Here is a 72089-nt window from a genome sequence, read left to right as displayed (position 1 = left end):
CACCAGTCGTGAAGATTATGTCTCAATCTGGGTTCATCTACGAGAAGAATAATTTCATAGCTCTGGTAGAGAAGAATGAAGCCCACTCAGATTATCACAAAATGATGGACTTCATCAAAAACTGTAAACTTAGCTATGCAATGCTGGAAGCCCCAACGATTTTCTGTGAAGTAGTTGAGGAGATTTGGACAACTGCTGAGTTCAACTCCATGGATATGACTATCTCCTTCACTCTCAAAGGTAAAAATCACTGTATAAACTGTGATGACTTACAAGCATGTTTTAAATTACCTGAGAACAATGCCATGACACCACACACTGATAGTGATGTATCCAGCATGTTAGATTCCATAGGTTACTCTCTTAACTCTGCTAATTTAGGGGGTATTAGACGAAAAGGCCTTAGGAAAGAATGGAGTTTTCTTGGGGATGCCTTCATAAAGGTTTTCTCTGGGAAAATTAGTAATTTTGATGCCATTACTTCATCTCTTGTTAACATGTTCTATATGCTTGTTTCTGATAGGTACTTTAACTTTAGCAACTATGTGATGCTAGAATTAGGTACTAGATTAGGTAACAAAGCTAATAGACCTAATAACATCTATTATGCTAGATTCTTTATGTTATTGGCTAACCATGTTGCTGAAGGTTTAGTCATAATCAATGAGAATAATAAACTCAAGTGCTGGGCACAAGAGAAAAGAGTTCTTGCAGACTTGAAGAGAATGGATCTTAACAGCAGTGTGCAATTGGTATATTTACCAATCATGAATGCACCCCAGGTAGGTGAGGTAATTGCTTCTACAACTCCTACTTCTTCCAACCCCTCTATTTCTTTATCTTCTAGTGTGGCCATGAAATCTGTGTCAATGCCCCAACAGATTTCTACCAAGGTCACCAAATCCAAACTTTCAAAATCCAAGACAAAGAAAACCACCTCTGTTGTTTCTCAAAAGACAACAGTTGTAACAACAACCATTAACCCTGAGGGAAGTGATCAGGGTGTGAGTGGTGAGGGGAGGGGTGAACATCAAAGAAACCCCCAGGATAAGGAAGGAGAGTTGAGTGCTTCCCAAGCTAGCCAAGCCCCAGTTTCTCAAAAAGCTGTGGTGGTTGAAAAGGTCTCTAGCACATCCCTAGTAGCATCCTCCCAAAAGGATGTTACTATTGAAAAGAGTTCCCATCCAGGAACACAGAACAAAAGAGGGAGGGACACTAAAGCCAAACACTCACCTACAAAAGCCTTTATTAGAAGAAAGAAGGCTAGAACCCAATCTTCTACACAGGGTGCACACACTGCACAGAAACATCCATCTGTCTCTGTGCCTTCTCAAACTCAGTTTGATGTGACTCCAATAAATGTGGAGTCACAGCCCCATTCTCTCACAATAACTACACATCAATCACCAAATGCTTCTTCACCATCTCTGGATGTGGATATGCTATTCCCATCAATTCCTGATTCTCCCTCTTTACAACTCAGGGAGGAGCCCCACTCAAATACAGGTGATCATCATCTTTTAGATGATTTGTTGGATCACCCGCAAATTCTTTCAGATATAATTGAAGGATCTGTATCAACACATATCAAATCAATCTATACAGATTCAACAGTTATATCACTTTCAATTTCATCTTCTTTTCCTTCTTCAATGGATATCACTCATCCGTTGACAAGTGGTTGCTCTTCAACGGATAAGCTTAACAGCAGTTATCCGTTGATAACAACAGTTTCAACTTCAACGGATATTCCACATCCGTTGATAGTCTCTACACAAACAACTGAAATGATTCCAAGTGTAGAAGACATGAATACTGTGCAATCACTTTTAGGATTGAGGGCAGGGAGTGAAAATTTGAGTGAGAGGCTGGGTTGCTCCCAGGCAAAAGGAGAGATTGAGAGCACAAAAATGCATGCTATTTCTTCCAGCATGGCAAAAGTCAGTGAGTGGAGTACCACCTTAGAAGGTGAAGGTGAGGGAGTGAGATGTGTGAGCCAGGGGGAGCCCCTGATGCAAGAACATAGAGAAAAAGAGAGAAAAGCAGGTACAGTTGATACAAGGGTGGAACCAGCCATTGCTCATGAGTCAATGATTGTGGATGATGCTGAAAAGGAAAGACAATTTCAGCAACATTACAAAGCTGTAATTGATAACATTTCCTTGGATGCTGACACTTTTACTCATCCTGTGACAGCCTATCAACTGTTGGCTGCTCAGGGCAATGAGGAGGCAGAGAGGACACTACATCTAGTGCACTCAACAGAATCTCTTCAAAGGGATAAAGCTGCTATTAACAGGATGCCTTCTACAGCTGGTGAGCCATCTGAGGAATTTGGAGTAAATTCTGATGATGATGACTCTATTTCTTCTGATGGAAGCATGAACATAGGGGGAGATGAAGACCCTAGTTCCATTTCTAATCTACCTGAATGGGCCCTGACTAAGGAGCATAGAACAGGTGAATTCAATGTCCACCTGGTCAAACAAATCATCACTATTCAACAGGCCATTCAGAACACTTCAAATGCAAATATCAAGGCTATCCTCCAAGCTCACCTGGACTCACTGCATCTCATGAAGTTGCAGAAAGTAAAGCAAGATATGAGTCTAAATGATCTCAGGAAAGATATTGCTGACTTGAAATCCTTCACTTCAGAAAAATTGGATTCAGTCATGCCCTATGGTACTTTGCAGGACTTGGTTTCGAGATTGAAAAAGGAATCAGTTACTGAACAAAGGCTGGCCAAGTTGGAAGACAGAGTTCAAGGAATTGAAGATTCTGTGGCCACCCTTCTTCTCAACCAACAATCTCAAACCAATCTCCTAATGCAGCTGGCAAAAGCACAAGGCTTGACCCCTCTCCTTGATGATAACAAAAAGGGGGAGAATAACAGGGAAGGGGAAGGAGAGCCCTCTACAAAGATTCAGATATCTAAAGTGCTAGTTCCTGCCATCACTACCTCTCCAATCATTCAAATCAAGGGAAAATCTGATGGAATTGATTTGATTCAGCTAGCAGCAGCTGAAATACAAATGAAAGAACAATGGAGGAGAATTGATGAAAGGTTGCAATTGGTGTTTGGTTCTACACAAAACAAATCAACATCTGTGAAATTTAGCACAAAGATTGAACCAATCAACATGGAGCTCATGCCAGTAGGGAGTCTTAAGGATGGAGAAGCTTCTTCCAAAGAGCTACAAGCTATAATCCTCAAGCCCAATGAAAGATCCAATAAGGACTCAACAAAGAATCCTTTAAAAGAAGTGGACTTTCCTCCTTCAAAAGATGATGAGAACAAGATCTTAGGCAGGAGTATTGCCTATCTCAAAAAGTCCATGGATGAGGCTGTAAGGAGAAATAGAGCTATTATCATTAGAGAGGGAAAGAGCATATGTGTGATGCAAGGACATCCCAAATTCTCAATAGCTAAGAAAGAAGAAGCCAAGCAATTAAAGGCTGACAAAAGAGCACAAGCAAAGCTTGAAAAACAGCTAAAGTCAAGCCAAGTTGAAGAAATGAAAGGAATTGAAGTCAGGGGTGAAGAAAAGATTGCTAACTTAGATGAGGTTCTTGGGAGCATATTTGGTGAAAATATGGAGGAAAGAGAGGAATGGCAGAAGGGAAACAGAAGAAAGGCCAAGGCACACAGAAGGAGTGAAGATAACCCTGAAGATACCAAATCTACATCTAAACCACTACCTTCCATACCTGAACCTTTTGTTACTGATCCCTCTATAAATATCCATGGTGAACCAATCATTCCAAAAGAGGAACCTATTGATTGGGACAACATCACATTGCCTACCTTTCTAACCACTCTTCCACCACCAAAGAAACAGAAAAGAAAACCAAAATCTACACCTCCCACAACCTCTAAGAAATTCACTCAAAAACAAAAACCTAAACCTAAGTCACCCATTTCTAAAGATGATTATGTTCACATCTGTGACATAAAAGAAATTTCAGACATTGAACTCTATCTGGATGAGCTGGAGGATGTAAGGGGAATAGCTGCCTACAGACAGTTACCAGAAAGATTAGTGTTCAGATATAAAGGAGCTGGGGAAAGAACATGGCCTCTCCACAGGATTCTAAATGAAGGCTACTCTACCTTGATCAGAGTCTTTTCAGCCATCAAAAAGGATTCTGGCTTTACCAGAACAGCCAAGACTGAAATTCTCAACAAGATTGCCAACATAAGGAAGACTTGGAGGGAACCAAATGCTTTGCCCAGAACCTTACTCATACAAGAAAGGGGAACTAAAATTCACAAATCACCTCATTGGTTGATGGAATTTAGAGATGACAGAGGAGTCAGAAGATTTTTCAGACTTGAAGACCAACTCAAGATTGCCAGCAATGAAACTCTCAAGGAAATGCAATCTAAGTTGGATATCAGTGATGAAGATGAAGCTGAATTCTTCAGAAAACTCCAACTCCAAATTGAGGGAAATGACAAAGGGCTAGGAAAGAAAACCAGGGAACAAAGAAGAAAATGATGTTTTGCTCAGGCTAGAGGAGCACCCTTGGAAATACTGTAAATCTTCAATTACCTCCTAGTACATACACTTTTGCAGCACTTTTTATATTTCTACTTAGTTTCAATTCAAATATTTGTTAAGTGTTTTGTTATCATCAAGTTAACTCTGAATTTATGCCTACAGTTCTTATAGACATAAATAGGGGGAGATTGTTAGGAATATATGTGCATTAGTTTGATGATATGTTTAACAAAACACTTAAGTAGAAATTTAGTGTCTGTAGCCTCAACGGATAAGACCACTTTGGCTATCCGTTGATGGTGTAGCTTTACTTAGAAATAAGTCTAGTATTGTAGCATATTTCAGTCTCTGTATTTAAAATTGTAATTCTTAGAAGTTGAGAGAAACTATGAGTCATGTTGACTACTAGATGATATGCAGATAGGAAGGCCAATTGTAAATATTTCATGCCTTGTAATTTTGTATAAATGAAGTGGTATCAACGGATGACTTAAAAGACCTTCAACGGATGAGAAGCTAAGCTTCAACGGATGTCTCTAAAGCTTCAACGGATAACATCCTTCAACGGATGAGAGCATCAACGGATGAAAGCTTCAACGGATAACATCCTTCAACGGATGAGAGCATCAACGGATGAAAGCTTCAACGGATAACATCCTTCAACGGATGAGAGCATCAACGGATGAAAGCTTCAACGGATAACATCCTTCAACGGATGAAGTCATCAACGGATGAAAGCTTCAACGGATGTTCTGCTAATCAGCCGTTGATAAGTGGTAGTTGTACCTACAAGCAGAGGCACGTGGGTTGACAGAGAAAACTGAGATGTGGTAGCCGAATTTCAGGATCAACAGAAAAAGCAGCCGTTCTTCTTTTGTACAAAGTTGCAATAGTCAACAAAGTACTTGAGTGAACAGGAAAAGAAGCAAGTGAAGAACTTATTTTACTATTGTAATTTTATATTGTTTTTCACTTGTACACTTGGTAATATATATGAACCAAGAAGAAGCTAGTAATTAGAGAGATTTTTCCAGAGCTGTTAAGAAATATCTTGAGAGAAAATTCATCTAGTTTGTACTAGGATGCAGCTGTGATCAACATTGTTGAACACAGATTTTCTAATATACCATCTCTGGTGGAACAACAAATCCACCAGAAAAGTTTTTAAGGTCTGTTGTGTTCTTTACATTTGTGCTTGAATATATATCTGTCTGTATTAGCTTAAAGCAATTCACACACTTGTTCTTCTTGAACACACAACTTTATAAACTGCTCAAAACTTGAAAAAGTTTTGAGATTTACATTCAACCCCCCTTCTGTAAATCTCATTGTTAGTCTTCTAGGAATAACATTATACCATGTACACCTAAACAAAACAACACGAAAGGCTCCCCAGTAGTCAATTTCTAGTATTTCTTGAATTGATCCATAGTAACTAACTTCCCCAACTGATGGATTTGTGTCTTTTGAACTTGCGAAACTAGTAGTTAGGGCTGTCAAGAAGACACCACTATTTTGTGTGGTGCACTTGCGATCTCTTTGCTCTGTATAAAACCTATATCCATTGACTACGTACCCGCTATACCGCTTAGCCTGTCATCTTGGACCCTTTCCTAAGGAAGCTACTTCCCTTGAAACATTCATTTTTTTGCTAATTTCAGACTTGGACCACTCACATACTGCATCAGTATGTGTTTTTTTCAGTTTTATACCGTTTGGACTTCGCAATATTCTCCAAGTTGGAGTCTAATAACTTATGATATTTCCTAGATTTATAAACATAAATGGTATATTAGTTTTTGTAATTCATATTTTATTTTATTTACTTAAGAAGTGTTTTGTCAAGTATTTTATTTATGGGACTTACTCAATTAGGTCTTTCACTTCCTTGTCATCATAGTTAAATAGAATGTACTTATGAGCCACAATCCAAGTATCTTCACCTAAGTTAATGTCCTTCTTGTATTTGTTTTTCCCTAAACTGATAACATACCCACCTTTTTCTGCATTTACACTTGGAGACTCATTGACTGATTTATTTTGGTCATCATTGAGAAACCTTGCACAGAATGTCAAACATTTATGAGCAAGGTAACCTTCCGCAATGGATCCTTTGGGTTTACTCATATTGCGGACATACTTCTTTAATACACCGAGGTATCATTCAATGAAGTACATCCATCTTTGCTGGACTGGTCCACCATATTGAATTTCCTTGCACAAATGTACTGGTAGGTGGACCATAATGTCAAAGAAGGGATTTGTAAATACGTTCTCAAGTTGACAAAGTATTTCAATAATATCCTCTTGCAACCTTTTTATTTCATCCAACTCAATGACTTTAGAACATATGCATCTAAAAAATTCACCTAGTCTGATCAGGGGTACTGCAACCTCGGGCTTTAACGATCATTTGACAGCAAATTGTAACAGGTATTGAATCATTACATGTGCATCATGACTCTTATATCCCTTCACTTTCCTATCTTGCACGCATTTGCTAATGTTGGAAGCAAAACCGTAGGGGAATTTCGCATTTTCAAGAACGGAATAAAATATTTCCTTTTCTTTGTTCGTCATGTCAAACTTTGTCGCCCTAAATTCAAGATGTTTTCCATCAGCAGAGGGCATAGGATGAAGCGCCTTCCTAATACCTTGATCTTACAAATCTAACCTAGCAGCTAGATGGTCTTTCGTCTTACCACCAATGTTTAGCAAGGTGCCTAAAACACTATCGCATATGTTCTTTTCAATATGCATAACATCAAGGTTATGCCAAGTTAAGTTGTCCTTCCAATATGGCAAGTCAAAAAAGATTGATTTTTTATTCCAAGGGTTGATATCGCAACTAACTTTTCTTTTTTTACCCACCCCACCAAAAGAATTCTCGTAACCATCGAGAATTTCGGCAACTTGTCTCCCAGTTAACATAGGAGCACTTGTTCCAGTCTCTACTTCACCATTAAATCTTCTTTTGTCAAATCTCCACTTATGATTTGGGTCTAAGAATTTCCGATGGTTCATATAGCACAATTTCTTGCTATGCTTAAAATACATCGACGATGTTTCATAATGGCAAACTGGACACGCAAGCTTCCCTTTTGTGCTCCACCCCGACATCATTGCATATCCCGGAAAGTCAGAAATTGTCCAAAGAACACTTGCTCGTAATTTAAATTTCTGATTAGTTGCAGCGTTATAAGTTTCCACCCCTTTTTTCCACAGCTCTTTCAACTCCTCAATCAGAGGTTGTATGTAGACATCAATATTGTTCCCCGGATCATTTGGACCAGGAATACTTGTTGAGAGAATCAAGTTCTCTGGTTTTATGTTCAGCCATGGTGGACGATTGTAGTTCACAACTACAATTGACTATGTGTTGTGTGTGGCACTCATCTTGCAAAACGGATTGAACCCATCTGTAGCTATACCCAATTTGACATTGCGAGGTTCTGATGAAAACTCGGGATATTTGGCGTCCATGGTCTTCCAGGCTTCACCATCAGTCGGATGTCGTAACTTTCCATCTTTCTTTCGTTCAACTGCATGCCACACCTTTTTTTAGCAAAATCTTTGCACATATATAGTCGTTGTAGCCTTGGAATGAGCGGAAAAAATCTTATTACTTTGGCAGGAATTTTACTACTGTTAACGTCCAATTCTTGTTCCTGGCCTTGCTACACACCTTTCCACCTAGAAACACCACAAGTTTTGCAACAAACTCTATCTTTATTATCACCCCAATACAAGATGCAATCATTCGGACATGCATCTATCTTCTTGTAGTCAAGACCGAGATCTTTGATGATATGTTTAGCTAAATTAAAAGTGGAAGGCACGTTAATATCGGGGAAAACCTCTTTTAACAATTGCAGTTCTCTCCAAATGCAACCTCGGTCACTCCATTTAAGCACTTCCAATGGTAAAGCCTAACTAAAAAACTTAATCGTGAGAAATTCTTACAACCGGGATACAGGGGTTGCTTTCCTTCATCAACAAGTCGATAAAATTTTCGTGCATCATCATTTGGTCCTACGTCACTGTATATAACATCTAACATGTCATCTAGATTATCTCCAAACCTAGTATTATGTTCAAATTCTACATTATCGGTTTTGTCTGCCAACAAACTAACATCGTAAATTGATTGAATAAACAGCGGAGAAGGTCCACTCCAGATGAGGTGACGCTCAACGTCACTACCACCCCACCATAACCGATTTTCACACTTACGACAAGGGCACTTAATTTTTTCTCCTCTACCGAAATTAGCCATCGCTTTCTTCATATACAATTTCACTCCATCCATATAACCTTTGGTATACTTGGGAAGATTCAACCAAGTATTACCTTTCTCTGTCATGACTATCAACTGTATGTAAAACATGAATACAGTCAGCCACAATAATTACCTATGTATAGTCTACTATACAACCCTGCGTCTAAGATAACATAGGTCTGTGTGCATCAACCTAGACGCTCGACTATCACAACAGACCTAAACAGAGAATCATGCCTAATTTACATATCGAGGCAACATTAAAATTATGGTAGTCCTCTGGACCAACAGAATCAGACTACATATGGGGCACCTAGCTAATAACTAATAAACAATGCATATATGTTATCTCAGTTGCAGGGCAGCCATACTTATACTCATACATTGCATATCATAAACACTCGAAACAGTCATACTAATTGAAGTCCTACCCTCGCCAACATTCACCTAAAATATAACAAATATTATCACAAATTTTTCATGTTCTTACTAAACAGAGTTTCCTAGGGCAATTTAGGAAATATGAATATGAATACATAAGCTAAAGTACTCCAAATAGTGGCAATTTATAAAACTAACACGGGCACAAAAGAAAGTTATGGATTTACGAAAAAACAATCTCAGAAACACATTATTTCTAGCATTAATCACAACCAAAAACAGAAATAAATCACAAAAAAAACAAAAAACAAAAAATAACAACCAAAAAATTACAAAAAACACACCATTCGATTATGTGAGGAACCCCATCCAAAAAAACACAAATCACAAAGAAACAAATCACATGTAATAAAAAACAAATCACATGCAGAGAGAAAACATAAAAAAACACATAAACACATTCATAAACAGAGAGAAAAGAGAGAAGCATACCTGTAGAAGACTTGTTTGAAATCCCTAATCTAATACCCGACTCAAGACCCAAACCCAAAGACCCGATTGAAAGCCCAATTCCAAAGCAACCTAAACCCTAATTTTGAAACTCCGATTGAAACTCCGATTGATTCAAATCCCTAATTTTGGTGAGTGTTTGAGTTTTGAGTGAGAGGTGACTGAGAGGGTGGGTGAGTGAGTTTGTGTTGAGGGTGAGTGAGTGAGTGAATCTGTGAATTTTGGTGAGTGAGAGGGTGACTGATATGAGAGTGTGAGTTAATTTGCGTGAGTTTGTGTTGAGTGAGAAATGAGAGTGTTTAATTTTTGGACAGTATAGTAGTTGGGGGTAATAATTCCCCCCCTGTATTTTTTAATTAATTCAAGCCTCCCACTCATCAGTTGTATTTCATTTTCATTCAACCGCCCAATAAATTCAGTTATTAGTTACACTATTTTTAAGACAAATGGTTACATTAGTTATAGTGTAACCGTAGATGCCTCATTTTCTCTATGGTTACACTAAATCAGACCAATGGTTACGATGAAAAAGGTGTAACCATAAATAGCTAAAAATAATTTTAAGGCACCTATAGTCACACTTTAGCTGGTTACATTGAAAAAACCGTGACAAGAGGCCACTTATGGTGTAGTGATCTCGAATATCAGGAAATTCAGGGAACGACACCCTAGAATTTTAAAGAAATGGTACGTGCGCATGAAGCATAAATCCTAAGGCTTAAGAGGGATATGGAGAATAGTCTGGCTAGACACCCACCAAGGGCCAACCGAGCCATAGGCACTAGAGGAACTGCTCAAGTCATCAACTTGGATGAGACCCTCAGGAGGAAGTCGATTGACACCCCTCGGGGAAACCCGTTTGAGTTGCTCCCCCTTGGAGACCCAGACGATCTAACCCCTCCTTTCACAGCGGAGATAATGAACACTCATATCATAAAGAAGTTCAAGATCCCCGTTATAAAGGCCTATGATGGGACTGAGGATCTAGAAAATCATGTCAGGATTTTCTTCAATGCACTGTTGTTGCAACCGGTGAATGATGCAATCAAATATCGAACCTTCCCTCAAACCTTATCTGGCATGGCCCAAAGATGGTATAACCTCTTACCCCCAAATTCGATTGGATCCTTTAGGGATTTAAGTCAAGCTTTCATTAAATGGTGTATTAGCGGGAAGGTGGATGAGAAAAGCTCGATTTCCCTCATGATTATTGTGCAAGAAGCAAAGGAATCTCTTAGGGACTACTTGAATCGTTTCACAAAGGAGGCCTTGAAAGTCACAAATATTGATGATAAGGTAGCTATGATAGAATTGCAACAAGGAACCAATGATGATTTCTTCAAAATGACATTGGCCAAGCGGGCACAAGAGAATATGTTACAACTCCAAAGTAGAGCAGAGAAGTATATCCAAGTTGAAGAAAGTATGAAGAAGGTAGTGGTGAGCAACGAGCCCGCTGGTGGCAAGAAGCGGAAGATATACCAAGAATACAATACAAAGGACAAGTATCCTAGGGTTAGTAAAGATACTGATTCATCACCCAAGAAAGGAGTACCTGGACAAAAGTTCACTAAGTATGTCGAATGAATGCTCTTAGGAGTCAAATCCTGATGGAAATTGAGAAAGACAGAGATTTTCGTTGGCTAAAGCCTCTGAAGGCTGATCCTGCCAAGCTAGATAAAAATAAGTATTATCGATCTCACAAGGATGCTGGCCATGATACCGACGAATGCCGACAACTAAAAGACGAGATTTAGTTCCTTATTCGAAAAGGAAGGTTGGGTAAATACACCGGAGATGGTGAGAGAGGATAAATAATTAATAATGGGAGAAGGAACTTTGACGATCGTAGAAGGGATCCAGATGATTAGGGATGAAACCCCCAACCATGAGGACCAGTGATCAATACGATCTTTCGAGGATCAACTGCGGCTGGCTCTTCTAAGAACTCGAGAAAAAATTATGCATGAGAAGTCATGCACATAGTTGTAGAAGCTCCGAAAAGGGCCAACACTGGAGTGACAATGACGTTTGATGACTCTAATAAGTTTCCCTATGATGATCCTCTGGTCATAACACCTATTATAGAAAACAGCCCGGTAAAGAGAGTTCTTGTAGACAATAGGGCGTCAGTGGATATTTTACTTTATGATACCTTTATAAGGATGAGATACAACGATTCTTAGTTAACCCTGACTGATATATCGATCTATGGGTTTTATAGAGTCGAATGTCCCGTTGAAGGAATAACTAAACTACCTTTAAAAAAGGGCCAAGAGCCGAGGCAGGATACACAAATGTTGAATTTTGTGGTGGTTAAGGTTGTATGAACATATAATGCAATCATGGGAATGACGTGTATACATGCCGTCAAGGCAGTCCCCTCATCCTACCATTCGGTGATCAAATTTCCAACCAGGGTTGGAATAAGAGAAGAAAGAAAAGACCAGAAGATGGCAAAAAACTGTTATATAGCCTCGCTAAGGCCTAATGGAGCCGGGAGGGGCAGGTTCTACCGATTGAAGATATGGATATTTGTGAAAATAATGAGAAATGAGGAAATCCGACAGAGAATTTAATCCCGATTCCTTTGGTTCCTGAAAATTTTGAAAAAGTAACTTCATTGGAGCTTCGTTGGAGGATCCCCTTAAAAGGAAGTTAATAAGGTTCTTGCAAAAAATAATGATGTATTTGCATGGCTGACAACAGATATACTCGGGATTGACCCTAAGTTGATCACCCACAAATTGAATATGGATTGTAATCGAAAGACCTTAAAGCAAAAGAAAAGGAGCTTTGCCCCTGAAAGGCAGAAGGCTATCATGAAAGAAGTTGAGAAGCTCTTAGAGGCTGGTTTTTTTGAGAAGATACAGTTTTCAGAATGGTTGGAAAATCCCGTGATGGTGAAGAAGCCTAATGGAAAGTGGAGAACGTGTGTTGACTTCACCGATCTAAATGATGCATGTTCGAAGGATTGTTTCCCTCTTCCAAGAATAGACACTTTGATAGACGCTACCACGGGGGCATAAAATGCTAAGTTTCATGGATGGATTCGGTGATAATAATAAGATCAAGATGCACGAGGATGACATTTCAAGGTAACGTTCATTACTGACTTTGATGTTTTATGTTATCTTGTTATGGCATTTGGTCTCAAGAATGCAGGAGCCACCTACCAAAGATTTGTAAATAAAATTTTCATGAATCTGATTGGGAAGATATGAAAGTCTATGTAGATGACTTGTTAGTCAAGAGTCTTATGAAGGAGGATCGTATATATATATATATATATCTCATTTAAGGGAAGCTTTTGAAGTCCTGAGATGTCACAAAATGATGTTAAATTCCGCCAAGTATGCCTTTGGTGTAGGATCCGAAAAGTTTTTAGGATTAATGGTCTCCGAGAGGGGGACTGAGGCCAACCTAGATGAAATAAAATCCATCCTAAACATGGAACCCCCACATTCTGTGAAGGATGTTCAGAAACTTACTATAAGGGTTACTGTTTTGGGACGATTTATTTCTAAATCCGGAGACAAGTGCTTGTCATTCTTCAAGGCTTAAAGAAAGTAAATTTTTTTACCTAGACTGATGAAAATCAAATGGCGTTTGAAGAATTGAAGAAATACATGGTTCATGCCCCCGTTGGCCAAGCTAGTCTTTGATGAAACTCTGTACTTATATTTGGACGGTCTGAAAATGCCTCGAGTGTCGTGTTGGTAAAGGAGGAGCTTAAAGTACGGAAACTGTTAGGAATATGTGTATTAGTTTGATGATAAGTTAAGCAAAACACTTAAGTAGAAATCTAGTGTTTGTAGCCTCAACGGATAAGACCATCTTGGCTATCCGTTGAAGGAGTAGCTTTACTTAGCAATAAGTTTAGTATTGTAGCACATTTCACTCTCTGGTATCAAGCTGTAATTCTTAGATGTTGTTAGGAAATAATCAGTCATGTTGACTACTAATGGATGTACAAATAGGAGGGCTAATTGTAAATATTTCATGCCTTGTAATTTTGTATAAGTGAAGAAGTGTCAACGGATATTGAAGACCTTCCACAGATAAGAAATAATGCTTCAACGGATAATATCCATCAACGGATAAATGCTTCAACGGATAATATCCATCAATGGATAAGTGCTTCAACGGATAAAGACTTCAACTGATAATGCATCAACGGATAAAGCTTCAACGGATAAAGCCTCAACGGATAAGGCATCAACGGATGAAAGCTTCAACGGATGCTTAGTTCATTAGCAGTTGATAGTGACAATTCACAAGCTGACAGAGGCACATGGATTGACAGAGACATACTGGAATGTGGAAGCCTCTAGGAGGAATCAAGAAAATGCAGCATTTCCATTCTGATGCAAACAAGGAAGTATTCAAAGATTTACAGATTACTCTAGATTGCATTGGATAGAGAAATGAAGAAAAAACATGTGAAGAATCTTTTCAATTGTATTTTACAGTTTGTCTTCACTTGTAAACTTGGTGATATATAAACCAAGTAGCAGCTAGTAATTAGATATGAATTTTCCTTGAGCTGTTTAGAAATATCAAAAGAGAAAATCATCTAGTTTGTACTAGGAAGCAGCTGTGGTTCAATTCTTTGAATTACAGATTTTCTGAAATAACACATCTCTGGTGGAACAACAAATCCACCAGAAAAGTTTTTTTTAAAGTTCTTTGTGTTCATTACATCTGTGTTTGAATATATATCTGTCTGCATCAGCTTCAAGCAATTCACACACATTTGATCACTCAAACACTTAGCCTTAGAAACTACTCAAAACTTGAAAAAGTTTTGAGATTTACATTCAACCCCCCTTCTGTAAATCTCATTGTTAGTCCACTGGGAATAACAATTGGTATCAGAGCAAGCTCTTAACATACAAAGAGTTTAAAGATCTATTCTGCTAACATCATGAGTGCACAGAAGAATCCTCCTGCTAACATCATGAATAGGAAGGATATTGGTGTAAAGATCCCAGTCCTGGAAAAAGATAATTACAATCACTGGAAAGTGAAGATGCATTTATATCTTCTTTCTCAAGATGAAAGCTACATCAACTGTATTGAAAATGGTCCTCACATCCCTCACAAAGTAGCCACAGCTGCTACTGCAACAGTTGCTATTGGACAGTCCATTCCCAAGCCAAAAGCAGAATGGACTATTGAAGACATAGAAGAAATCCGCAAGGATAAGAGAGCCATGAACATGTTGTTTAATGGCTTAGATCAAGATATGTTTGACAATGTCATCAATAGCCATACTGCAAAGGAAGTTTGGGATACTGTACAAATCATCTGTGAAGGTACTGAGCAGGTCAGAGAGAACAAGATGCAGCTTCTTATTCAACAGTATGAATATTTTCACTTTGAAGAAGGTGAATCACTAAATGATACCTTCAACAGGTTTCAGAAACTGTTGAATGGATTGAAGCTGTATGGTAGAGTGTACCAAGTCAAGAATTCCAACTTAAAATTTCTTAGGTCTCTGCCAAAGGAGTGGAAGCCCATGACTGTCTCTTTGAGAAATTCTCAAGATTATAAGAACTTCACACTTGAAAGATTATATGGAATTCTGAAGACTTATGAACTTGAAATGGAGCAGGATGAGCTGTTGGAAAAGGGAAAGAGAAAAGGAGGAACAGTTGCTCTTGTAGCTGACAGTGAGAAGATGGAAGCCAGGAATGAGGAGAAGACAATGCCATGTCTCAAAATTGGTACAAGCAAATCAGAATCAAGCAAGGGTAAAGAGCAAGTTGCTGAGGATGAAGACAATTCCAGTCAGGATGAATCTAATGATATTGAAGAACATTTGGCCTTTCTGTCCAGGAGGTTTGCAAAAATGAAGTTCAGGAAAAACACAAAGTTCACTAAGCCAAACAAAAACATGGTGGACAAATCAAAGTTCAAATGTTACAACTGTGGCATTAGTGGACACTTTGCAAGTGAGTGTAGGAAGCCAAATTCTGAGAAAAAGAAATTTGAGCAAGTTGATTACAAAAAGAAGTATTTTGATTTGCTCAAACAAAAGGAAAGAGCTTTTATCACTCAAGATGATTGGGCAGCAGATGGGGTAAATGAAGATGATGATGTGGAATATGTCAACCTAGCCCTGATGGCTAATTCTGATGAAAATGAAACTAGTTCATCAAGCAACCAGGTAATTACTACTGATCTCTCTCAGCTTTCTAAACATGAATGCAATGAAGCCATAAATGACATGACCAATGAATTATATCATTTGCATGTTTCCCTTAAATCACTAGCAAAAGAAAACACTAGGATCAAGGAGAATAATGTGTTTTTAAGTGATAGGAATGCTGTGTTAGAGGATCAGGTAATTGAGCTTGAAAAGATGAAACTTAAATGCTTGACTGTTGAGAGTGAACTAGTAGAAGCTGTTAAGAAAGTAGAAATTCTTTCTACACAGTTAGAAAGTGAGCATGAGGTAATCAAGGCCTGGAAAACATCTAGGGATGTTAGTGTTCAGATTGCAAAGGTTCAGGGAATTGAATCATTCTGTGAGGATGCCTGGAAGAAAAACAAAAAGGAGTTAGAATTAATTGATGGATTGTCAACGGATGTGGAATCAACGGATGATGAAAGTTATCCGTTGAAGGAAGAAAAGGAGCATCCGTTGAAGGCTCATCAATTAAAACAGGCAAGTTCTTTTAAAAATAAAAGTCTCAATAAAAAGAATGATTCAACTCTCAAGAACTTTGTCAAAGAAGGAGCTAGCACATCCAGAGATGTCAGTAAGGTGAATATAGGACATATGACTTTAGATCAGCTAAAAGATAGGCTCAAGTTGGTTGAGGATAAGAAGGAAACTAAAAGAAAATCTAAAAGAAATGGGAAGGTAGGGATTAATAAACATAACAATTACACACCTGATAGGTATGCTCCTAGAAAAAGCTGTGTACATTGTAAAAGTGTTAATCACCTATCTGATAATTGCAAATCTGTTAAAAATGCTCCCATGCCTTCAAATCCCTCCATGCCTAAAATGTCTATGTCACCTCTGCATGCTATGCCTGTTATGTCTCACCAGAATCCCCATGCACATTTTGCAAACATGCCATATATTAACAATCCTTATTTTACTGCATTTAGTATTCCTCAAATGCCATACAATATGCCTATGTGGAATAACATGTTTGCACAACCTATGCCTTATCAAATTCAAACAAATGTGTTAAATGATTCTATGACTAACCCTACACTTCAACCAACCACATCTGAGACCAAGGGTGACCCAAAGTTACCTAAGTCAAAAGATGCAGGAGGAATGAAGTCTAGGAAAAAGACTAACAAGGCTGGACCCAAGGAAACTTGGGTACCAAAATCAACTTGATTGATTTTATTGTGTGCAGGGACAAAGAAGAAATCTATGGTACTTGGACAGTGGTTGTTCAAGACACATGACAGGAGATTTCACCCTGCTCACAGAGTTTAAGGAAAGAGCTGGCCCTAGCATAACCTTTGGAGATGACAACAAAGGATTCACTATGGGATATGGCTTGATTTCAAAAGAAAATGTCATCATTGATGAAGTTGCATTGGTTGATGGTCTCAAACACAATTTATTGAGCATCAGTCAACTATGTGACAGAGGGAATACTGTTTCCTTCAATTCTGAAGCCTGTATTGTCACAAGTAAAAAGGACAATAAAGTGGTTCTAACTGGAGTTAGAAAAGGGAATGTGTACTTAGCTGATTTCAACTCTACTGATGCAGAATCCATAACTTGTCTTCTCAGCAAAGCAAGTCCAGTTGAAAGTTGGCTATGGCACAAGAAGCTGTCCCATTTGAATTTCAAGACAATGAATGATCTAGTCAAAAAGGACTTAGTTAGAGGAATGCCTCTAGTGGAATTCATAAGGGATGGGCTGTGTGATGCTTGTCAGAAAGGAAAGCAAAAGAAAGTATCATTCAGTAAGAAGCTTGAATCTGCAATTGATGAACCACTACAACTTCTACACATGGATCTTTTTGGACCAGTCAATGTATTGTCAATTTCAAGGAAAAGATACTGCCTAGTGATTGTAGATGATTTCTCAAAGTTTTCATGGGTTTATTTTCTTAAATCAAAGGATGAAGCTAGTGAAATCATCATCAATCATATCAAGCAAGTCAACAATCATCCTGATTTCAAAGTAAGGAATATTAGGAGTGACAATGGAACTGAGTTCAAGAATTCAACCATGAAGTTGTTCTGTGAAGAAAGTGGGATCATGCATGAGTTCTCAGCTCCAAGAACTCCACAACAAAATGGTGTGGTGGAAAGGAAGAACAGATCACTAATTGAAGCTGCAAGGACAATGCTTGAAGAGTCAAAACTCCCAACTTATTTTTGGGCTGAGGCTGTCAACTGTGCATGTTACACTCAGAATATTTCTCTAATCAATCAGGCAAAATGCATGACTCCCTATCAATTATTCAAGAGAAGAAAACCAACTTTAAACTTTCTACATGTCTTTGGTTGCAAATGCTACATCTTAAGGAATCAATCTGATCACAAAGGGAAGTTTGATGCAAAGGCTGATGAAGGAATATTTGTTGGTTATTCTGCTGGAAAATCATATAGGGTCTACAATCTAAGAACCAACATTGTCATGGAATCTGTACATGTTGTGTTTGATGATAAAAAGATTGATGGACTAACAGATGAGGGACATCATGAAGGACTCAAATTTGACAACATTGAGATATACTGTGATGATAGTGAAAGTGAGAATGATGAAGAAGGCATCTCAAGAAGAATTCAGAATCTGCCTTTGGATAATGCACAGAATGCTGCATCCGTTGAAAGTCATAATTTAGCTTCCGTTGAAAGAAGCATTGCAGCATCCGTTGAAAGACAAAGTGCATCATCCGTTGAAGTTCATAATGAAGCATCCGTTGATCGCAGTCTGTCAACGGATAATCAATTCACTTCATCAGTTGATAGAGCTCCCAATTCATTTCAAAGGATCAGCAACTCAGGGGGAGTTTCAACAAATCAACATTCTATCTCACATCATGACAATACTGAGGCAACCTCATCTAGGGCTAATCTACCACCTCAAAGGAAATGGACCAAGAATCACCCTTTTGAACTGATCATTGGTGATGCTACATCAAAAGTACAAACTAGAAGGGCTACTCAAGATGAATGTCTGTATAGTAGCTTTCTATCACAGCAGGAACCTAAGAGAGTGGAAGAAGCTCTATTGGATCCAGATTGGATTTTAGAATTGCAAGAGGAGCTAAACCAATTTGAGAGGAACAAAGTATGGAAGCTGGTACCCAAGCCAAAGAACAAGAGTTCTATTGACACAAAATGGGTATTCAGAAACAAGATGGATGAAAATGGCATTGTCATAAGGAATAAAGCCAGATTGGTTGCTAAAGGCTATTCTCAACAAGAGGGAATAGATTTTGATGAAACATTTGCTCCAGTTGCCAGACTTGAAGCCATCAGAATCTTTCTAGCCTATGCAGCTAATGCCAATTTCAAAGTCTATCGGATGGATGTCAAGAGTGCATTTCTAAATGGGGAATTGGAGGAAGAAGTTTATGTAAGCCAACCTCCAGGTTTTGAAGATCAAAATTTTCCAGACCATGTGTATTATCTGTTGAAAGCACTCTATGGACTAAAGCAAGCACCTAGAGCCTGGTATGAGACTTTATCAAAGTTCCTTCTAGATAATCATTTCACAAGAGGTACTGTTGACAAAGCTCTCTTCTTTAGAAATGTTAATGGCTCTAAGATACTTGTACAAATTTATGTAGATGATATTATATTTGGATCTACAGATGATAAGCTTTGTAAAAAGTTTGCTAAATTAATGCAAAGTAAATATGAAATGAGCATGATGGGAGAGCTAACTTACTTTCTTGGTTTACAAGTTAAACAAGTTAGTGGTGGAATTTTCATTAGTCAAACTAAATATATTTATGATCTTTTAAAGAAGTTTGACTTAATGGATTGTTCACCTGCAAAAACTCCCATGGCCACTGCCACTAAGCTTGAATTAAACAAGGCTGAAAAGTCTGTGGATATTACAAGTTATAGAGGCATGGTTGGCTCACTTTTATATTTGACTGCTAGTAGACCTGATATAATGTTTTCTACATGTCTCTGTGCTAGATTTCAAGCTGACCCTAAAGAATCTCACTTAGTGGCTATTAAAAGAATTTTCAGATATCTCAAGGGGACTCCAAATCTAGGAATTTGGTACCCTAGAGAGTCTGGTTTTGATCTAATTGGCTACTCAGATGCAGATTATGCAGGTTGCAAAATAGACAGGAAAAGCACAACAGGCACCTGTCAATTTTTAGGGAACAAGCTTGTATCATGGTTCAGCAAGAAGTAGAATTATGTTTCCACATCAACAGCTGAAGCTGAGTACATTGCTGCTGGTAGTTGCTGTGCACATATACTATGAATGAGGAATCAACTATTTGACTATGGTCTGACTGTTGACAAAATTCCAATATTCTGTGACAACACAAGTGCCATTGCCATTACTGAAAATCCAGTGTAGCACTCAAGAACCAAGCACATTGATATCAAGTACCACTTCATTAGGGAACATGTGATGAAAGGTACAGTGGAACTTCATTTTGTTCCAAGTGAAAAGCAGATTGCAGACATATTTACCAAGCCACTTGATGAATCAACATTCATAAGATTAGTAAGTGTGTTAGGTATGCTTAATTATTCATAATCTATGTCATCTATATAATCTGTCTTGAAGCCTGAAATGAAATTTTCTGCAAGAACAAAGTTGGCTTTAATTAAGACTTATCCTATCAACGGATATTCTCTATCCATTGAAAGCCAAAATTGTTCTATCAACGGATATTCATTATCCGTTGAAAGACAAATACATTTCTGGTAATTTTATCCTTCAACGGATAAAATGGCGTTGTTCATCAATGGATAACTATTTCCCTTATCCGTTGAAGTGTCACGTCAGTTACTATAAGTGAGTCACAGCCGTTGATTCTTTTACTCAACCGTTGATACAGATATACAGTGTTGTATGTAATTGTATTTAAGGTAGTTTTCAGAATTTCTACAGTTTTCTTTGTACTTGAACGGCTGTAACTTACTTAAAAGTATCATTTAATCATTTTATTTACGTTTTAATTCAAGAAAGTATAAAAGCCCAATTGAACTCTTATTCTCACTTTATGCTTTCTTGCAATTCTTATTCTCTTTCTCTCTAAATTTTCAAGTTTTTCTCTGCAACCTCTACTCACAACAATGGCACCAGTAGTCAAAATTATGTCTCAAACAGGATTTGTTTATGAAAAGAATAATTTCATAGCCTTGGTTGAAAAGAATGAAGCCCATTCTGATTATCACAAGATGATGGACTTCATCAAAAACTGCAAACTAAGTTATGCAATGCTGGAAGCCCCAACCATCTACTGTGAGGTGATTGAGGAGATTTGGACAACTGCAGAGTTCAACTCCACAGATATGACTATTGCCTTTTCTCTCAAAGGTAAGGACTATTGCATTAATTGTGATGATTTACAATCTTGCTTTAAGTTGCCTGAGAATAATGCCATGACACCACACACTGATAAAGATGTCTCTGCTATGCTAGATTCCATAGGCTATGCTTTTGATTCTGCTAGTTTAGGTAGTATTAGAAGGAAAGGCCTTAGGAAAGAATGGAGTTTTCTTGGAGATGCCTTTATTAAGGTTTTCTCTGGGAAGATTAGCAATTTTGATGCTATCACTTCATCTCTTGTTAATATGCTCTATATGCTAGTTTTTGATAGGTACTTTAATTTTAGCAACTGTGTTATGCTAGAATTAGGTTCCAGATTAGGTAACAAAGCTAATAGACCACATAACATCTACTATGCTAGATTCTTTATGTTATTGGCTAACCATGTTGCTGAAGGTTTGGTTATATCCAATGAGAATAATAAACTCAAATGTTGGGCACAAGAGAAAAGGGTCCTTGCAGACCTTTTGAGAATGAACCTCAACAGCCAGGTGCCATTGGTATACTTGCCAATCATGAATGCACCACAGGTAAGTGAGGTAAATACTTCTATAACTCCTACTACTTCCGACCCCACTGTTTCTTTGCCTTCTAGTGTGGCTATGGAACCTGTGTCTTTGTCCAAACAGGCTCCTACCAAAGCCACCAAATCTAAAGTTTCCAAAGTCAAGTCAAAGAAACCTACCTCTGTTGTTTCTCAAAAGACAACAGTTGTAACAACTACCATAAACCCTGAAGGGAGTGAATAGGGTGTGAGTGGTGAGGGGAGGGGTGAACATCAAAAAGCCCCCCAGGATAAGGTGGGAGAGGTGAGTGGTACCCAAACCAGCCAAGCCACAGTCTCTCAAAAGACTGTGGTGGTTCAAAAGGAGTCCAGCACATCCCTAGTTGCATCCTCCCAAAAGGATGTAACTATTGAAAATAGTCCCCAACCAGGGACACAGAACAAAAGAGGGAGGGACACTGAAGCCACACATTCACCATTTAAAGCCTTTTCAAGGAAGAAGAAGGCCAAAACCCTAGTTTCCACACAAGGGACACACACAACACAGATACATCCACCAGTATCTGTGCCTTCTCAAATTCAGCTTGATGTGATTCCAGCAAATTTGGAATCACAGCCCCATTCTCTCAATATAGAAACACACCATTCATCAAACTCTCCAACACCCTCTCTGGATGTGGATATGATATTCACATCAATTCCTGATTCTCCCTCATTAAAACTCAGGGAGGAGCCCCACTCAAAACCTGATGATCATCATCTTTTAGATGATTTGTTGGATCATCAGCCAATTCTTTCAGATGTAGTTGAAGAATCTGTGTTACCTCACTTAAAATCAATCCACACAGATTCAACAATTATGTCACTTTCTATATCTACATCTTTTCCTTCCTCAACGGATATCTCTCATCCGTTGACAAGTGGTTGTTCTTCAACGGATAAGCTTAACAGCAGTTATCCGTTGATACCATCAGTTTCTACTTCAACAGATACTCCCAATCCGTTGATGGTCTCTACACACTTAACAGAAACAATTCCAACTGTAGAGGACATGGCAACTGTACAATCACTTTTAGGTTTGAGGGAAGGGAGTGATCTTTTGAGTGAGAGGCTGGGTTGCTCCCAAGCAAAAGGAGAGGTTGAGAGTCACCAAATGCATGCTATTTCTTCCAGCATTACAAAAGTGAGTGAGAGGAGTGCCACCTTAAAAGGTGAAGGTGAGGATGTGGGGGTGTGTGTGAGCCAGGGGGAGCCCCTGATGCAAGAACAGAGAGAAATTGAGAGAAAGGCAGGTACAGAAGCTATAAGGGTGGATCCAGCCATTGCTAGTGAGTTAATGAAAGTGGATGATGCAGATAAGGAAAGACAATTTCAGCAACATTACAAAGTTGTCATTGATAACATTTCCTTGGATGCTGACACTTTTACTCACCCTGTTTCAGCCTATCAATTATTGGCTGCACAGGGCAATGTGGAGGCTGAACATACACTACACATTGTACACACTTCAGAATCTCTTCTCAGAGACAAAGCTGCTGTCAACAGGCTGCCTTCTCAAGCTGGTGAACCATCTGAAGAATTTGGAGTAAATTCTAATGATGATGACTCTAATTCTTTGAATAAGAGCATGAACTTAGGGGGAGTAGCAGACCCAAGTTCTGTTCCTGATCTTCCTGCATGGGCATGGGCAAAACCATCAACACCAGGAGAGTTTGGTGTCACTTTGGTCAGACAAGTCATGACAATTCAGCAGGCCCTTCAGGAGACTCAGGATGCTGGTACCAAGGCAATTCTTCAAGCTCATCTGGACTCTCTGCATCTCTTGCAGTTGCATCATTACCAGCAAAATCTAAGTGTGGATGAGCTCAAGCTGGACATTGCTGATCTGAAATCCTACACTGCTGAGAAATTGGATTCACTTATACCCTATGGTACTATGCAAGATTTGTTGGGGAGACTGAGGAAAGCATCTGATGCTGACAAGAGACTGGCCAGATTGGAAGATAGGGTTCAAAACATTGAAGATTCTATGGTCACCATTCTTCAGAATCAACAAACTCAAACAAATCTACTCATGCAGCTGGCACAAGCACAAGGCTTGACCCCTACCCTTGATGATAACAAAAAGGGGGAGAATAAAAGGGAAGGGGAAGGAGAGCCATCTACAACAGTTCAGATTTCTCAAGTGCTAGTTCCTGTCATCACAACTTCTCCAACTATTCAAGTCAAAGGAAAGCTAGATGGAATTGATCTAATCCAGATAGCAGCAGCTGAATTGCAAGTCAAAGAGCAAAGGAAGAAGATTGATGAAAAGATGCAACTAATATTTGGTTCTACAACTTCTCAATCACAATCTGTGAAGCATAGCACAAAAGTGGAATCAATTATTATGGAACTCAAGCCAGTAGGGAGGCATAAGGATGGAGAAACTTCTTCCAAAGATCTGCAACCTATGGTTCTCAAGCCCAATAACAGATCCAATAAGGACTCTACAAAGAATCCTCTAAAAGAGGTGGATTTTCCTCTTCCAAAAGCTGATGAGGACAAGCTTTTAGGTAGAAGTATTGCATATCTCAAAGAGGCCATGGATGAGGCTGTAAGGAGAAACATGGCTATTATCTTCAGAGAGGGAAAGAGCATATGTGTGATGCAAGGACATCCCAAATTCTCAATAGCCAAGAGGGAAGAAACCAAAAGGTTGAAGGAAGAAGCCAAACAGCTAAAGGCTGACAAAAGAGCACAAGCAAGGCTTGAAAAACAGCTAAAGTCAAGTCAGGCTGAAGAACAAAAAGAAATTGAAGACAAAGGTGAAGATGAAGCTATGGGGGACATGGTTGGTACTGAGATGGAGGAAAGAAGTAAGGAAGAATGGCAGAAAGGGAAAAGAAAGAAGGTCAATGCAAAGAGAAAGAAGGTAGATAAGACTGAAGAAACCTAATCAATATCCAAACCACTACCCTCTATTCCTGAACCAATTGTACCTGACCCCTTCATGAATATTTATGGTGAAATAATCATTCCCAAGGAGGAACCAATTGATTGGGACACCATCAAATTGCCCACCTTCCTAACCTCTTCTCCACCATCAAAGAAGCAGAAAAGAAGAATCAAATCAACACCCTCTAAAGCCTCAATCAAATTCAGACAGAAGCCTAAGCCTAAACCTCAAACCTCTAAAGATGATTATGTTCACATCTGTGACATAAAAGAATTTTCAAACATTGAACTCTATCTGGATGAGCTGGAGGATGTAAGGGGAATAGCTGCCTACAGACAGCTACCTGAGAGACTAGTGTTCAAATACAAAGGAGCTGGGGAAAGAACATGGCCTCTTCATAGAATTCTGAATGAAGGCTACTCTACCTTGATTAGAGTCTACTCAGCCATACAGAAGGATTCTGGCTTTACCAGGACTGCCAAGACTGAGATTCTCAACAAGATTGCCAACATAAGGAAAACTTGGAGGGAGCCAAATGCCTTGCCTAGAACTTTACTCATTCAAGAAAGAGGAATTACAATTCACAAATCACCTCATTGGTTGATGGAGTTCAGAGACAACAAAGGAGTCAGAAGATTTTTCAGAATTGAAGATCAGCTAAAGATTGCCAGTAATGAAACTCTCAAGGATATGCAATCTAAGTTAGATATCAACGAAGAAGATGAAGCTGAATTCTACAGACAACTTCAACTTCAAATAGAGGAGAATGACAGGAGGCTAGGAAAGAAAACCAGGGATCAAAGGAAAAGAAAGTAATTTGCTCAGGCTAAAGGAGCACCCTTGGAAACAATGTAATTCTTCAATTCCATCTCAGCATATACATTTTTGTAGCACTTTTGAATTTCTACTTTGTTACAGTTTATATATTTGTTAAGTGTTTTGTTATCATCAAGCTAAACCCAAATTTATGCCTACAGTTCTAGTAGACATAAATAGGGGGAGATTGTTAGGAATATGTGTATTAGTTTGATGATAAGTTAAGCAAAACACTTAAGTAGAAATCTAGTGTTTGTAGCCTCAACGGATAAGACCATCTTGGCTATCCGTTGAAGGAGTAGCTTTACTTAGCAATAAGTTTAGTATTGTAGCACATTTCACTCTCTGGTATCAAGCTGTAATTCTTAGATGTTGTTAGGAAATAATCAGTCATGTTGACTACTAATGGATGTACAAATAGGAGGGCTAATTGTAAATATTTCATGCCTTGTAATTTTGTATAAGTGAAGAAGTGTCAACGGATATTGAAGACCTTCAACGGATAAGAAACAATGTTTCAGCGGATAATATCCATCAACGGATAAATGCTTCAACGGATAATATCCATCAACGGATAAGTGCTTCAACGGATAAAGACTTCAACTGATAATGCATCAACGGATAAAGCTTCAACGGATAAAGCCTCAACGGATAAGGCATCAACGGATGAAAGCTTCAACGGATGCTTAGTTCATTAGCAGTTGATAGTGACAATTCACAAGCTGAAAGAGGCACATGGATTGATAGAGACATACTGGAATGTGGAAGCCTCTAGGAGGAATCAAGAAAATGCAGCATTTCCATTCTGATGCAAACAAGGAAGTATTCAAAGATTTACAGATTACTCTAGATTGCATTGGATAGAGAAATGAAGAAGAAACATGTGAAGAATCTTTTCAATTGTATTTTACAGTTTGTCTTCACTTGTAAACTTGGTGATATATAAACCAAGTAGCAGCTAGTAATTAGATATGAATTTTCCTTGAGCTGTTTAGAAATATCAAAAGAGAAAATCATCTAGTTTGTATTAGGAAGCAGCTGTGATTCAATTCTTTGAATTACAGATTTTCTGAAATAACACATCTCTGGTGGAACAACAAATCCACCAGAAAAGTTTTTTTTTTAAAGTTCTTTGTGTTCATTACATTTGTGTTTGAATATATATCTGTCTGCATCAGCTTCAAGCAATTCACACACATTTGATCACTCAAACACTTAGCCTTAGAAACTGCTCAAAACTTGAAAAAGTTTTAAGATTTACATTCAACCCCCCTTCTGTAAATCTCATTGTTAGTCCACTGGGAATAACAGAAACTCATATACCATGTCAGCAAGATTCTATATGGGGCTGAGTTGAACTATTCCACTACATAAAATTTTGCTTTAGCATTGATTATGGCCTCAAGGAAGTTGTGTCCTTACTTCCAAGCTCATAAGATTGAGGTATTAACAAATCAGCCTTTGAGAAACATCATTCACAGTCCTAAAGCCAGTGGAAGGCTAATCAAACGGGCCATTGAGCTCGGGGAATTTGATATTAAGTATAAGCCTAGAACATCGATCAAAGCTCAGGCTTTGGCTGACTTCGTGGTTGAATGTACCATCACCAACCAGGTTGTCCGGGGGGGGGGGGAGGAAGATACATACCAAGACATGGATGGAGAGAAAAGGATTGAGAACAAGGAGTTCCGGGTGCTCTATTTCGATGGCTCATCAAAAGCAAATTCAAGTGGAGCTGACTTGGTTTTACAAAGTCTCGATGGATTCCTTATTGAATATGCCATGGAGTTAGACTTCCCTACTACGAACAACGAGGCAGAGTATGAAGCCTTGATAGATGGACTTGGCCTAGCGAGAACATTGAGAGTCAAAAACTTGAAAGTTTGTGGAGACTCGAAACTTGTGGTTTCCCAGGTCAATGGAGAATTTGAGGACAGAGATGAAACCATGTCCAAATACGTACGGCTTGTAAGAGCTGTAATGACTCAGTTTGACAAATGTCACGTTGAATACATCCAAATGGAGGAAAATTCTAAGGCAAATGCATTGTCCAAGTTTGCCTATTCAGAGATCGAGAATAGTTCTAGAAGTGTGTACTTCTGTGTTTTGAAGAAATAGAGCATTGATGTTAAGCTGGTTGCGCTCATTGAGCTTGGAGAGTCTTTGATTGACCCCATCAAGGCTCACCTACAGACCGGGTGGCTCTAGTTGGGTTTAAAAAAAAAGTAGTATGAATAAAATAGATACAAAATTAATCCCGTAATTATATAATCCAAAGTACCTTACCAAATGGTCAATAATCAAATTTTTAATATTTCAGCGTACAATGTAATGATATTTAATTTTTTATTTAAAAAATGTTTATTAATTAAAATTAATAAATAACATAGAAAGAATTAAAGTTTAAAAATTAGAAGAAATTACCAGGTTCCATTTAATTTTATTTCGCTTTTATCTTGAGTTATACAAATAAAATTTTGACGATTTTACAGCCCAAATGATGTTCACAAACAATTGTTTAATTTGAGTAATGGTTTAAAAAGTATAGTCCAATAAAATTATACAGAATCTGAAGAAAAAAGACAGTTACGGATATTGTATTAATATTTTATTCAATATTCAATTTAAAAAATATCCAATTAAAAGTTACCTTTTTATTCAAATATTCGAAAAGGATGTTTACTTCCTTTTGGTTTAAATAATTAGAAAAGTAGAATATTTTATTCAATTTAAGATACCTACTTATTGTTAGTTATAGAATATTTATTTATTTTTTTAAATCCAATGACTACCGTCTATTTATTTAAATATCTATCAATCCTACATTGGCCATCAAGGATAATAAATACCGAAATGTTAAGTAACCAACTAATCTAAAATTTTAAGGTGTTAAAGGAAGTTACAGCTGAATTTATATTCTAATATTTATTATTTATAAAAATATTATTTGAATTTTTTCATATTTATATACCAAATCATTGTACTCGATAATTAATTATTTGTTTAATTTTATACCATATTTACTTGTCGTATAACAAAATTACTGGCTCGAATTTAGCAAAAAAAAAATACCGGCTCTCTACTTACCGTGTATGGGACGGAGAGGTACAATATCTTGGAACGTCTATGCTAAATTCATTTTCTTATTTTGTTGTTTGACCGTCTACATTATATACATGTACTCTATTTTTTGCTTAACACCAAATTATATTAATACTAGCGCATGAAAAATTTACAGGAAGAGTTAAAAAGTTGGAATATGCACTACTATTCAAGAAAAAGAAAATGATATGATATACTAGCTTGATCTTGAGGACATTAAAAATAATATTATGTAAATTTTTGAGAGTACTTGTTTACTCTTCGTTTAGAAGATATACTTTTAATGAAAGAAATTTTATTAGTCCTAATTGTATTCTTGATTTATATGAATATGAATATGAAAGAAATTTTTATTCTTGTCAAAAAAGAAAAAGAAAATGAATATGAATTTTCGAAAGAATATCCAGTTAAAAGTTACCAATTTTGTTCGTATAGAATATAAAAATTATAATAAATTACCTGAAACACAATCTCGGAGATATCTTGGCTGTATATTATGCACTTTAACACAACACAGGTTGTTAGAACGTTCTAGCATTTTGATATGAAGAAGCAAAAGATAGCATGGCAGTGGCAGCAGCACGGCAATAACAAAAAAATAAAAAGATGGTTGTCTTTTGTGGCAGCAATGACAGGGGTCATGGTTCTAGCAGCTTGGTGTTTCACCTCTAAGGCGTCACTGAAGGTTAAGGATTATCCATCTGGTCACACATTTTACGATGATCCGAATCTCAGCTATTTAATTGGAGACTCTTTCGAAAACTGGGACGAAAAACGTGCAGAGTGGCTAAAGCATCATCCTCGATACATCGATGGAGCAGCAAACCGAGTGCTGTTGCTGACAGGATCACAACCTTCACCCTGCGAAAGTTCGGTTGGTGATTATTTTCTTTTGAGGCTATTCAAGAATAAGGTTGACTATTGTCGAATTCATGGCTATGATATCTTCTACAACAATGCAAACCTTCACCCCAAGTTGGACAAACATTGGGCCAAACCAGCTGCAATTCGGGCCTCAATGTTAGCACATCCAGAATCCGAGTGGATATGGTGGGTGGACGTGGATGCTGTTATAACTAACATGGAGTTTAAGATACCTCTGGAGAAGTACAAGGATCACAATATTATATTAGATGGACTGCCTGATGAACTCTTTGAAAAACGTAGTTGGGTCGGGATTAATTCTGGAGTTGTTCTATTCAGGAACTGTCAGTGGACCTTGGAATTTTTGAATGCATGGGCATCAATGGGTCCGATAAGCCCTGATTCCGAAAGGTGGGGTCAAATTTTTGTGTCAACGTTCACGGATAAAACGGACCCAAAATCAACAGACCAGTCAGCTCTGGGTTATATGCTACTGGAACAATATGATAAATGGGGTAGCAAGATTCACCTGGAGAATGATTATTGTTTTCAATGCTATTGGGGGATGGCTTTGGATTGGTTTAAGAAGGCGACCGACACGTATTCGAGTATTGAGATGAGTGTGAGTGAATTGAAGAGGAGATATGCAGAGCTGGATACACAGAGTTATGGTGAGTTGAGAGAAATATATTTGAAACAAGGTGGCTATAGGGAAAAAACAGGGAGAAGGCCATTCATCACGCATTTCACGGGGTGTTCGCCATGCAGAGGAAAGCATAATCCGATTTATGACGGAGATTCTTGCAGGGAAGGAATAGAAAAGGCTCTTAATTTTGCAGATAATCAAGTGCTTCGTAATTTTGGATTTGTCCGTCCTGACTTGACCAACGCTTCCTCTCCTGTTTATCCATTTGATGTAACGGCTTATGATTGAATTATATGAAATCCGTAATTTTATTTTAAGAAATGCTAAGATAGTCGAATTCGTTTCTCAAACCGTTCTAATGCTGAGTTGTCACAATATTATTAATTATTTTCTCGTAAATGAAAAGGGACCCTTCGTGTATAAAAATATGACTATCATATACAAAAACAGGACACGTGCTATTGAGATATATTGTTGGATTCCAATACGAGTCACGTGATATTACTCTATTTTTTAATAATTAGCTCAAAATCCCATGTAATTAACATCTATTTAACCGTGTGTGTGAGAATTGAGCCAGAACTTATACGCTATGAGATAAATCGTTATCACTTTTCTTATCGCTCTCGTATGTGTCTCATCGCTTTCATATGTGTCTCATCACCCTCGTATGTAAAATCCATAATCTAATAGTGCATAAATCGGCATGAAATTGAAGACATCAAAGATATTATAAATTTGATCGATTCGTTAACCGATTTTTCTTATGATTTATTCAGATATGGACGAATCTATGAGAAAGGCGATGGGAGAGCCTGTTATAATTTATCCGGGGACAAGCAAACCTATGAGAGAGTGGATCGGAGAGCGGCGAGAAACGTGAATAAAAAAGAAAAAGAAGAATCGGAACTGAGCGAATATTTCTAAAGGTATGAATAGAAAGTGTTGGTTGAATCTTTTATTAGATTAGAAAAAATGGAGAATTATTGATACAATTCTAAGCATGTTCTATTACAAATTATTATTTCATACTATATAAATTACTTGTTTCTCGTTAAATAAATCGAGCAAAATATTTATAAAATTACGGTGTTGGTGTTTTTATTCTGCCTGTTCGAAAAAATGCTCATAAAAAGTTTTCATATATTTAATAAATTTAAAGTTTTTCGGGCTTTTTCCATTGCTTTCTTTTTAACGGTTTATAAAAGTTATGGTATGCGAATTTTTTCACAAGGTCCGTCACTAAATTTATCAAAGTACGGCGTTTACTACAATTCGGTAATACAATTAGTTAAAGTAAATCTTGGATCTAACATAAATATTACAGTAAAAACCACTTGTAATCCACAAAATCTCCGTGTATCCATTCGATATCACGATCCCCAATATAATCTCAGAAAACATTTTTTGCTATATGTCAAATGTAAATCCGTAAAGATTTCGTTATTACCTATTTTAATAAAAATCGATCCTTCTAGATACACCTATCGTTTAATGCCCCCTGCATTTCTTCTCCTTCGAATAGTACTCCTCAACTTAATCACTCAGATAAGTCAAAAAGAATCAATAACAAATATGAAATATCTAAATAATTTACTAGATTTCCTATCCACCAACTAATAAAGTGAATTTAAATGTTTTAATCATTTAAAGACATTGATTCCCATCTATTAGCGAGTCCGAAAACAATTTATATAGCCCCTCATGTTCATCCCAAAGCAACATAGATTAATCACAACAATTCATAAGTATAATTCACCATGACATCTGCTAGAAAGACAAGCATTTCTCCTTTTCAAAAAAAATTGCAAGCATTTTTAGCTGCAATAATTGGGGCCGTGCTTGTTGCAGGTTGGGTTTATACTACTGCACCAGCTCTGTTTCATTTCTCTGCTACATTAGTTGATCACCAAATTAAGCATGTATCACATAAACTCGATTTTTATATTCCGGGTCATACGTTTTACGATGATCCGGATTTTAGCTATTCTATTACAGATCCTGTTAAAGATTGGGACCAAAAGAGAGGTGGGTGGCTAAAGCAAAATCCAGTGTTTGCTTCCAGGGGAGTGAATAAAGTTCTGTTGGTGACAGGCTCGCAACCGTGGCGCTGCGAAAGTTCGCTTGGTGATTATTTGCTTTTGAGGCTTTTTAAAAACAAGGTTGATTATTGTCGCATTCAAGGCTATGAAATATTTTACAACAATGCTTTTCTTGAAACAAGGATGAACGATCATTGGGCCAAGCCTGCTGCTATTAGAGCCTCGATGATGGCGCATCCCGAGATGGAGTGGATCTGGTGGGTTGATTCGGACGCTGTAATAACAGATATGGAATTCAGGTTGCCTCTGGAAAAGTACAAGGACTACAATCTTGTTGTGAACGGATGGCCTAATAAAATTTTTAACGAACGGAGCTGGCTCGGGCTGAACTCTGGAGTCGTGCTCTTCAGGAATTGTCAATGGACAATGGATTTTTTGAGTGCATGGGCTTCGATGGGCCCGATTAGCCCTGATTATGAGAAGTGGGGAAAGATTTTTAAGGCAACGTTTCAGGACAGAAATGAAGCAAGATCCTCGGATCAGACTGCTATGGTTTATTTGGTGTTGAAACACAACGATACGTGGGGTGATAAAATTTATTATGAGGATGATTATTGTTTGCAATGTTATTGGGCTCGAAGTATGCAAAAGTTTAAGAAAGCCACACAATTGTATGTGGATATGGAGAAGAATGTGACTGAGCTGAGAAGGCGGCACGCAGAGGTGGCCACACAAAATTATGGTGGATTGAGAAACAAGTATTTGGAGGAAGGGGGCTATGGAAAATTGACAGGAAGGCGGCCGTTTATTACACATTTTGTCGGGTGTTCGCCGTGCAGTGGAACTAATAATCAAAAATATTCAGGACAGGATTGCACGCAAGGATTGGAAATGGCTATGAATTTTGGTGATAATCAAGTTCTTCGTACTTTTGGATTTGTTCGTCATCAGCTCGAAAACACTACCAGATGGGTGGTCCCCTTACCATTTGATGCACCCGGGGAGATGGACATCGAATTTCCCAATTAGTAAACATATATCCTGTAATGAGAATTCATATTTGTATGCACTAGAGGTTTGTATTTGTAAGCACCTGGCTTGTAGTCGGGTCATACAGTTATTATTGGCTCTATTTGCTTATGAAGGTGATTATGTTTATGCATTCTAATGATAATTAATATATGTAGCGTGATTAAAGATGCATAAAAAGCCGGGCCCGAAAATCTAGTCCGGCCCGATTCAATCAAAATCCGGTCAAAATCCGGCCCGGGCATAGGGCCTTGACAGACCCTATATTTTTAGCAAAACCCGGCCCCCGGCCCGGCCTGGTTAAAAACCGGGTTTCGGCCCGCCCGACACGATTAAAATCCCGAAAAAACTCTGTTAAAATCTGATTATTTAAATATATTTTTTAAAATATTTATGAATTCACATTTATTATCAAATATAAATAATACTTTAAACACATATATATTTACATATTTGTTTGTTATTAATAATATTATTTATATACTTTATTTCATAACTAATGAAAATAATGGATATCAATGATAAAACATATTATTCAATAAACACGTTTATTTTTTGCCGAACTTAAATGTTTTCAATGAAGTAATGTTTTCATAAAATATTCTATGTAAACTAATACATTTTTACGTTGATCTAGTTGCTAACATATGTAGTCTTCGTAATTTCTAATAAAACTTGATCCGATTTAAATTAGAAAAAAGTCCGGCTCGATCCGATCCGGCCCGAAAAAAATGAGATAGTTGATTAAATATTAAAACTAGTCCTATAAACCAACTAGTCCTATAAATTATAAAACTTTGATTTAAATATGGGGATAAAGTTAACTATAACTAACCGGTAGCCAATCTAGATAAAAAAATAATATATAAATAAAAAATTGTAATTAAATAAATTTATGTCTAATAAAATTATACATATACTGTATTAATCTAAAATGAGAAAATTGATAGAATCAATAAAATTAATAAAAATATTTTATTATTGTATTTCGTTCTGACTCAAGAAACTATATTTACATATGAGACAAAAAAATTATTATTTATATTTTTATATGATCTAATATTTTAACAAATTTAATTATGCATAAACATTTTAAGCATGGAATGCTGAATCTCGGATATAAAAACTTGAATAATATTATTGTGAATTCACATATAATATCAAATATTTATAAAATATATTTTAATTTATAGGTTTAGATTAAATTTATCTTATATTAAAATATTGATAGGTGTGAACATATATTATATACGAAAACTACACTTTATAAAATATAGTTAACATTAGTCAATATTTTCAAATTTTTGTTAAGTTAGTTGGGTTTATTTAAGAAAAAAATAAGTTAGATGGTTAAATTGCAAAAAAATAAAAAAATTGTTGGATTTTTAATCTAATAGCTCTCAACAAAAGTTGGACAAATTTAAATATTTTAATTATATTTAATATATTTTGATAGTGTTTGATATATTAGTCTTATCTTTCTTTATAATACCCGAGTTAACCAATCAGACATACTAAAATCTTAAGGTGTCTAAAGAAGCCTTAACATTATCTTATTCCTCCTCAGTCGTACGATATGCAGGAGATGTTTGACTTTAGCATCTTTCATGATGGATTCCAGATCTTAGCTATGTAATCCTTCTTTTCTTTGTCAACCATCTTTGCAGCCTCACAAGCAACATAAACAACTAGTTTCTTAAACTTGTATGGACCATCATAAATCATGTTCAGATATTCGGGATCTGTAGCCTCTAGACACATAATTATCTTCACTTGCTAGATAGGATATTCATTCACTTTCAGAATTGGAACTTTGATGGTTTCATATCTGCTCATGTTTTATTGATTTGATTTGTGACTGGTGGTGGTTGTATTTGTTCAGTTTCTTTGTCTGTCATTATTAATTATTTTCTGGATCTTAAACTGTTTGTATCAACAACAGGCTCTGGTACCAATTGTTAAGCGTCAAAATAATATTTAACTACCAAATCGAAATTAAGAACTCAAATTCAAAGAACAAATTATGTATTAATGATAAAAACTGTTACAAAACTCTCTCAAAGAAAGAACAGATTTTTTTGAGAGCTGCTAGGTTACACACATGATATTTTAATTAATCGACACCTATAATATTAACAACTATATAATCAATCTAAGATATGATATACATGAAATAAGGAGTTATGATACATATCCAACTATTGATTGCTACAAATAAATTAACTCCTATAGCAACATATCTTATGCAGATCAAGTCTTCTAGTCAGATTCAATCTCTTCCTGAAGTCCAGTTTTGACAGATGCTGATAGATAAATACTGATCATAAACTCTGATATGTCAAATATTGATACGCTCGATAACCTCTGTTATCTTCCAGTCATACACTCTGATGAGAAACTCTGATAGTTATGTACTGATATTATCAATTTCATCTAACACATTGAATATGAGAGTTATTATAAGAATGATATTGGTTTACATTTAAAGGAGAGCTAGTGAAAGAATGATATTGCTTTTTACAAGTCACTTCTATTAGGCCATCCAAATTTTAAATAGAACAATTAATTCCTATCTTTTCCTATTAAATGAGATAAAGGCTAATGCAGTTCTAAAATCACATGATACATGTACTTTATAAATATCCTCATATGTTATGGACTTTAATTTCCATCTAGTAGTACATATGGAATACTATTTCCTACCAAAGTCTACAAATATTGCAAACTGTCGATAAAAGCAAAATATTTAGAATATAACGATAATGACTTAAACACTTTTATACCCAACCTAAAAATCTTTAAACCAAATTTGGAGATATTTTGTACAAATATTGGTATAAATAAGTCCTGGACATTCCTAAAATGATCTTGCACATATAAAACTTTTTACATATCTAAACTAATAATTATGGAATAAATTCTTTGTTGTTAAACCTCTTGAATAATCAATTAAAGACTCCAATAGTTAAACCTCTGAGTGTAATAATCAATTGTTCTTATAACAAAATCTCTCCATCTCTATCTTTCACACAAAATTTCTAGCTCTTTGTATTAATTTATTACAACTAATTATCTAAGCTAAATTCCTTATGCATATTTTATTTAAAATTATACCTCTACCAAATATGTAACAATACTAAACATATAACTTGATTAGTCCGTTTATCCATCATCATATTATTTCCTCGACAATACATAAACCCCCATTAAAACTCCCTCCATCCATCTCCCCCACCCACACAAAGTTTTTAGATTCTTGTATCAACTCATCACAATTCAATATTTGGAATAATATTACTATGAAATATGTATTAATGCGATATATAAATAGTTTCTTATTGCACATACTGGTATATAATGAGTATAAATCTTGATCATTTTTTTAAAAAAAAGGCTACATAAGTTCTTCTCTTTACGGGGTGACCGGTTTGAAAATACTTCATAACCGAGATTAAACAACATGCAAGACTTTGCGAGTTATTTCAAATAAAAGGAATAAAATAAAACATTTTGGGGATCCTTTCATGTTAGCTTATCTGACATGATATTACAAGTCATGTTTTTGAGAGGTTTTAACTCCACATCCAATAACCTCAAATTGTTGACACTTGTTACAGTGGTCGGTAATAGGTTTACTCTGTTTTGTTAAGATTTCCCTAGCTTAATCACCTGTACAATTAATGGTGGCTTCTTCTAACAATTTAAGATTTTAAAAGTCTTATTCATCTATCATGTATTAAGCTCCAATTTAGAAGGGGTCTTGAATTTGCGTATTCTAAATATTCTCAAATTAATTATCTTCTTAATTGTTATGGTGATTTGACTTAGTGACAAAGTTAGTAGTGTTTCTTTTGCTTCAAAGGTTTCCTAGATCAATTACCTATCTACTTCGATGAATGTGAAGTGCTAAAAATTTCCAGTGGAGAACACCCGCAATATCATAAAATTCTCTGTAATTAAAAAATTTAGATGATTGACATGTCTTTGTTTTAGTTGAAATAGAAATTACCATTTTGAGTTCTTTTTGGAAGCTTGCTTCCTTTGGCAAGGAGTTTTTGATTACATGCATCAGGGGAATTTTCTACTGTAAATTTCTCGTACCCTTGACCTATTGGGATTGCGGTTCTAATATTTCATGTTTCTTTCACCGCTCTTGCATTTATGGTTGCTGCTCCACGGACCACAGACAACTGCATTATATATTCATTCATATCTAAATTAAAAGAATTTTTAATATTTACTATAGTTATGATATTTCTCATTTATAATACTATTAACACATATATGTGTGATCACAGTGATTACTTAATATTTTCCCGATAGTCTTAAGATTATAGTGCAAACGATTGAGTTTGAAGTATAGGGAATAAGATAATACATCAAAAAAATAACAAAAGAAGATCAACCAATTTTTATTCAAAAAAATTAGCAACTTAAATCAAGAAAATCAACCTAATTAAATCAATTACATATGCCAAATTAATAGAAGAAATCAACAAACATATTTTATAAAAATCAACCTACCTTCGATGATCTCGAGGTGTACAGGTCTTTCAACTTCATACATTTTTGTTGAAGTTTTATTAAATTTAGCATGTGCTAGTGATAACATGTAGAAAATTTATTCTATAATCCACATACTGTGCACAAATTGTTTGATTGGTCTTACATTATAGAAGTACTTTCACATGTTAGTGTTTAGTTAAGAGCTTTAAACTAATCGGAATTTAAAGAAAGTCTACTTTATCACTGATTTTTATGTGCTTTATCATATTATTACAATAAGTCAATAACTCCATAAACAACTACAAATTTGCATAATAATTAACCTTTTTTACATAACATGCCTAGAGCAAGTTACAATTAACCTTTTTTACATAACATGCCTAGAGCAAGTTACCATTGTACTTGAAATTTTTTCTCTTGTAGTCAATTTTTCTGTCAATTCTTCATTTGGATCAGGTGTTTCTCCCATCAGTTGGCATCTTAATTACTCTTAGAAAATTACAAATACTTGTTCTTTCAGGTTTAGGAGCCAGTATTTATTAAAAAAAGGTTTAGGAGCCAGTACAAGCTTTGAGGGCTTGCATTGCATGTAAGTTTTGAACATTACATATATAGATATGTAAATTTATAGAATGAGTTCCGATAATAATCTTGTAAGAAAGTCAAGTGTCAAAAGAAAATAATCTAATGTCCTATAAAATAAAATCAGAATGCAATTAAGAAGTAAATAGAAGACTATAATTGAAATATCTATTCAAAATATAGAGGATAACATGCAACTGCATTCGTGACTTGGCTAGCATATATTTCTTAGAGGAACTTAATCAAACACTCTATGACATATATTTCTTAAAGGAATTTTATCAAACACTATATGGCACCGCACCTAGCATAAATTGTTTAGAGGAATTTTATTGAACACTCTATGACACTGCACCTAGCATAAATTTCTTAGGGGAATTTAATCAAATACTCTATAAGTTAATTTCTGAGGAAAATTTCATCAAACAATCTAGGACACTGAACAAAACTTCGCTTTAAAACCAACCTTGCTTAAAACCATCAAATTTTTAATGCAAAACATGGAGAAAAGATCAATATAATAATAAGAAAATTGTTATAACAAAAACATAAATGTGTATGAAGCTCAGATTGGATAAATAGGCATCACCTGGCGTGTGGCGTTATGCGGGGTGCGTCTTATTCTTGAGAGAAGAGGTGCGGGAGGCTATTTGCGCAGTTGTGATGCAAAGCCCGGGAAAAGCATCAATAGTTTATTCTGTGCTTGTCGATTGCCTAAATTGATCGAGGAAGAGGGTTCAGGATGATTGCGAAGAGATCGATAATAATATCAATTACAAGGGTGTATCATGTAATAGAATAAGTATGTACATATTATGTTCTTATTAAGATCCATTATCAATATCAATTGGGGAAGTAGGCTATAATTTAAATTAGTATATACTTTAAGGGTAATTAAGTAATTTCAGTAATTACCGACCGCCTGACTAACTGCCCTTCCTTTTGACCCTATTGATAGCACCCCGGAAGTGACATAACCTAAGAACCTCACTAACTATTAAATTTCAGCTCCTACTTGCTCATTTGAATTATAGAGCATCTTTCTGCAGTTCAAAAATTGTTTTTTACAGTACTTAATTATAAAGTATAATGTAACGTAATATGTAAATGATGAATTATAACTCAACATAAAACAGAAACTAGATAAATAATATTAACTGTGAAGCACAGGAAACCTAAAGATGAAGACTGGATAAATACAAAGAATAAAAAAATAGAATTAAAGTTTCAAGTCCGTAATCAGGTCATGGAAATAAGTTCATTAATATGTTCAAGCCTCTCTGAAGAATAAAATGTCAAAGCACTTCTAGTGATAATGAAATGTATTGGTTTGAAGTATTGAAGATCAAGGATTTCAGTGATTGAAGCAATGAATGACCAACATGTCGTATCAGCTCAGAATTGTAAAGAGGATTGAGTAAATCCAATTCAGTGTGAGTCATTTGTGAACCAGACCAGTGGACTAAGTGTCAACACATCAGAAAAGGATTTTCTTAATCATTCAAAAACAATGAGGCTGATATAACTTAGAGTGGATCAAAGAGTAGAAGGAATTAAGCTGAATTAAGAAGATTAGAAAAATGCTTCTAAATCCTATAATTTCCCTTCTAGGCGCCATTGTAGAAAATTCTAAGGCATGGAATAATTTCCCTTCTAGGTGCCATTAGAGAAAACTCTAAAGCATGGAACAATTTCCCGTGCCACTGAAGAAAATACTAAGACATGGGACAGTTTGTACTCTTTGACGCAAGTGAAGTGTGATTCTAAGGCAGGAACACATCCTTTCTTGGCATAAGTGGTTGAAAGATCACCCTTGGCGCAACTGGGATCATATTCTAAGGAACAGAAGATGTTCCTTCATAGCGCAAATGGATGGAAATACTAAGGCAACAAATATGTTATCCTCTAGGCGTAACTTGACTTCACTTTTACACACTCTAGTCGCAACTGGTGACTTTGATTATTCATTTTTACAGAAACACAAATTCAATCAGTATGGATGTAATTAAGCCACGTGATCAGAATGAATTCAATTCATTTAGTTATCTTCCTCAACAACCAACTGTGTCTTTACGAAACTTCATTGAAGGCTCTATTTATTAAGCTTGTAAACATACCGTTACGCTGTTGAATTTATTATAGCTAATCATTTATTTGATTAGAGTGTAACAACCTCAAGGTTTATATTAATAAAATAATATATTCCTCAAATTGTTTTGTGTCTATTTTTACTTCGTACATGTAACGAAGAACTTGAGAAGAATAAAAAAAGAATGTAGGTATTGTATTCAACCCCCCCCCTCTACAATACTTTGGGACTAACAATTGGTATCATAGCTTATTGATTGACATACACATCAAGATCCGGAGAAAGAAACCAAATCAAACAAGTTCTTGAAAAATCTTCTTGAAATTTTTTAATTTTTTAAAAATTCTTAATCTTTCTTTTTTGAATAATAAAAAAATAAAAAAATTCCCCCATTTGATCGAGAAATGAAAGAAAAAGATGATGTTGTTCATTAAAGCTTCAAATCCATTATACATTAAGATATTACTGAATGGTCCTTATGTTTTGATGGAAGTGGTTGCTTAATCGACTACCAATACTAGTGTAGGATTTCCTTCTACATCCACTCCCAGAGATCCGTGCAAATATACGAAACTGACAAGGAGCTGATAAATCCGGACAAAAGCCTTGAACTCATATTAGTGGAATCGATTGACAAATATATGAGTCATCTACTTTTAGGAGGTAATAGTGCAAAGGAATTTTGGGAAACTATTGAGCTGTTAATGGAATGTACCGCTGAAGTCAGAGAAAATAGAATGGATATCCTGACGACTCAATATAAAGCGTTTAAACTACAACCCAGAAAAATACTGTATTCTCTCTTTGAAAGATATGCAAGACTGCTGAGCGAATTGAAGTTACAAGAGAAAGTTTATCCAATATGTGAGTCTAACAGGAAGTTAATGTTGACTCTACCAGTTCACTTGGAACTGAAGAACACATCCATCAGAGAAAGGCTTGACTTCATCACTATGCCCTTAGATGTGATTTATGGAAAATTGAGAACCCATGAATTGAACAAGAACAAAGAGCTATAATTTATTGCCCTGGTTTTGTTGACAGCAAAAGTACGACATTTGCAAAAACCACTGCACTTGTCACTCGTGAACCTGAAACTTCGAAAGTTAAGGTTGCGTAGCTAAAATTTCTCAAGGTGAGCCAGAAGATGAAAGTAAGTTTTATACTCAGGATTAAATTTAGAAGAAAGCCTAACTATAAGTTAAGGGGTTCATGTGAAAGATTTCAGAAATGAAGCTACTCATCAGGGTCAAGCTCCAGAGGAGGGTACAAGTTAAGTTGGGTAGACAAAAGACAAACAAGATATTACAACTGCAATGAATTGGGGCAATTCTGTTGAGCAAGATTGAAGTTGTATGCATAACTCAACAATGCTGGTTTGGATAACTCAACATAGAACAAAGAACTTAAAAATAATCTATGTTCCACTAGAATCCGTACATATTGGTTATTGGGTATATACATGATGACTTTGGTAACTGCAGTGAAGAAGACGTCAACAGAGATCCATATGAAGTTCATTAATATGTTCAGGAAATGGAGAAATGAGGTTGAATTCATTTGAATCAGTTATTAGAATTAGTATGAAGACCTGAAGGATTATATGTGAAGTTTATTGTATCTGGTAGAAGACTTGGCAATGATTTCTAACTTTGAATATTTGTTCAAAGGTGTAAACAACCCCTTACACTTTAATTTCTAAATATAAGAATTATTCCATGAAATTTCTTGTATTTGTTTATTTAGTTTTAAAGTTTTAATATCCGCTGCATTTTTATTGTTAAAATGAAGAACATACATTGACCCCCATCTGTATGTACCTTTTGGACTAACAACTTCGCATCTGAATGCAGAAAGCCAAGGCAGCAAAAGGAAAGAATTCCTATAAAAAGAAAGAAACTTACGAGGATCTATAGGAACATAATGAGAAGTTGAAACCAAAGCTGAACGCGTATATGGTTAAGGAGAAAGGAAGAACATATATTTTGGAAGGAAATAGCTGGGATGATACTGATTCGGATAAAGAGGAAGAGTATGTAAATCTAGCTCTTATGGAAGACTCTGCAGGGGAATCACCACAATCATCTCAGGTTCCTAAACTTACCACTATTGATATGTCTGAATCTGAATACAATCTACAATGTATGAACTTACTTTAGAATTGTATAATGTTCATACAAGCATGCTTGCATATAAACTTGAAAATGATAAGTTAGTTCTTAAAGTTAAAAGTTTGACATCTAGGAATGAAGGACTAGAATTTCTTGCCGTTGCCTTAGAAGACCTTAAGCAGAAAAATGAGTACCTAGAGAATAAGGTCAAGTGCAATGCAGACATAGAAGCCATTCTTAGAACCCAAATTGCTGATTTATACTAGAAGTTACAAGCCTTTAAGAATGCAGCTTTGACTCAGAAGGAGATAATAGAGTCATAGGTTTAAGTCTAAGAAATTAATAGGACTTGATTATTCTAAGTTAGCATGTAAGAAAAATGTTGGTGTATCAGAGACAAATGTGTTTATCCCTGAGAAGGTACCATATGTTATTAAGGATGTTGTATCTTCGCTGTTCGTTGAACCTGTTTCATAACCTTTAGATGAAGTAAGTTTGTTAATCAATAAGGAATTGGTTGCTGAGGATAAGAAGAAGGATAAGGTAGAGGTATCCCCTAAGACCCCTAAGATTTCAGTTAGTAAGGAAAAACCCAAAACTGACCAAGGTAACAAGATGGATAAAAAAGAACCAGATACACTTAAGAAATTGGATACCATAGATGACTCTAAGACTGATGAGAGTGTTAAGGTTAAGTCTAAGAAGAACATGAATAGAAAGGTAGGTGTGAATAAGAAGTCTAATCTGGAATCTTCCTCATCTACATCTAGAAAATTGTGTAATAAATGTAATTCTGCAGCACACTTTACACATGCATGCACTAAGGTTAAAGTAGAATCTGTTGCATCTTCTAGGATGCCTGCCATGCCTAGCATGCCTAATTTTCATGAACCCTGTGGCATAGCTGGTTGTATGCCATGTGCATTTGTTACCATGTCTGAGTATTTTAAATCATTTCATGCAACTTCTAGCACTTGCACTGACACTAAGACAAGCATGAGTAATGAGCACACACATGCAAAGACTATAGTACCTTATTTCTTTAAATTTGACAACATAGACGTCAAGACTAGCACTGAGAAGGAAGCAGTCAAAGTAAAAGCTAAGCCTGTTAAGGTTAAATCAAATTTTGATCTTGTAACTACTTCTAAACCTCCAGGACCCAAGCAAGCTTGGGTACTAAATTCTTCTTAATAAATATGTGTTTGCAGGGTACGGTACGAAAGAAAAAGATCATGTGGATTCTGGATAATGGGTGTTCTTAACACATGACAGGTGAAAAGTCCATGCTCACATGTGTGGTTGAGAAAGTTGGACTTATAGTTACCTTTAAAGATGACAGCAAAGGATTTACTACATGATATGGAAATTTGGAAATTAGAAATGTCATCATTGAGAACATCTCTCTTATGGAAGGATTAAACCATAATCTTCTGAGTGTTAGTCAATTTTGTGATAAAGGATATAATGTTGATTTCAGACCAGAATAGTGTTTGAGCTCTCACTTGAAAGATGAGAAGCTTGCTTTGCAGGGAGTAAGAAAAGGTAATTTGTTCATAGCTGACTTGAGTTCTATCTGTGATGGCGTGATAAGGTGTTTCTACAACAAAGCTTCATTAGAACAAAGTTGGTTATGGCACAAGAAGCTCTCACACTTGAATTTCAAGACAATGAACTCACTGGTAAAGAGGGAGTTGGTGAGAGGTTTACCACATATAGAATTTTGTCAAGAAGGACTCTATAGAGCATATGAAAAAGGGAAGTCAAAGAAAGCATCACACAGAAGCAAGGAAATGACGAGCATAACCGAACCTCTTCAGTTAATTCACATGAATTTATTTGGTCCACTGAATATGTTATCACTATCAAGAAAGAAATATGCTTTAGTGATAGTCGATGACTACTCAGAGTACACATGGGTGTTGTTCTTATAATTAAAGGATGAAGCACCACATATGATTGTTGATCATATAAAGAAGATTGAAATGGAAGTAAAACTACATGTCAAGAAGATCAGATCAGACAATAGGGAAAATTCAAGAATGCATTTCTTAATGAATTCTGCATAGAAAAGGGTATTTTGAGACAGTATTTAGCACAAAAAACCCCACAGCAAAATGAAGTAGTAGAAAAGAATAATCGTACCTTGGTGAAGCATAAAGGACTATGGTAAGTGAATCAAAACTTTCTACCTACTTTTGGGCTGAAGCAGTCAACATAGCGTGTTATACTCGGAATCGTACCCTGATTAATAAAGATCATGACAAGACTCCTTATGAGATCATCGTTGATAAAAGACCAACACTAAAATACTTTCATGTGTTTGGATCTAAATGCTTTGTGCTTTAATAAGGAAATGAGCATCTGGGAAAGTTTGATGCTAAATCAGAAGAAGGCATATACTTGGCTACTCTATGGAATGTAAAGCATACAAGTTTTATGTGATTGCTGATCAGAAGGTGATTGAAAGCCTTAATATAATATTCGAAGACACCAACTAAGCAAGCCTGCAAAGAGAAAAGGATTCTGAATCTCTGAAATTTGAGAATCTTTCAGATGATCCTTTATATGAAGACGAACCTGAGATTGCTCGTGTGATACCTATTGTACATGGCAATAATGATCCTGAATCAAGTGGTGACAGGATTGGTAATACAAATCATACAAAAGGCCGTACAAGATTCATTACACACATTAGAATCATCAAGTCATGGTAGCAGTAACTTAGAGGGAGCAGGAAGAGGATCTAAAGTTCACACTCAACATAATACTGAACAAGGGAAAACATCAAGATCTTATCTGCCTAGAAAAAGGGTATGGAACAGAGACCATCCTTTTGAGTTGATCATTGGTGATCCTGACACAGGAGTGAGAACTAGACATGCCACACATAATGAATGTCACTTTCACGGTTTCTCTCAAAAATGAAACTTAAGAAAGTGGATGAGACACTTGAAGATCCAGATTGGGTTATTTCTATGCAAGAAGAACTCAATTAGTTTAAAAGGTAGAAAGTTTGGAAGCTGGTACCCCGACCGAAAGGCAAAATAGTGTTTGAAACTAAAATGAGTATTCAGAAACAAATTGGATGAAGACGGTATTGTAATGAGAAACAAGGCTAGACTAGTAGCTAAAGGTTACTATCAAGAAGAGGGAATAGATTATGATGAAACCTATGCTTCAGTAGCTAGGCTTGAGGCAATCATGATGTTTCTGGCATTTACAGCACATTCAGACTCCAAATTTTATCATATTGATGTGAAAAGTGCATTCCTAAAGGAAGTTAGAAGAAGAAGTGTATGTGAAATAACCTCCAGATTTTGAAGATCCAAATCTGATGGAATTTGTATACTTTCTATTCAAAGCTCTCTATGGTCTCAGGAAAGCACCAAGGACATGGTATGATACTCTCTCAAAATTTTTACTTGAAAATGGTTTTACTAGAGGTGTTATAAATGAAACTCTGTTTCCTAAAATGCATAAACTGACATGATATTAGTGCAAGTAGATTTTGATGACATTATATTCGGTTTCACTAATGATGATCTTTACAAGAGATTTTATAAGCTAATGCAGAGTAAGTATGAAAAGAACATGATGGGATAGTTGAACTATTTTCTTGTATTACAAGTGAGTCAAAGGAAATATGGGATATTCATTTGTCAATCCAAGTACATCAGAGAACTTCTCAAGAAGTACAATCTGGAATATTCAAATCCGGTAAAAAGTCCTACGCCAACAACTTCTAAGCTTGATCATGACAAAACCGGTAAGAAGGTTGATATAATAAGCTATAGAGGTATGATTGGCTCATTATTGTATCTTACAGCAAGTAGGCCATATATTAGTTTGCAACATGCTTATGTGCTAGGTTTCAAGATAATCCTAAAAAGTCTCATCTTATAACTATTAAACGGATTTTAGGTATCTTACGGGCACTCCAAATCTTGGTATTTGGTACCCTAAAGGTACAGGTTTTGACCTTATTGGCTATACATATTCAGATTTCGCAGGTTGTAAAAATTGATCAGAAAAGTACTTCAGGATGCTGTCAATTTTTTTGAAGAAGGTTGGTAACTTGGCATAGAAAGAAGCAGCATTCAGTATTCACATCAACTGCTGAAGCTGGATACATAGCTGCTGGAAGCTGTTGTGCTCAAATATTATGGATGAGGAACCAACTCTGGGATTATGGTCTGTTGATGTCAAAGATTCCAATATTCTGCGACAACACTAGTGACATAGCAATCTCCAATAACCCGGTCCAACACTCAAGAACCAATCACATTGATATTAAGTATCATTTATCAGAAAGCATGTCACAAGTGGTACTGTGAAATTACATTTTATACCCACAGAGAATCAATTTGCAGACATTTTCACAAAACCGCTTTATGAATCCACTTTCCCGAAGCTTGTTAGTGAACTTGGGATGTTAAATCTTTCTAATTAGTCTAGTTAAAAGCCAATAACTGCAATTTATTTCAAATAAATTCACTTGTTAATAAATGTCAATATTTTTAGGACATGTAGATTTATTTACCATTATTTACTCGTAAATCAAGTATTTGTGTGCTCATATCTAATTGATAAATATTTAAACACATTTATATTTTCAATATATATATGAAAATAATTTAATCTGGTTTAATTAAATTGTGAGTAAAATTATTGCAACATAATTTTTGTACATAAAATTATGATATTATCAATTTAATGCCAGTTATTGTAATTTTATAAACAAAGTTGTGATTTATTAATTTTATGGACTTTAAATAATTTAATATTTAAAAGGATTCACTGAAATTAAAATGAAACAAGCATCATTATTTTATCTCACCAAATATATGATATTGTCAAATTAATGATAATTATTGTATGCTTGTGAATAAAATTATGATAATGTAATTCTAGTAAAATTTATAAAAGATTTACTAGAATTACTGATAAGCAGCACAAATATTATTTGATACCCTTAGAAATAATCTTAAGTGTCCAGTTGCGCCAAAAGATTTTCTCTATGAGCGCAAGTGGCTGTTACTTAGAATTTTTTGAAGTGTATGCCCTCCAAGCGCAACTACATGTTTCCATGTAGGCGCAAGTGGCTTGTACTTAGAATTATTCTAAGTACTTGCACTACTAGCGCAAGTGGAGGACTACACAGTAAGCGCAACTCATCAAAACAATGTTTTCTAAGTCACAACCCCTATAGGCGTAAGTCAAGGTAATCCCCTTGTACGCACACCTACTAGCCTACTATTATAGGCGCAAGTGGTGAACTTGGAAGATTTTATTGTTTTCTCCAACTATATATAGATCTTCTATGTTCACTACTTACATATACACACAAACTACTCACAAGCACTAGTTGAGAGAGAGTACCAAATTTTTTCTTTGATCATTGACATAACAAAACTATGCCAAATTTTATTTTGAATAAAAACTATTAAAGCCCAGAACATAAGCTTCATTTTGATAGTAATCTCTGTTGATTTCATCAAGGTTTTAACAAATCGTAAATTGGTTGTCATTCTTCGATTAAGGCATTGTTTGGCTATTGTTCATTAGATTATATTGGTTTAAATTCGAGGCCCCTATTTAGGGTTTACCTAATTTGTTTCATATTAATTTATGTGTGTTATTCTCATGATTAATTTTGGTGCACAATATAATTTTTTTTAAATATGATAATTTATTCTCATTTTTAATTAAATGGCGAATAATTTTAAGATTCTAAAAATAAATCATTTTCGATTGTAGAACGCGATCCGGGAAAAATGGATATTTTCAAAAAATGGATCCGTTTTTTAAACAAACTTTCAATTGTGCACTATGCATTAACTAATAATGTCAAGTTGAATGTTGAGCTTCTCAGACATATTTATACAACAGCGGAAGACACATCTGATGAAAATCAGCTTGGTTTTTCATTTTTGATTGGTGACGAAACAATCAGAATCACCAAGTACGATTTAACTGAACATCTTCAACTTCCTCGTGATCATTTTGATGACTTACCAAGAAAATGAAAATCTTGAGCTTCTTTCATGCCATAAATTTCACATTGAAAATGACAATCTCTCTCAAAAATTTAACAAGAGTTATTTACCAAAGGAATGACATTTGGTTTTCAATATTTTGTCATACTGTCTAGCCCCAAACACCGGTGGATTCCATTGGATTACTAAGTTCATTCAAATCATTGAAGTAGCTGTTGCTGAGAATCTTAGAATCAACTTTGGACATTTATTCATTGAAGAGCTCTTAGAGAATCAGGCTCAATATCAGGATCACAACTTTTATCCCAGATTTCTTCAGATAGTGCTAGATGGCAAGCTAACGGAAGAGCCGAAAGCTTTAGTACAGAGTGATAACCTAGAAGAACCCCATGTGCTATCAGAAACTATGGTTGTGAAGCTTATCAGGAAGAAATCTTATGGCAATGATAACAAGAAGAGGGCTCAGGTATCAGTGACAGATAATATTCTGGAGTACTTTGCTCCTCTTACTCAACAAGCTGCAACTGTATCCGAGGTTGAAGAAGCAGCAGGACAACAAAGTGATCCACAACCAATAGCTGAAGCTCAAAAAATGGACATTGATCAGGAACCAATCACCACTATAAGACAAGAAGAATCTCCAGGATGGCTCCAGTATTTTCTAGAGATTCTTTTGGAGCCATCCTTGAGAAGTCAGCAATGGTGGAACAGGAATTGCGATCTTACATTGCACCACTACTGGCCTTCTCAAGGATGGCTCCAGTATTTTCTGCGGGTACATCTGGATCTCAGAACTTTGAGCGAAGTGTATCCGTGAGGACTTGTGAAACATATAACCCTGAATCGAGTAAAAGAATGCTGGGTGAAACACTTCGAGAGCCTAGTGAGATATCCACTATCCAAACTACACCTATAGAAATGTCTCAGTATGTTATTAAAGCTTATCTCGAAGAGCAGTTGGCATTCAAAGTTGAATATCTCAAAGAACAACTAGCTCTAAAAGATTAATTCCTTAAAGTTGAATTGTCTTTCAGAGATCACACGATTGCATGTCTTTTCGAACAATTTCTAGTTCAACCACCATCTTTTGCTAGCTTATGTAAATTCATAGATCAATCACTCTCTCACTCAGGAAAGGAAAAAGCAATTTCCAACACTGGGCCAAAGATCTCAGTTAGCAAGCAAGCGCCAAGTCCTACAACCACTGGATTAGTTCTTGCTAGTACCGAGCCAGAGACCACAGTCAGCAAGCAAGTATCTATTTCAGATTCACCATTCAATATATTCCTGATTTGATCTTGACTACTCAATCAACCCCAGCTCTGAAAAATAACACAACCGAGGGGGATAAAATGGTAGAACAATAAAAAGTAGTTTCTACCTTAGAGTTAATTCAACATGCATTTCAAGCAACAAAATCAGTATATGATGAGTTTGGTGATGAGATCGAAGAAGAAGAGAGGTGATGAAAGAGAAGAAAGAATAGATGAAAGGGTGCTCATTAAATCCAGAGCAAGTGAAAAGAGTACTAAAACTCCGGGGGAGCAACAATATCAAAGCAAGATCTTCTGAGCTAAGTTCTAAAAGCTCAAAGGAATTTTCTTTCAGATGTATATGCTCCAAAGCACTTATCCACATAACTGGAGTGTTAGGCCTCAATGATACTATAGAAGGGGGTTGAATAAAATATCTACACTCAATTCGATTATAAACACAAGTATGTAACAGAAAGCTAGTTTATTCAATATATCAAACTCTGTTACAGTAGGTTTAATCTACTCTCTCAGTGATGTATGATATCACTAAGAGCTGCTAGGGTTACAATGAATAATATTCTCGTGAATGATAACACATATAGTGTAAACCCTAATCTGTGTTTATATAATCCACAGTTAGAAGATACCTACCAATTGATATGATAATAATTCTGTTTCCTAAAATACATCAATCAGAGATTATCTACTGCAGTCCTATGGTTGTCCAATTCTTCATGCATATCTTTACTTGTTTAATCCAGATCCTCTCCTGTAAATCAGCTGCTTTCCTTATCTGAAGTGTACCCGCACTTAAGTCCTGATATAAGTTCTGACGCCTTAAGTTCTGATAACTTCCTGTCTTCAGCAAGTTCTGATTTCCAGTTAAGTTATGATATTAAGTTCTGAAACTAAACAAATTAGATTAGACATGACATCAAAAATATATCTAACAATCTCCCCCAACTTGTAAATTATGAAAAATATACAAGTTAACAGATTTGATGATGTCAAAAACATTTAAGTACAATTGCAATGAGATATTATTTTAAACAGCTAAATACCACTTACAGTACATGTAGCTTTACCAATATCACTGGATCAATCTGAATCCATAGTGATTCCTTGTAAAGTCTGTTACCAACTTGACCTCAGCATTTCTCAGAACTTCAACTAACTGTGCTTTGACTTGCATTAGTTTTTCATCTTCATTATCACCAATCTGATAAATGGTTGCTCTGAGTGCAGGAATTGACGTTCTTTCAAGCCCATCTCCAAGCCTGATAACTCCGGGATGTGAAGAGTCTTCATTGTAGCATAAACACTTTCCCTTTAGAATTACTTCAATCTTGGCAGACTTCTTCTTCATAGAAACTTCCCTTCCATCATCTTCAGTGATTTTTGCCTTTTGGAATGTATTCAGAAGCTTTTGCACCAGAAATTTTGAGAAGATCTCTTATAGCCTTCAAAATGTAATCTGACCATCTTCTTGTAACATCAGATTTTACTTCCAGAAGGTAGTAAATATGTTGAAGCTCTTTGACAGACTTCTTTAGCACATCAAAATCTGCTAGTCTGTAAGTTCTGCCATCACTGAGAAACATGATCAATTTTTCTTTTAACTTCTAATTCATCATGAGTATCCATGACAATTTGAGCAGACAGCACTTTGTCAAGGTGCTTTTGTTTGATTTCTTCATATGGGTTATCTGTCAAAATGAAAGGATCTCTGAGAGTAACTTCTACTCCTGTTTGTCTTTTTTCTTTGTGAGAACCTAACCCAGACTTGTCTTTAGCTTATTTAGGTCTAATCTCAAAAGATACAAGCTGATTCAGCATTAGATTGGTCTTAGGTTCCACTGGAGTAGCTTTGTTCCATAGCAGCTTCTTTTTTTGATCAAGTGTTAAGCTGTCTATGTCAACTTGAGCAGTGTCAGAGGTTGATGTCTTGATGAATTTGTCAGGATTTGCAGTTTTATCTGTAGCTTGCTGTTCTGAAATATCTTCACTCTGAACAACTTGAGCTATGTCAGAGGTTGTCTTAGATTCTTCTGTCATCCTCTTTCTCTTCAGAGTTTCAACTGTTTCATCTTCAGCAGTAGTATCATCAAAGACTTGAACCATCTTGCACACAGGATCCATCTAAATTTGAGGAATCTTCATCTTCTATTTCTTGACTGTCTCCCCAACTTTTCCTTTTCCCTTGTCTTTGGGATCATTAGTAGTTTGAGATCTAGTCCTTGATCTAGAAATCTCTATGTCAGATCTTTCTCTTATTACTATACATTTCTCCTTAGGTTTGGGAGGCTTCTTTGCATTAGAAGCTTTAGACTGTAGTTTTGACTTTTCAGCATTAAATCTTGCTTCTTTTTCTCTAAGTTCCTCTAAATCCACTCATGGATTATCTTTAAGGAACAGTCTCTTTGCAAGTTCCTCATCTAAGGCTTGAATCTTAGGATCCTTGTAAAAGAAGGTTGCCTTCTTTCCCTTGAACTTTAAGGTTTGCATGAATTTCTTCGAGTCTTGACTTCCACCTTGAATGAGAACATCAGACTTTGTCATCAGAATTTGATTATCAAAACTTGCTGTCAGAACTTGATCTTCAATTTCAGAACTTGTGAGCAACAAAGTTTGATATGTAGCTGAAGTCTTCTTTCCTTCCTTATCACTCTTCTGAATAGTAGATTTATCAGAAATCTTACTATCGGGTACTTTCTGAATAGGAATTCTGCTAACTTGCTTTCCTTGACTTTGACCTTTTCCCTTGCTAGGGTTTCCCTGGTCATCTTCAGAATCATCATTTTCTTCAGTGCCTTGCTAATTGAGCATTTGGACTTAACTACCTTCTCCCCTTTTTTGGCATCATCTGTCAGGAGTAGAGAAAGAAGGAGTTCCACTGAAGATTGGATCTCATTTAACTGATTCTGTTGAGCAGCTTGATTTTGTAAGACCTCATCCAGTTGGGCCTGCTGCTTGTCTTGAACAAGCTCAATAACATCTATTTTTTCTTGAAGTGGTCTGATAAACCTCTTCTTGTCTAGTTTGACCATCATGTCTAGCTTATCAGCTGTTTCCTAAAGTTTATCAACCTTTGCATGAGTCTTGGAGTGTAGACCTTGAAGAGTAATAGTACTAAGAGCGGTGACTTTAAGTTGTGTTTTGAAGTCAGAATTTATCAGCAACTCATCAGCTTTTGCAACATGATCTGTTAGAACAGTTGGGCTGGGAATGAAGTCAGGTTCATTCCACTTCTTTGTCCATTCAACTCCTCTGTGAGTGTCCTCCCAAGGAACATGATCATCTTCTTCATCAAATTTAAACAGTGCCGCCTTGCCAAGAATTGGAGCATTGACTGGAGCACTTGCTGGAGCACTGTCTCCAGAATTTGATAAAATCTCATCATCTTCTGATAACACCAGAGTGTGTGTAATTGAAGGAGATTCTGGAGCAACTTCATCTATTTCCAAATTCTGATCTTCAGGTTCCAAATCCAGAATTGGTGTAGTAGAAATTTCAGCATTTAGTATTGGAGAAACATGTGGAGTTGACTCTTTTGCTGGTGGTGCTTCCAGATACAAAATAGTTGGAATATTCAACCTGTGAATGTCAATTTCAGGACTTAACTCTGAATCTTCAACTGAGGCAGTTTCTTTGAATGGAGAGGGAGGTGGAGAAATCACAGATTCTTGTACAGGTTCTGATCTGTAGACTTCAGGAATTTCAGATTCCTGAATCAGAACTTCTTCAGGTGCTGGTAGGGCTTCAATCATAATATATTCTGATGAGATTAGAGATTCATGATCCCCTTCCTCAACATCTTCAGTATCCTTAGATTGAATTTGTGCCAGATACACACCTGCTCTAGTCTTCCTTGATTTTCTAGATGGAGAAGTGATTTGTTCTATATCAGAATTTAAAGACCTCTTTCTTTTCTGAATGCCAGAAGCTTCAGTTGCTTTCTCCTTCTGAAGAGTTGACTCTTCAGCTTCTAATGTCACAGGTTCTGATGTAAGAACCTGGACTTGTTCATCCTCATCAGATTCATCTCTCAGAATCAACTTTCTTCTTCTCCTTGGTGGAGATTTAGGCACATAGACAGTTCTTTTAGTTTTGGGCCTAGATGGTGTAGCAGATTTCACAACTGGCACTTGTTTAGATGTACCAGAGTGTGGTTTAGATTTGGACTTGAGAGGTAAGGTTCTGATAGTATGTGCTGATGGTTGTGGTTAAGAGGTTTGTGCTGGTTGAGTATAGGAAGGCTGGGTTGGTGGAGGCTGAAAAGTAGAAGGCTGTGTAGGTGCAACATCAGGATATATGGTTGTGTATGTGTGAGGATCAGAATTTACTAAGAATTGTTTGACAGATTGGGGAATTCGGAGGGGTCTTAGTATATCCTTCTTATTATCAGCATATAATAAGTCTGTGAAAGCCCTTTTGTGAAGTTTAAAGGGTTCAATTAACTCACTAAAGGCTTGGGGCTTATCAGAACAACAAAAACTATAAATTAGCTGACAGAACCTAGCAAAATAAACAGTATTTGGGTCCTCTTTCATCCTATCCCCAATAAACCCTAGAACAACACTAGTATAATCAAAATGAGTTTGATTAAGAAGAGCATACCCAATTTGCTGACTCATGATTGGAATAGCATCAAAATTGGAGCATTTGTTGGCAAAGGCTTTGGTAATATAATCGAAATAGAAGTTCCACTCCCTCCTAATGTAGGGCCTCTTCAGTTGTCCCAGCTTGGACAAAGACTTCTCATAGCCAAGATTTGCCATCATGTTTTGAAGAACTGACTCCCCAACTTGTGAATTGTTAGTACAGTTTTCTGGAAGATGCAATGCTTGTCGAACAATTGACAAGGTTACCAAGTGCTCATCTTCCCCTGTTGTAAAAATGATGCTTAGGGACCCACTTTCACTACCATTATCATAGACTCCAGACCTCCAAAACTCCAGAATTTGCTTGCCTAAGAGAGCCTGTGGTTGGGTCAGAGCATACCCAATTTTGCTTCGAGCGAGAAAATCTTGAATGAAGTGAAGTTCTCAAGGAGCCTCGTCCTTGTTGAGAATAGCCATATAGTTATTGGGGACAAACTTGGCTCCATCATAGATAAAATCCTTAGGTGCCATTTCTGTGAAAATTAAGTGAAAAGTTGTGTGTGTATAGAGTGTTTGATAAAATGCCTGTGAGAAAATAGTTTCAGAGAATAATAGAAAGTGAGAGAGAATAAGAGAGATTAGAAAAGAGTAAGGATAGGTAAAAGATTGTAAAATCTTTTAACTCTAGTATTTATACTCTCCACGTGACAATGGCTATATTTGTAAAGCAAAACATATATTTTACACCTGGCAACATGTAAACAGTCAAAACATTATTAGTGGGCACGGTAAATGTGCAGTAATTATTGCTCACATGCGGTTACCAAAACAAACACGCAACCCATTAACCAAATGATTATCACTGCTTTTATCTCACTTAATTATTTTCTGAAAAAAAATAACCGTTACAGTAAAAACCAACAATAAATCAACCAATTAAAATGTGACACGTTAGCATCAGAGTTTACATCAGAACTTGACTATTATCAGAATTTAACAGTCATCAGAGCATGGCTTCTGTACTCAAAAAGTGAATGACTGTTTCTGTGTTTTTTCACACAAATACTGACTAGTGTCTTCAGAGTTTAATCATCAGAACATAATTAGAACTTGTCCTAAGAATTTATGCAAATAATACTTAACTGTTTATCAGAAACAACTTAATCACCACAGTAATTTTCATCATTCATATGAAATGATAGTGTGTGTATGGCAAATGATCAGATAAAGATTAAAGTCTGATAAACTTCAGCATATCTTAGAAATAAGGCATAACTAAGAAAAATGCTTAAAATCTGTCTTGAATTGTGAAGTCTACTGTAGAATAAAGTTATGCAAGAATCCACCTCAACTATTTGTGCTTATTTTATGCATCTTTTGAAATTCTTTTGACAAGGGCTTCTCAGTGTAAATGAGTTACAACTGCCATTAGAATTTATGCTGTTATCAGAATATTTCTCCAGTATTCAGAGAATTTGAAAAGTCACCAAGAAAAATGAATTTGTTTTTCTAATCCATATAACTTAATACCAGCAATGCATTTGAATCTTCCCTTTCACATATTTACTCTAGATCTCAAAGGAGTACCTGATTTCAATTTTTTTTATTTTCTACAGATAAGTGAGGCTTATCAAGCATGTAATTCATCCTTAAGATTTATTGACATCAGTATTTGACAGATAAGAAGCAATAATCTAGTTTTTGACTTAGTAATAAGATACAGGAAGTAAATTTGACTAAGATGAAAATCAGAATTTGCTTGTGTTATTGATTTCCACATAAATAACTAATTCAAGCATGGGATACATAGTTTGTTAAAGATTACTAAGTCAGCATATAACAAGATAATCATTATTGGATTGAATAGTCACATAATATTCAAAATACTTTCAGAGTTTATAGAATCACATCAGATAATAAGCAGTGTTTAATATGCTACAATTTATGCACAGATTACATTGAGATAAGAAAATCTGTAAACACTGATCATAAAGTCTGATGTATGAGAACAAAAACTAAACAGATTTTTAGAAAGAACCTGAAACCATTCCAAGTTCATTTACCAGTCTTGTAAAAGTAGCTTCACATAGTGGTTTTGTAAAGATATCTGCTAGTTGTTGATCTGTTGGAACAAAATGCAATTCCACTATACCTTCCATCATATGTTATCTTATGAAATGATACCTAATGCTGATGTGCTTTGTCATTGAGTGTTGAATTTGATTTCCTGTCATAGCAATAGCACTTTGACTATCACATTAAATGGGTATTTTAGAAAATTCTAACCTATAGTCTAGTAACTGATTCTTCATCCAAAGAATCTGTGCATAACAGCTTCCTGCAACAATAGATTCTGCTTCTGCAGTTGATGTGAAAATTGATTTCTATTTCTTGCTAAACTAAGAAACCAATCTGCCTCCAAGAAATTGGCAGCTTCCACTAGCATTTTTCCTGTTTATTTTGTATCCTGCAAAATCTGCATCTGAGTAACCTATTAGCTTAAAATTTAATTCCCTAAGATACCACAATCCTAGATCAGCTGTACCCTTGAGGTACTTGAAAATTCTTTTCACAGCTATTAGATAAGGTTTTCTTGGATCAGCCTGAAATCTTGCACAAAGATAGGTAATATACATGATATCTGGTCTACTTGCAGTTAAATAGAGTAAATAGCCAATCATACCTCTATAGTTAGTAAGATCTAATAATGCTCCAGTATCTTTATCTAACTTGGTGGCAGTGGCCATGGGAGTTGATGCAGTCGAACTGTCTTGCATTCCAAATTTCTTAAGTAAATTTCTAGTGTACTTGGATTGATTTATGAAAGTACCTTCTTCAGTTTTCTTGATTTGAATCCCCATAAAATAGCTAAGTTCTCCCGTCATACTCATTTGATATCTTGACTGCATTAGCTTTAAAAACTTTTCATAGAGTTTGGCATTTGTAGAACCAAAAATGATATCATCAACATAAATTTGGACTAAAAGTAAGTCCTTGCATGGTTGATATAGAACAGAGTTTTATCAATTGTTCCTCTGGTAAATCCACTTTCCAGAAGAAATTGTGCCAGAGTTTCATACCATGCTCTTGGAGCTTTCTTAAGGCCATAAAGTGCTTTGTCAAGCCTATAGACATGATTTGGAAATTTTGGATCTACAAAGCCTGGAGGTTGTTTAACATATACCTCTTCTTCCAATTCTCCATTGAGAAAAGCACTTTTTTACATCCATTTGAAAGACTTTAAACTTCTTGTGAGTAGCATAAGCCAAAAAGATTCTTATGGCTTCCAATCTAGTAACTGGAGCAAATGTTTCATCATAGTCAATACCCTCATATTGAGAGTAACCTTTAGCAACCAACCTTACTTTGTTTCTTGTAATTATGCCATCACTGTCAGTTTTATTTTTGAACACCCATTTTGTACCAACAATTGATCTATTATTTGTTCTTGGCACTAGGGTCCAGACTTTATTTCTTTCAAATTCATTTAACTCTTCCACTTTCTTTGGTTCAGTCTGAGATAGAAAGGAATGATAGAGACATTCATTTGTTATTGCTATTCTAGTTCTGACACCTGCTTCAGGATCTCCAATTATAAAGTCAGGTGTGTGTGATTTAGTCCACTTCCTTGCAGATGGAAGTTGATATCTAGAACTGGATCCTCCCCCATGATCCATGCTGTCTCCATCAGCATTTTCTGATGCTCCCCTTGAAGTTATGCTCTCTGAGATTCCAGAAATCTTCCACTAAATTCTTTTCACAGCTATTAGATGAGGTTCTCTGGGATCAGCCTGAAATCTTGCACAAAGACAGGTATCATACATGATATCTGGTCTACTTGCAGTTAAATAGAGTAAATAGCCAATCATACCTCTATAGTTAGTAATATCTAATGATGCTCCAGTATCTTTATCTAACTTGGTGGCAGTGGCAATGGGAGTTGATGCAGTCGAACTGTCTTGCATTCCAAATTTCTTGCGTAAATTTCTATTGTACTTGGATTGATTTATGAAAGTACCTTCTTCAGTTTTCTTGACTTGAATCCCCATAAAATAGCTAAGTTCTCCCATCATACTCATTTGATATCTTGACTGTATTAGCTTTAAAAACTTTTCATAGAGTTTGGCATTTGTAGAACCAAAAATGATATCATCAACATAAATTTGGACTAAAAGTAAGTCCTTGCATGGTTGATATAGAACAGAGTTTTATCAATTGTTCCTCTGGTAAATCCACTTTCTAGAAGAAATTATGCCAGAGTTTCATACCATGCTCTTGGAGCTTTCTTAAGGCCATAAAGTGCTTTGTCAAACCTATAGACATGATTTGGAAATTTTGAATCTACAAAGCCTGGAGGTTGTTCAACATATACCTCTTCTTCCAATTCTCCATTGAGAAAAGCACTTTTTTACATCCATTTGAAAGACTTTAAACTTCTTGTGAGTAACATAAGCCAAAAAAGATTCTTATGGCTTCCAATCTAGCAACTGGAGCAAATGTTTTATCATAGTCAATACCCTCATATTGAGAGTAACCTTTAGCAACCAACCTTACTTTGTTTCTTGTAATTATGCCATCACTGTCAGTTTTATTTTTGAACACCCATTTTGTACCAACAATTGATCTATTATTTGGTCTTGGCACTAGGGTCCAGACTTTATTTCTTTCAAATTCATTTAACTCTTCCATTTTCTTTGGTTCAGTCTGAGATAGAAAGGAATGATAGAGACATTCATTTGTTATTGCTATTCTAGTTCTGACACCTGCTTCAGGATCTCCAATTATAAAGTCAGGTGTGTGTGATTTAGTCCACTTCCTTGCAGATGGAAGTTGATATCTAGAACTGGATCCTCCCCCATGATCCATGCTGTCTCCATCAGCATTTTCTGATGCTCCCCCTGAAGTTATGCTCTTTGAGATTCCATAATTTGAGTGGGATCTTTCAGTAATTGAAGAATTAGAGTTTCCAGAATTGTCAGAATTTGGCTGATCAGAACTTGATGAATCAGAATTTGAAGAGCCAGTGACTGGTTCTGATGCTTCTTGGGAGTCTTGAGGTGTAGTATTATCATCAGCTTACTCCCCATGAATAGGTGCATTATCCTTTGGAGCAGTTACCACAGTTTCAATGACATCAGAATTTAACCTATCATAACTTACAGGATCATAATTTAGGTCATCAGAATTTACAGAATCAGAATTTACATCTTCATTTTCAAATCTCAGCTGATCATGATCATTGAAATCTTTAAGTCCGGTAATCTTTTTATCATCAAAAGATACATTGATAGATTCCATGACAACCCTTGTTCTTAAATTGTAGACTCTGAAGGCTTTTATGGAAAGTGGATTTCCAACAAAAATTCCTTTATCAGCTTTTAAATCAAATTTTGACAGCTGTTCAGGATGAGTCTTAAGAACAAAACACTTGCATCCAAATACATGAAAGTATTTCAGATTTGGCTTCCTTTTCTTCACCATCTCATCTGGTGTTTTTCCATGCTTGTTTATGAGTGTAGCATTCTGTGTAAAACAAATAGTCTGCACAGCTTCAGCCCAAAAATAGGTTGGTAGCTTTGCTTCACCAAGCATAGTTCGTGCAGCTTCAATAAGAGTCCTGTTCTTTCTTTCTACAACTCCATTCTGCTGTGGAGTTCCAGGTGTAGTAAATTCCTGCTTTATTCCATGCTCTTTGCAGAACTCTTCCATGATTGAGTTCTTGAACTCAGTGCCATTAGCACTTCTTATTATTTTAACAGAATCTTTGACTAACTTATCCAGCTGTCTGGCATGATCAATTAGAGTAGATGCAGTTTCATTCTTCTTGTGCAACAAATACACCCAAGTGTATCTTGTGAACTCATCCACTATAACCATAACATATTTCTTCTTTGCAATAGACATGACATTGACTGGACCAAATAGATCAACATGTAGTAAGTGATAAGGCTCAAGAATTGAGAATTCAGTTTTGCTCTTAAATGAAGATTTTCTTTATTTTGCCTTTTGACATGAGTCACAAAGACCATCAGGAGCAAATATTGATTTTGGCAGTCCTCTCACAAGATCTTTCTTTACTAGCTCATTTATGTTGTTGAAATTTAAATGAGAGAGTCTCTTATGCCAATTCCAGCTTTCTTCAATTGATGTTATTCTCAACAGACAGATTGCAGAACTATCAGAATTTGTTGAAAGTCTGGCTTCATATATGTTACCATGTCTGTAACCTTTCAGAACCACTTTGCCTGTAGAATTACTTACAACTTCATAGTGTTCTTCAAAGAAATCCACATGATAACCTCTGTCACAGATTTGACTCACACTTAGCAGATTGTGTTTAAGTCCTGAGACAAGAGCTACTGTTTCAATTATGACATTCCCAATATTGATATTGTCATATCCCAGAGTCTTTCCCATGTTTCCATTTCCATAAGAAACTCCTGGACCAGCTTTTTCCATAAAGTCTGATTGCAGGGCTTTATTTCCAGTCATATGTCCTGAACATCCACTGTCCAGAACCAAGATGTTTTTCCTGTTGCCCTGCAATCACAAAGACCACTATTGATTAGTTTTAAGGACCCAGACTTGCTTCGATCCTTTGGCATTGTTAAGTTTATTAGCATTTAATACAGATTTAGTTTCAGAATTTATGCTAGCATGCTTTTTATCAGACTTTATATTAGACTTTGCATCAGAATTTACACTAGAAGGAATTACACTAACTTTCTTTAAAGAAGGTTTTATTTTATAATAATCATAGTACAAACTATGATATTCCTTACAAGTATAAATAGAATGCCATAAACTACCATAATGAAAACAAGGATTTTGTGGTTTAAATCTAACAGACTGACTCTTAACTCCTGATCTAGGAGGTAAAGAGTTTATATCTTTATTTTTCCTGCAAAAAGAAGCAAGATGGTTAGAGTTTCCACAATTATAGCATTTCTTTCTAGGAGCATTAGGAACAGGCATATAATTATTACTTTTATTCACACCTTTCTTTCCATTCCTATTTTTCCTAGCTTCCTTTACCTTGTTTACATTTTTAATCTCTTTCAACTTATACTTAAGCTGCTTCTTTGTCATTAGGCTAATGTTTACCAAATCCGGTTTATCCTGTTTTAATTTGTCAGAAGTTGACTTTTCTTTGACTTCTGTTTTAGAGTCTTTCATCTCTTCAGAATTAGACACAACAATTTTTGCAACAAATTTAACAGGATTTACCTTTGGCTTAATTGGCAAAGTCCCTTTCTCACTTTTACCATATTTATAACCTAACCCCTCTTTCCAGTTTCCACTACTTAGAATATTCTGAGTTGTTTTGCCTGAGTTAGTCCAAGTCCTGATGATTTCTTTTTCTTTTTCTAATTCAGTTTTTAGATAATCATTCTGTTTAAGCAATTCATTCTTAACATACACAATATTATCTCTCTCTGTCTGAATAGTGTTCATCTTGACTAACTCTTCTTCTAGATAGCTATTTCTGTTTTTGTACTTTAGATTTTCAGATTTTAATCTTTCATTCTCTAAAGTCTGATCTCTATAGCTAATATAAATATTTTTCAGAAATAATCTCAACTCAGTAATATCTTCTGTATCAAAAGCAAGAGTTGATAGAGGTACCTTTAGTTCAGCAGCATCAGAACTGCTATCAACATTTGCCATTAAGGCATAGTTCACCTCTTCTTCAGATTCTGAAGTGTCTGCCCATTTTTTCTTCTTTGTGATAAGTGCCTGGCCTTTATCAACTTTTCCTTTCTTGCAATTAGGAGAGATGTGGCCTCTTTCACCACAATTATAGCATTTGACATTTGAGTTGTCTCCTCTGTCAGACTTTCCTCCTTTGCCTTCAGTCTTTCTGAAACCTTTCTTGTCAGAACTTCCACCTTTCTTGGAAAACTTCTTACCTTTTCTGAATTTCTTGTAGGCTATCTTTGTGATACCCTTCACCATTAGAGCACATAGTTGCATCATCTCTGCATCAACATCCACTTCAGATAAATTTTCAGGTTTATAATCATCATCACCAGAATCTGATGACTCTAAATCAGACTGTATGATAAGAGCCTTTCCTTTTGCCTTCCTAGAGACAATTGGCTTTACTTCAACCTTTAAAACAACTGTCTTAGACTTCCCTCCATTCCTCTTCTTTCTTTGCTCCATCTCAAGTTCATGAGTCTTGAGCATCCCATAGATTTCATCAAGAGACATATCAACAAGTTAATAGTTGTCTCTTATTGTAGTAGCTTTCAAATCCCACTTTTCAGGAAGAGCTAGTAGGAATTTCAGATTTTAATCTTCTGGTTCATATTCTTTATCCACTAGTGACAGATTATTCAACAGCTTTGTGAATCTGTCATATGTATCAGTTAGTGACTCATCAGATTTTGAGTCAAGGTGCTCATACTCCTGTGTGAGTATTGTCTTCCTGTTCTTTTTGATGGCATTGGTTCCTTGACATCTCACTTCCAATGCATCCCAGATTTCTTTTGCAGTCTTGTATCCAATTACCCTGTTTGACATGAAATTGTCAAGTGCACTATGAAGAAAGTGTCTTACTTTTGTATCCTTTCCTAGTGAAGAGATGTCTTCAGTGATGAGTTCTCACTTTTCTTTGGGAATCATCTTCTGTGGCTCATTCCCAACTGCAACAGAAAGCTTTGTGGGCTTGTGTAGACCATCATAAATTATGTCTAAATATTCTGGATCTGTAGCTTCCAGAAACATGGCCATCTTCACAATCAATACAGGGTACTCAGACACCCTGAGCATAGGAACCCTGATGGTTTCATATCTACTGGTGTTTTGAATGGGTTAAACCTTTGCAGGTTCTTGAGGGTCTGGTATTTTTGCTTGATCAGACATGATTAATTATTTGTTTGGATCTTAACTATTTGTAATCTTAACAGATTGGCTCTGATACCACTTGTTAGGCCTCAATGATACTATAGAAGGGGATTGAATATAGTATCTACAATCAATTCGATTATAAACACAAGTAGTATGTAACAGAAAGTTAGTTTATTCAATATATCAAACTCTGTTATAGTAGGTTTAATCTACTCTCTCAGTGATGTATAATATCACTAAGAGCTGTTTGGGTTACAATGAATAATATTCTCGTGAATGATAACACATATAGTGTAAACCCTAATCTCTGTTTATATAATACACAATTACAAGATAACTACCAATTGATATGATAATGATTCTGTTTCCTAAAATACATCAATTAGAGATTATCTACTGCAGTCCTATAGCTGTCCAATTCTTCATGCATATCTTTACTTGTTTAATCCAGATCCTCTCCTATAAATCGGCTACTTTCCTTATCTGAAGTGTACCCGCACTTAAGTCCTGATATAAGTTCTGACGCTTTAAGTTCTGATAACTTCCTGTCTTCAGCAAGTTCTGATTTCCAGTTAAGTTCTGATACTAAGTTCTGAAACTAAACAAATCAGATTAGACATAACATCACAAATATATCTAACATAGAGGAGGAAGGATTGGAAGAAGGGGGGATTGATGAAAGTGATGTTCCTCAAGGGTTTGAGCCGGTGTTTGAAGAAGTTGAGATAAAAGAGATAAAGAAGATTTCTGAAAAAGAAGAGTATGAGGATGAAGATTCCTTCACGAATGACTTCCTATTCTATGGAGCTACTGAAGAGTTTAAATTATTATATGAAAAAATTAAAGATGAAATAGCCAGATTAGGAGCAAGAATCCAAAGAGATGTTCAAAGAAAAGAAGCTAGAGAGGCAAGGAAGTCATATCTTCAAAGGACCAGAAGAAGAAACAAGTGGGAGGAAGTGAAGAGAAAAATGAACAAACCAGAAACTTACCTTAAGACAGACACTCACAACAGAAAACTTTTAATTGTTGTAGAAAAATTTAGGAAACGCTATGTCAATATTCATGTCTTCTATCACGAGTTCAGTTAGATAATCGCTGGTGTTAAATTGAATACTTTGAAGAATGAGTGGAGAATTTATGTTAATTATATAGACATGATCCAAATAAAAATATCCACCAGTGTGCTGAAAAAGTTAAACATGGCTGAACTATTTGTTCTAAATACAAAAATCTATGGTTGACTTTACTGAAAAATGAATACTTCAGACACAAGCTTCACGATATGATAATGTATGTTTCTTCTTAAGCATTTCTTGAACTATTTATGATCAAGAGGTTTGCAGATGGAAGAATCCATAACTGAACTTTATTTGATGAATATTTGAGACTCATTCCATGTCTTCAACTTACTTTTCTAGAAAGTCAACTTAAAAGCAAAAGAGAAAATCTAGAAGCTCCTGGAGGGAAAAGATCAGAAGCAGACCTCAAAGTTGCTGAACTGCTATATGCTTACAGGTTGAATGACAAGATGATCAAATATTCGGAAAAAGACATGAAGAAATTAAACAGAGCATATCATGAGATGATATTAATTAATGGGGTAGATGAAATTGATCTTCTGAAAGATAGTGAACCTATTATTAGTAAGGATGATGAAGAAGATCTAGTCATTGAGATTAACAAAAAAGAAGATTAAAGTCAAAGATTTTAGAGTGAGTGAATCACATTCAATCAGGCAAGCCTTGATAGATGTGAAAACTTCAACATGCAAAGATGACAAGCGTGCCTTAATTCAAATCATGGAAATACTTGAGGAAATGTCAGAAGAAGAGACTGTCAACAACACTAAAAGAGTACAAGATATTCCTAAAAGGATAACTATCTTTGTACCAGCAAGAAAATCTACATTCTTGTTCAGTCTTCTTCACAGAGTTTCCAACATCAGGTATCTTCAACTGAAGCTCAAAGAGCTGAACAATCCACCATCTAAGAATGCACTTGAAATTGAAGCTCGTGATTCTGTTCAAGTAAAACTAAATGAACTTCTGAATAAGCAGAAAAAAAGTAGAATGAAGCATATCATCCTGATTCTATACAAGCATCAGATCCTAAGAAGAAAGCTACCAAAAAAGTCTATTTAGACTGAATCTACTCAGGAAGGAGAAGGTAGTCAAGGCCAGAAGCTAAAGAAAACAAAGATAAAAGGACATAGTTTATCTGTTCAGGCTAGATGATCACTTCTTATCTTTGTAACTTGTAATTTCAAAAATCTGGAATTGTATATGTGATGCAGAATGCATTTAATATTATTCTCTATTTTCAGTACATACTTTTTCTTATTGTCAATTGAATTATTCTTTATGGATTTTCTTGTCGGTCTCTAACAAACAAATATGAGGAGATTGTTAAGCATAATGTACCGCAATATATAATCGAGTAATTATAACTCAACATGAAACAGAAACATATAAATAATATTAACTGTGAAGCACAAGAACCTTAAAGATGAAGACTGGATAAATATAAAGAATCAGAAAAATGGAATTAAAGCTTCAAGTCTGTAACTAGGTCATGAAAAGAAGTCCATTAATATATTCAAGCCTCCGTGAAGAATAAAATGTCAAGGGACTTCTATTGAAAATGAAATGTATTGGTTTAAAGTACTATAGATCAAGGATTTCAGTGATTGAAGCAATGAATGACCAACATGTCGTATCAGCTTAGAATTGTAAAGAGGATTAAGTAAATGCAATTCCGTACGAGTCATTTGTGAACCAGACGAATGCACTAAGCAAAATCACATCAGAATAAGTTTTTTTAATAATTCAAAAGAAATTAAGTTGATATAACTTAGAGTGGATCAAATAGTAGAAGGAATTAAGCTGAATCGAGAAGATTAGAAAAATGCTTCTAAGTCCTATTATTTCCCTTCGAGGCGCCACTGGAGATAATTCTAAGGCATGGAACAATTTCCCTTTTAGGTACCACTGGAGAAAACTTTAAGGCATGGAACAATTTCCCTTATAGGCACCACTGAAGAAAATACTAAGATATGGGACAGTTTACACTCCTTGGCGCAAGTAAAGGGTGATTCGAAGGTAGGAATACATCCTCCCTTGGCGCACGTGGTTGAAAGATTACCCTTGGTGCAATTGGTATCATATTCTAAGGAACAAAAGTTGTTCCCTCATGGCACAAGTGAATGGAAATACTAAGGCAAGAAATTGGTTATCTCTAGGCGCAACTTGACTTCACTTTTACCCACTTTAGTCGCAACTGGTGACTTTGGCTATTCATTGTTACAGAAACAAAAATTCAATTAGTATGGCTGTAATTAAGCCACATAATTTATTGTGAAAAGATTACACACAAAAAAATCAGAATGAATTCAATTCATTCAGTTATCTTCCTTAGCAACCAACTATGTCTTTACGAAACTCCATTGAAGGATCTATTTATTAAGCGTGTAAACATACCGTTACGCTTTTGAATTTATTTTAGCAAATAATTTATTTAATTAGAGTGTAGCAACCTCAAAGTTTATATTAATAAAATAATATATACCTCAAATTATTTTGTGTCTATTTTGATTCCGTACATCTAACCAAAAACTTGAGATGAATCGAAAAAGATTGTAAATATCGTATTCAACCCCTTTTATGATACTTTGAGAATAACATTAATATATGCAAGTAATCGAATGAAATTGCCGAGAGAGAAGGGTTTGCCATGTTCTAAATTTTGTGACTAAACAATCACATAATATTAGGCCACTTTCTAGTACTGTAATTTTTTAAGATATATCACTGCACATTTGCTTAACTCAGCTATACATCTTTAGACAACTCACTCCCTATAAAAGTAAATGATCATGGTGGTGCTAATTTTATTATCAACTACTCTACTGTTTGTTTTTCCATACATATATGTTACGCCTTATTCAAAGTACATTACTGAAATCTGTATTATTAATTCTTCAAAGGTGATTATAATATTAAATCATCATAGTGATCTGTAGTACAAACATGATTTGATATCCAAATTACAAGTATTGCATGTAGCAGAAGTAAAATTTAGGACTTCCAATATACCATGCTTTTGCTTATTCAGAGTAAGGATGGTAAATTTTCAGAAAAAAGAATTACATATAAAATAGGTATGATTGCGACTACTTTAGCCCCGGATAAGAATAATGCAGCTACTTAAGCTGAAAGCAGCTACTGGATTTTTGACTTGTTAATATTATGCATAGTTGATTCTAAATTTTTTTATTTTTAAAAGTAACATAAAATAAATAATGACTTAATACCATACTAAATAAATTGTTTTACATATTAGAATTTACTACACATGTCAAGTGCAAAATCACAGATAATGGCAGAATAAAATCTCCTTAATATTTCATTATTATGTTTATCTTGTTTAATTGTTCAGAATTGATCTCTCTTACCAAATTTATTTTTCTCAAATCTACAATAATTAAACGTGACTAATGTATAGTATTTTGCTTTACTTTGCAATTCACCGAACCTTCCCCAATACCTTCAAATTTAGTTTAAGTTTCTTGGGGGCTTATTTATTATGGTAAGAATCAAGCATTTAGTGTCTACCATCTTTTCTGGACAATGCCTCAGATTGATCTTCTTGGTGGCATGTTGGTATATTTTTGAAAAAAAGCTTATTCTAAAATATACCTTTATCATGTACATATATGTTTAAACTATTAATGGTTATTTGGTCAAGTGTTTTCTATTAGTATTATAAGAGCAACTCCAAAAATCCCCTCCCATTATCTCTATAAATAATATAAATAAATTAGCTCTTAACTATTTAAGAGTCAATATTACTCATTTTCTCCAACAATCCTCCTTAAACTCGCTCCCTATTCAATTTTAAGTAACTAAGTACATATACACATAAACAAAATTAATCATATTGAATATATGGGGGAAGAGAGAAATTATTATTAAACTAATTTAGGAAGAAGTATCACTCCTCATTGTTGAAGAAGCATTCGAAGATTTTTAAATTTTGAGGAACGATTAGGAGCTTGTTGGAGATGATTTTGAAGTTCATTTCATCAAAATTTGACTTAGGAGTATGATTTAAGTTAGTGTTGGAGTTGCTCTAAGCTTAATTAGCCTAAGTGAGGAATGTCTGAACCTTTTCCCAGTTCTACAATCTGATCTTTGCCATAAAAGTTGAAGATTTTAAAAGTTGGGAGGCAGGTAGTGGGTCCATGGGGATAGTTTATGTTGTTTATTTGCAAGTCTTAGACTAGAGGAGTAGAATCACATAAAAAATTGATAAATTATTGAATCAATATATCATAGCAATACATAGATTATATACATCAAGAAAAAGATAAAAGCGTGGCTATGAAAATCAGAAATTAAACACTGAATAATAATAAAGTAATTGATTTTGTAAATAACACCTTAATCAGATATGCTAATATAGAGGTCGATGAACTTGGAGAATTCGATGGACTTGCAAATTTTGCAACCCAAGATAATTGATGCAGGTGATAGATGCATTTTTTATTTTAAGAGATTTCGTTGACTATTGGTCGGAGAAGTAGCAATATCCGTGAAAGGAGGAGGTTGTCGCAAGGTTAAGTCAATGTATCCGGTGTACTAAAATTGATTGTTCGGTCCAAAAACAATTCTTATACAGGCGAGGAAGAAGAATTATATTCTGGCATGAATTTAATTATTGTTTATTGTTTAATATTAGGATATGAATTTGTTTATTGTTTAATATTAGAATAAGGCTAACTAAGTAATTTCAGTAAGTATCAACTAACTATCAAACTTTTAATATTTCGTTCATTATAATATAGTAGCATGGGGTGATGACTGATAAATGTGAACTGAGATAAACAATGATGCTGGGGGATTTTCCATACATTAGAATACAGATTTTTTAAAAGACCCGTGAGGATGAAGATTTGATAATTTAAATGAAAAATGCACGGACACATAAGTGAACTGAACAAATTTCGTCTGATACAATCACTATTAAAACACTATATATAAGATATGAAAGTAAAATTATATTTACAGAATAGATAATATCATATTGTATACACAAGTTGTCATAACTATACTAACTAGATAACTACTAACTGTTGGTGAGACTGCGTAGCTGTATGTACAGTTACGTGTTAACTCAACATGATAACAACACTAGAACAAGACAGGTTAATAATACTACGTCTACACAAGAAATAAGGAAGAATGAAGACAAGGCAAATACAAAGAATCATAAGATTAGAAGAAAGCTTGAAGTCTGTTTACAGGTCACGGAAATAAGCTCATTAATATGATCATGCCCCAGTGAAGAACAAATGTTAAAGACTTTCAGTATTTCAGAAATGTTAAATATTCAGTATGCAAGTGCTACCGGAAGATTTCAGTGTATTGGCATTGATTGAAGATAGACAGTGTTCGAAGCATAGGAATCTGAAGATTTGAAGACAAGGTATAGACAGAGGTTAATGAAGACGTTGTCTAAAGTACCATAAAGGATTCCAGTGAAAATACAGTTTTTTATTGACAGTCAGTGTCTGAAGCAATAAAGTTGAGGCAAGCTTAACAATGTAATCAAGGCTATAATACGAAGACCTGAATCGGGGTTAGTCGTCTGTGAACCAGACCAGTTACATTAGGCATCAACAGCTCGTAAAAGGAATCTGGGTATTATTTATAGAAGGATTGTTAAGTTAAGGAACGTACTTCGATTGAACGTTTATCTGTTAAAGTACGAGAAGAGGTGCGCGGGGTATACAGCCAAACAGCTCAGGGGACCGGGGAAGCTCAAAGTTTAATTGGTAAATTAAATAAATTTATTTAGTGGACTTTAATATAATTTATTTAATAAACTTAAATTATTTATCTTATAAACTTTAAATAAATTTATTTTATAAATCTAAATTAGTTTATTTATATAAGTTATAGTTAAGTTTATTTTATAAATTAATTTAATTACAATTTAAACTTAAAAATAAAAACAAATAAAAGTAAAAACAAAAACAAAAGAACCAGACCATGTTGTGGTCATTAGTTAGTTAGTTTAGGAAATTAAGTACATAAACATGTACTTGGAAAGTAGGAGTCGCCACAGACTAATTACTCCTGGTCGCCACAGACGATATCCCTTCCCCCTGTCGCCACAGAGAAATGCAAATAATTATACAGGCAAATGATTTACCTGGTCGCCACAGAGGAACTAAATCTGTCTCCACAGAAGTGCTCCTCTCCTTAGCCACAGAATTTTATTGGATAAAAAGACTACACTTTGCAGCAGAAGAATTTAGCCATTCATTTTTGGATTAAAATCTGTTCATCTTCTCTCCCAAGAGAGTAGTGAAATGGCAGCAAAGATTTACAGAGAAGCTCAAGCTTTTTGTATATCCGTTTAACTTCTCACCGGAGTAACGTTATAATGCCCGATTTAATTCTTGTATATTCATAGGGGCATTATAATCGTTACCCGATAATTAAATCCTTAGACAAACTAAAGCTAGATCATTGTATAGGATTTGATTTATAAATCTTTGTAGTAGCTAGGAACTTTGTTGTTTTTAGATTGTAGCCGGTTAATTTATTTACCAGAGTGTAGCAACACCCCTCGAGAATTTATATATGTATATATACTTCCCCGAATATCTTGTGTTCCTCGTTTTATATTCCCAAACACTATTAAGCTGAAGAACACGGAACCACTAACCGAGCACTAAATCTTTTATCCGCTAAAGATTCGAAAGAATTTTTAATTTAGTGATTATCGTATTCAACCACCCTTCTACGATAATTCGACACCTAACAATTGGTATCAGAGCTGACTGATTGATACACAAATCAGGATCTTTAAATTAATTTATTTCATTAATTTGATTTTATATAAATTTATTTTATAAATTTGATTTAATAAATTTAATTTATAAATTTAATTTAAATGAGTTTATCAATTTAAATAAATTTATTTTATAAATTTGACTTAAATAAATTTATTATTTAAATTTTAGTAAAAAAATTATTAATATAAATTAATTTTTCGGTACATTTTTTAAGTCAATTGGCTGCCAGTTTGTTTTTCATTTGTTGTGCAACCAACTGAGGTGCCATTTTGATTCATAAATGGCAGCTTCTATTTATTTTGCTCAGAACAGAAGCTAGCAGCCGCCTTGCAACACGCGCGGTTGCTCCACTCCTGGTTGCTCCACTCTGGTTGCCGCACAATTAAACTTCTAAGGCAGAGACGGCACAAGAATATGAGGTCGCCACAGAGAATACCTGTTGTGCACTTAACAAATTTTTGTTACCTAAATTAATTATTTCTGATTTATTTATTTTTCCATAAAATTTAAAATTCTTAAATTTAAATTTTTCTTAAATAATAATTTACGTTTAATTTAATTTTTAAGAAAATTCGAAATTCTTGAAAATTAATTTTCTCGTAATTATTTATTTTTGATTAATTTATTTTCTAAAAAAATTAAAAATACTGGAAATTTAATTTTTCTTAAATATTAAATTAAGGGTACTCAAAGGATTAGTAGACTCAGGATTTCCTGGGCTTTTAAGAAAACTCTTACTCCAATGGAACTAATTTCAAGACCTACAGACGAAAGTTGTGGAACTTACTCAAAGGCTTACTCCATAGGAGACCACTGGGTTTTTAGGCGCAGGGAATGAATGAAATTTCTATAGGTACAATTTTTCTCGGAGATTTTAAGACAACTCTATGATTCCAGATTATACTGTCATACAGTGGTTTGTACCAATGCTATATTTATCCGAGAATCAATGAGATCATACATGCAGGAATTGTGGAGGTCAGAGAGAATAGTGGGGACAAACAGACATCTCAGTTACATGCAGTATAGTTGGAACCTCAGGACAAATGTAAGAGTTACTGATTGCTGAATCAGAAGAAACTCAGGTAG

The 72089-nt window shown here is 35.5% G+C and overlaps 4 protein-coding genes across 4 annotated transcripts; 3 read left to right on the top strand and 1 right to left on the bottom strand.

Annotated features, from left to right (window-relative positions):
* Positions 1 to 7166: 7166 nt before the first annotated feature.
* On the bottom strand, positions 7167 to 8868 carry LOC141718447 (uncharacterized). The gene is made up of 2 exons (XM_074520831.1): positions 8469 to 8868; positions 7167 to 7867 (listed from the first exon to the last, which is right to left on the bottom strand). The coding sequence occupies exons 1-2, from the start codon at positions 8866 to 8868 to the stop codon at positions 7167 to 7169; spliced, it is 1101 nt and encodes a 366-aa protein (XP_074376932.1).
* A 17983-nt stretch (positions 8869 to 26851) lies between these two features.
* On the top strand, positions 26852 to 27574 carry LOC141718446 (uncharacterized). Its single transcript, XM_074520830.1, has one exon. It carries the CDS (start codon positions 26852 to 26854, stop codon positions 27572 to 27574), a length of 723 nt encoding a protein of 240 aa, XP_074376931.1.
* A 1528-nt stretch (positions 27575 to 29102) lies between these two features.
* Positions 29103 to 30356, top strand: LOC141718444 (galactomannan galactosyltransferase 1-like). The gene has a single exon (XM_074520829.1). It carries the CDS (start codon positions 29103 to 29105, stop codon positions 30354 to 30356), a length of 1254 nt encoding a protein of 417 aa, XP_074376930.1.
* A 1472-nt stretch (positions 30357 to 31828) lies between these two features.
* LOC141718443 (galactomannan galactosyltransferase 1-like) lies at positions 31829 to 33139 on the top strand. Its single transcript, XM_074520828.1, has one exon. It carries the CDS (start codon positions 31829 to 31831, stop codon positions 33137 to 33139), a length of 1311 nt encoding a protein of 436 aa, XP_074376929.1.
* Positions 33140 to 72089: the final 38950 nt, after the last annotated feature.

Source organism: Apium graveolens, chromosome 4 (genome assembly GCF_009905375.1).
Source record: "Apium graveolens cultivar Ventura chromosome 4, ASM990537v1, whole genome shotgun sequence".
Lineage (NCBI taxonomy): Eukaryota > Viridiplantae > Streptophyta > Magnoliopsida > Apiales > Apiaceae > Apium > Apium graveolens.
Note: the sequence above shows the minus strand (reverse complement) of the source record. Positions and strands in the feature narration are given on the sequence as shown.

Bases quoted from the DNA above. Each gene is read 5' to 3' on its own strand.
- LOC141718447 (XM_074520831.1), bottom strand. From the start codon at position 8,868: ATGACAGAGAAAGGTAATACTTGGTTGAATCTTCCCAAGTATACCAAA. The intron at 7,868-8,468 runs GTAAGAATTTCT...AGTCAATTGTAG, and splicing joins GCAACCCCTGTATCCCGGTT to TTGTGAACTACAATCGTCCA.
- LOC141718446 (XM_074520830.1), top strand. From the start codon at position 26,852: ATGGCCTCAAGGAAGTTGTGTCCTTACTTCCAAGCTCATAAGATTGAG.
- LOC141718444 (XM_074520829.1), top strand. From the start codon at position 29,103: ATGAAGAAGCAAAAGATAGCATGGCAGTGGCAGCAGCACGGCAATAAC.
- LOC141718443 (XM_074520828.1), top strand. From the start codon at position 31,829: ATGACATCTGCTAGAAAGACAAGCATTTCTCCTTTTCAAAAAAAATTG.